Here is a 72,089-nt window from a genome sequence, read left to right on the forward strand (position 1 = left end):
ATGAGTAATACAGTAGTAATACCTAGTTCCCTAACATATCTGAGAGTACCTTACACCACCTCAACGAAATGGAAAACCATTTCACAGAGTTGCTGATGTGATTATTTCAAGAGATGAGAAACATCAAAGCCACACAGAGTCAATCGATGGGGGTTACAAAACCAATGTTGTGAATCACACCCCACCAACATGTACACACACACACACACTTCCAACAACATTTTAACGATGAGATCTAGCGACAGATAATGGTGTGACCAAACATTGGATCAAGTCATGAGAATGTCCACAATGGCCTCAAACGCAAAGTAATGTTTAACATCCAAGGGCTCCACATCTCGGAAAGTGTAGGAAAAGATCAGCTATTCTCATCTGCTGCTTTGCACATTAAGTGCACTGAGAGAGCCCATCTGGAATCAATCCACCATAATAAGGTATCCGTCATGTATTATTCTATTTTTTTAAAACATCAGACAGGATATAAGCACTCATCACACTGTCACATGTGACTGGGGTGAGCAATTTGAGGATTTTCCCTATGTGGTGTCTTAGAGACCCTGTGGAGACCCTGATGATAGCGATCCATCCTCACAGATCAGTGCACCACATGGGTCATTGCAGTTGGATGAACACACCATGTGAGACCGTACTTAATTTTGTGATTAAATGATTACCACCTTTCCTTGAAGTGCTTCTCTTTTATTGTGTTTCACTCCAGCAACAGTCACAAAGTATAGAATGATTCTAGTTGACAGTTGCTTTTTTAGATGATTATCATAATATCATAAATATCATTTATATTTTGTACTGTGTAATACTGGTATCTAGCATGAATATGTCATGTTACTAGTCTTTTGTGTGACTCAGTGTCAATGTTGTAAAGAATCTTGTAAAGTGTGTTGAGCATCAAAAGATGGTCTATCCAAATAAAGCAATAGTGAAATTAGATTTGACCAAAACATGACTGGAACCTATTGATCATTAAGTCATATGAATAGTGACACTAAGCATCATAAACCACATGATTTGTTACAGCAACTTTTAGAAAATGCACATGGGCATCAATATTTTCCCCCTACAAAAGTGACCAACTGGTAGAGTCTCTGTGCTGATTATATGTCAACTTTATAATCAGATTACCTCCCCAAAAGTTTTGGTGAATACATTGACCTCAAAGAGGATGGTTTTCTTAGTGTTGATATTAAATCCTAGCCTATCTTACATTTTACTGATGTGGTGCTTTGAATATTAATGGAGCATTTTTGGCTTCGGACGACATTGGGGATTCATATTCCAACTTATTACACGTGTGCAGGTAACTGCTAGTGACAATTTAATTTATTTGTAGTAAGTAACCTTGGCTCATCTCTCTGTCCATAGCCATGATTCAGAGAGACATGTAACATTGGTCCAATCTCTCAGATGACTCACAGTCGTTCTCTCTGTCCTCCTATACTCAGATGTTATACTGTTGCTCAATGTTGATACTGTATGAATGACATAAATGTGGCAGTCAGCAAAGGTGCATGATTTCTGGATAATAAAAAGCAAGGATTCTTCCGATCTTCTCTGATTAGCCTGTACTGTCATTAATGTAATGTAAAAGAGGTTGGACTCCACTTCTTTACTCAACGAGAAAGGGAGCTGGATCAAATGTGCATTGAATAATTTTAACATTGGGCAGTACTTTGTCATAAATTCTGATAAAAATGTTGCTTGAGGAGTAGTTTTAGCATGAAATGAGAAAACGTAACCTTGGATGAAGAATATGAGAAACAATGCTATGTAGCAACGGTTTCTGTCAGAATACAAATTATAATATTACAAAAGTATCCATGACCAATAAATACCACAGGTAATATTCAAAGTTTTGATTCTGTGGTTCCATAAGTGACGGATATATTCGTTCATCAATGATTTATATGTTTTAATGTGAGTGCTCTGTTCTGGATAGATTAGATTTGATTCCTCTCTGATCCAATATGCATACAGCTACATTATCCATAATTGTGCTTGGACTGTACAAGTGGGGAGTTAGTAAGCTTTGAGATAATATATAGTCGGAGTGAAATAAATTGGTTGGGCAAAAAAAAAAAGATTACAAAAATCTAAGAGAGAAAATATGACCACAAAGGGAAAGTCAAGAGCCATTGATCATATGAAAAGTGGAACCTCCCCTTGCCATGCCTATGTTGCTGATATATTGCTGCTGGCAGAGCACTAGCAGATTTACATAGCCCCGGAGTGGCTATCAATAAATTGAGATTGTGGTTGTGACTTAGCTTTTCCCAGAGTTCCAATGTTGCCATATTAGATTTACAATGTACTGTACCACATCAGCTGAATATTCTGGAGCTGCTATGTAACCACATACCATTGAGACACTATAATATCTTATTAATTTGTAATTTACAGAGGCTAAGATAAAGTGTTCTATAGAACAACTAAGGCAACTGCCTACCCTGTCTATAATCTATATCACAGTATCCAATGATGTCTTTATCAAGGTTACAATCTCTTTGAGACCTGTACCAACTCCATCAGCTTGTATGCAGCTTGATCTTCCCCAGAATGTTGACAAAAGACAAAGACAATCTGGGATTTGTAAAAAAACACTTTTAAATTCATGATACAGTATACGTATAGCCATTGATTATTGAAGAATATAACTTACTGTATAACAACAACTGTATAGCTTCAAAACATTGTTAAAACTATCAGGTCACTTGTAAGGTCACTAGCATGTTGGCGGCTAAATTGAGGTAACTTCCTTGTAATATACGTTTCAGTAACAGCCTGAATATAACCCACTGTCCTGGTAACAATTTATCCCACTTGCAATGAAGATAAGAGCTAGAGATGGATGGTTTAAGATTAAACCCACTTGCAACAAAAAAAATATGTCAGGGTCTTACTCAGGTGTTATGGTGAAGGGATATGTTCCCCTAACTTCTGCAACAAATTAGACCAAGGAATTCAAGGTTTACGATCGCGCCGATATAGTCTACAGGAGTGCTACATATTTTGCCTAGGAAATCAATAGCACACATGCTGTATTTCTAGACTACTGTACATCAATATGCTATTAAATATTTCCACGTCCTTGACAATATTGGGCAACATGCTTTGTTATTTTAGGCTATGTGATATTTTCATTTGTAGTGACTATTATTCAATGTGTAGCTGAATATTGAATGGTATTGTCTTGCACGCAATACATGTAAGTTCATTAGGACTCTGACATCCGTGATCTCTGAAATCTTAATTCTTGCAATGCACTCATACACATTTCTACTGTTGAAATGTAGTGATTATACATATTATATTAGGTTTCTGATAAGCATACAGTAGGCTGAAATTCAAACTCAGGGAAAACACAAAAAAGCTGTTATGAACACAAGTGTGACACGTACAATACTGTAGCAAGCAACCAATGTATTTCCCAAACCTACTCACAAAAGTCTTATTAAGCTGACAAATCTACAGGTGTCCCTTTTGAAATAATTGATTGATAGCCATTCCTGTTAAATGAACTGTGTTATGCCAAGTTAAGACATCTGAAAAGTAACCCAGGTTTATGTTGTAGGCTACACCTTTATAAGGCTATGGGAAGCACTTCATTCAAATTACATTTCCAACTTCAAAAGGAATATTTCTTGATTGAATGTGTGCGCATGGAATGATAATTAAGTATGCAGCTACTGTACACGGCTTGGCATAAAACACTTGTTAGGCTACAAACAGGGCACATTACAAGCTTTGATCCTTCTGCATGTGAAATAGATCTACAACATAGATCAGCAACATACAGTACTTGATTTAACTAATCTCAAACCCATCTTCGTTGCAAGTGGGATAAATTGTTACCAGGGCAGTGGCTTATACTCAGACCATTACCGAAATGTCTATTCCGAGATAGTCACTGCAATTTAGCCGCTAACATATTAGTAACGTCCTTGCATCCATAGCACCATCTAGGAATTTGAGAGTGGTAACATTTTTCCAGCTCCATCCAGGGCCAGCTGGAAGAGGGGGCATCAGGGGGCAATGCCCCTCCAACTCCCCCCCCCCCCCCCAATAAACTGTTTATCCCCTCAAAATACAGTATTGTCACATGCGCTATCGTTGAATTTTGCAGTGAATGTGCTAATAGTACAGTAGTATGAACATTTTGCTGTTGATTGATCAACTTTCCCAGATGATTTTCTTACCTGTTGCCAGCCTATTGCCTCTCATGTCTCTCTGCAATGTACACAGGTGCTAGAATAAAATCATATTAACAACCTACTTACTTATGGTTCATCATGTCAAATTTTCATTAAAGAAATAGGCCTAATCATACTTTTGGGGAATTGGGGTTAATGTCTACTAAGGTAATGTAATATCTACATTTATAGATATTGTATAGAATTTGTCAAAAATGAGTGACCCTGGCCCTATCCCTCAGCTGTTTACCAAACAAGTGGCGTGGTGACTGTTTTGTTTTTGTTTGGGTTTAGAGTTAGGGCTAACCCTAACCCAGATTGCCCCTTTAAGAGTAATCCATACTCTCCCAAAATGCTCTACGCTGTTTAACAACTACATGGAAAGTTAGAAGGTTGCTAACCCTAACCCTTGTTTTACTCTTTTTAAGCATACAGTACATTATGGGAAACATGTTTCTTGTGAAATTAGCTTTATGATCAAAATATACTGTGGCAGGGAATTTTGAGATTACTAAAGATTATACATTATAACCATTATAACCAAGATTATAGTATAACCATCATGTGTAATCATAACCAAATTCAATGTTTGCCATTTGCCGTAATGGCTGCCTGGTCGTTTAGCTCTCATTAATGTCACTGTATTTTGATACTTTTCTGTTGAATTTCATTTTGAACTTTTATTGTTTTGTCTACAATATTCTTCAAAAAGAATGTCAACTTCAAGGATAAACTGGACTACTACAAGTAGTGGATACCCAGCTAGCAGTGTAATTGATGGCCTTTCTCAAGACCCTGGGCCTGCTACGGTGGAAAACATCAGAGGAAAGAGAGCAGGACGGCAGAAATCCATCAAGCCATATTCCTCCAGAGATGCCATCCTTCATGTAACAACTGCTGAAGTGAGAAACCCTGGGTACAGCCAGAGACTGTGTCCTGCCACTTCTGCTTCCCCACAACACCATCCTGCAATAAGCGATCATAGCTGAGTAATCAATCACAGCTGAGGATGGCACTGTTTAATACCAGATCCATTAACAACAAGGGTCCCATACTCAGTGAGTTCATTATGGACAACCATCTTGATTCCCTCTGTTTGACCAAAAACTGTCAGAAACCATCTGAATATTTTTTCCTGAATGAGACAACTCCCAATGCCAGTTATGCTTACATGGATAAACCACGTCCGGAGGTGCATTTTGCCCAGGCAAAATATCCAAGCAAGTCAAAGAAGGCTAAGCCTACAGTGGATATCTAACAACTTAACACTGACTTTCCTATTGCTACCATCCCTGTCGTTCTTCTCTGTGCTGCTGTCATTTCCCATTGTCGGGACATAAAAACAAGCCTTGTCCAGGCTCCCCTATCTTTTGGATGCCTTGCCATCAAGCTACCTGGGCCTAATTCTACGATTGTTGCTTTTGTCTGCCGCCCCCCCCCCCCCAAAAACATTCCTGACTGAACTCTTGTCCCTATCACCATCAATTATACTTCTGGATGATTTCAACATCTTTGTTGATTCTGCTGTAAATTAGCCACTGAATTCCCACTCACAACCGTGGCCATATCCTCGACCTGGTTTACTCCATTTCCATCACCGTTGGAAATCTGACTGCCACTGACCTCACTATCTCTGACCACTAAGCTATTCTCTTTGATGTTGACATCCCCACTCCTGACCCAAAGCATAAACACACCATCAAGTTCCGGAACCTTAAGGCCATCAACACTGACTCTCGCTCTGCCTGCATCTCTGTGCTTCCTCTCGGACAGATTATCCATGGTCTCCAGTTCCATTGCTATGCCAATGACACTAACCCTAACCCTAACCCCACCACCATCACTCCAGCCACTCACTCCACCGTTGCTAACTGTCTTGCTGACATCAAGTCCTGGATGCAATGCAACTTCCTCAAACTGAACTGCAACAAATCAGAAATCATACTTGTTGACCTAAAGTACCTCTTCCACTCTGCCCAAGACTTCACCCTCAACATTGATGGCATCACTATGTCCACATCAAGCCAGGTCCGTAACCTCGGCATCATCCTGGATTCCACCCTCCTATTTGAACCTCACGTCAAACACATGGCTAAAACTGCCTTCTTCCACCTCAGGACCACTCTTCTTGACAGAATTGGTGCAGTTCAACTAAATTCGTTGGCTTTCTAACACGGACTTGTTTCTTCAGCGCACTCCACATGTTCTCAGGACTTTGTGAAGGCCATTCTAAGACCTTAATTCTAGCCTGATTTAGCCATTCCTTTACCACATTCAATGTGTGTTTGGGGTCATTGTCCTGTTGGAACACCCAACCACGTTCAAGACCCAACCTTCTGGCTGATAATTTTAGGTTTTCCTGAAGAATTTGGAGGTAATCCTCCTTCTTCATTATTCTATTTACTTTCTGTTAAAGCACCAGTTCCACTGGCAGCAAAACAGGCCCAGAGCATAATACTACCACCACCATGCTTGACGGTAGGTATGGTGTTCTTGGGGTGAAAGGCCTCACCTTCTCTCCTCCAAACATATTTCTGGTTATTGTGGCCAAATAGGTCAATTTTTGTTTCATCTGACCACAGAACTTTCCTCCAGAAGGCCTTTTCTTTGTCCATGTGATCAGCAGCAAACTTCAGTCGAGCCTTAAGGTGCCGCTTCTGGAGCAACGGCTTCCTTCTTGCATGGCAGCCTCTCAGCCCATGGCGATGTAAAACACGCTTGACTGTGGACACTGACACCTGTGTTCCAGCAGCTTCTAATTCATGGCAGACCTTTTGGTGGTTCTTGGTTGACTCTTGACCATCCTGACCAATTTTCTCTCAGCAGCAGGTGATACCTTGCGTTTTCTTCCTGATCGTGGCAGTGACACAACTGTGCCATGCATTTTATACTTACAAACAATTGTTTGCACAGTTGATCTTGGGACCTGTAGCTGCTCTGAAATGGCTCCAAGTGACTTTCCTGACTTGTTCAAGTCAATGCTTTTTCAGATCCGTGCTGAGCTCCTTAGACTTTCCCATTGTAGCGTTTTTGGCTGAGTGTAATGAGTGTATCAAACGAGCCCTATTTAAATGGGCTGAAATAAGTCACCAGCTGTAGTCAATCATAATCACTCATAAGAAGTTAAGAGGCCATGCCACAAAGCAAATTTGATTGACAGAACTTTCTACATCACCAAAATTGATAATTCAAGGTGCTGTATGTATATTTTTGACCCAGCAGATTTTGTCACATTTTCAGAAGACATATAATAAATTCATAAAAGAACCAAACTTCATGAATGTTTTTTGTGACAAAGAAGTATGTGCTCCAATCAATCCATCACAGAAAAATAAGAGTTGTAGAAATGATTGGAAACTCAAGGCTGCCATGACATACAGTTATTTACAAGTTCTGCCCACAACTGTATATGATCTCTCTGTTGTGTCTGTATGTTCTTTCTATCTGTTAATAGAAATTGAAGTACGGAGTGTGTCATCGCCAGGCAACCATGTAATTCTAGGGTATATAGGCTGTGTGTAATGAACCTATTTATTGATCACACCTGCTGTTGCTTATTCCTGCACCTGAGAATAAACTACAACATAGACTGATACAAAACATGTTGATATCTCGCCATTGGAGCAACCAAATGTCCTCATGGCTCCTTTCACTAATCAACATCGTTTTGGCTAGTGGCAAATCATGTGTGCAGGGTCTTGAGGGTCTCTGCTGACACTTTTTTAGGTTATATTAAAAAATACACTGGTCTTTTTGTCTATGAGTAATAATAAAGAAGAATCAAGTCAGGGGTGGGATAACAAGCTTAGTGTGTTTCTGGATTCCTCTTGAACTCTCTTTTTGTCCGCATCCAACATTTTTGCAGCTTAAAGCGTTTTAGATTCTGCTTCGAAAAACAATAGATCATCATCATCAGATTCCCTTGAGATGGTAAGAAAGGGAAGGAGCTTCAATGATGGTGCTTGATGATAATGTTTAATGAAACAGAAGTTTTTCAAGAACAGATACTATACTGTCTGGGGTGTAAGGGTAATATGTGAAACTGTTACAGGAGGATTCAGATTCTTATCAACGAAGATTCCAGGGAACTAGTTTTGATCCATTTGTCAACTACAGTTAAGAGTCATTGTTTGTTTGTGGGAATTTAAATAATTTTTGGTTTCCACTAACCACAGAGCATCCTGTGCTTCCATGTGTTTACAATGACATTTAGGTATCTTGGAAGAGTCCAAATAAATGCAGGATACATCATCCTATAATGGAAGTTATACTCTAATTCTAATATGCTATGAATGTCCATACATCACAAACTGCAGAATGTAAATGCAACTGGAGACGTTTGTCATTTTTGGAGACAGGCGTCAGTGACTTCTGGCAGAAGGGATTCAGCACGGTAGTAAATTCCAAGCTTTGTAAATGCAAGCTTTGTAAACCTTGGGCCAAATCAGAACATACAGTATTTACCATTTGTTAGCTACCACTCAGATTTACTCTTTCTAGCAATCATAATGGTAACGTTTGTCTCCAAAAATGACGAGTTATGTTATGTCTCCAGTTATGTTTACATTCTTCAGCTTGTAATATACGGACTGTCATAAGTGGTCTTGTGCAGTCATTATGACTGCCACTGCCACCACCACTACTCTGTTAGTCAAAACCTTTGATATAACTAAACACATTTCTTTGATCAGGGGAATTACATTCATAATTTGTGCTATTACAGCTACATTAAGTAAGAATAAAACCAAATACAAATGTTTTGGGGAATTTTTATTAATAAAATAAGTATAAAAATATAAATATAAAACAATATGACTTGGCATTCAAACAGCATGAATTCAGCGTATGACATTTATCCTACAACGTACACGTCCGAATTACATTTTACACCTATATGATGAAATGAATCCACAGTTTGACGAATAAACCTCACCAACCATTCACATGAACATTGCTTGTTAAACAAAGATAGCAAATAGTATATATAATGTCCATCATTAAAAACAGTTCATACATCTATTTCAAATGGAGTTTGCAGGAAAAGCTATTTTTGTTCATTTTATTGTTTTCCCAATAAACATTGATAGTATACAAGACTACTATCGCTCTCTTCAATTACAAAACACATTGTCCACACCATTGTTCACAAAATTCCTAAAATTCAAAGGCATCTTTACTGATTATAACCCAAAACAGTAAAATTGTGAGAAATGTCACAAGTAGTGTCATCAGTAGTGAGATATACAGTAGTTCAAGTCTTGGATTCTATTTTACCATCCGAGTCGATGGGTGGCAGGAGTGAGAGAGACTTATTGATGATAAGGTACTGTGACTGAGCTAGGTTTCTCTCTCTGTGTCCTTCCCTATATACATATCTGCAAGTTTTTTGAATGGCGGTCCCCAGTTGCTAAGGTAATCGTACTCATGGTCACCTTCAGTGGCTCCAGACTCTAGTGAGCTGAGGGACTCGGCTAGCGACCCGCTCCCCTCGTAAGCATATGTTGCCAGGGAGTCATAGGGGGGCGCGGTGGGGTCTGAGTCGTTCTCATGGAGCCTCCCGTTAATGAAGTCTCTGACGTCTGTGTTATCCTTTATAGGAGATGTCCTACGAAAGGGAAACAGCATCTCTGGGATGATGTCCCTGCGCAGCTTGTTAGCGTCCATCACCTCTGGATTGCGCAGCGTGCCGATATCAAATGCCTGGGTGTCCTCCTCTCCGCCCCCTTCATCGTTGTAGCTGACTACGTTGTCTCTCACATCCTCTTTGGAGATGATCAGAGGCTCCTTCTTCCTCTGCCTCCTCAGGGCAGCAAACAGCACTACGATCACTATAAAACGGAGAGAGAGAGAGAGAGAGAGAGAGAGAGAGAGAGAGCTTGACATAAGACGGGGGAGAAGTGTGCTTGAAAACATGTGTCATGCATTAAGGAGCCAGGGGAGTGAAAACACAGAGGAGAGACACATTTGCTATCACTGATAAATCCCCAACACTGCCATAGGCATTCACCTCCTATTATTAAAGATTCAGCAGAAAAGCTCTTCCTTTCTTATTTTGCTTTACCGTCACATTGGCTGTTGAAAAGCTATAATACTTGAAAGAGCAATTTTTTTACTTTGACTACCCTCCCTTGCGCAAATGATGAAATATCTCACCCTCTTCATTATTTTCAGCAGGACTTTTAATCAAAAGTTGCAGTGCGAGCATAATGTGTATCCAGAGAGTGGCACTATCAGAGTGTGCAATTTCCATACGGCTCATTATTCTCCTGAAAAAGGGCAACAATCCCTCTGGTTTGGGCTTGGTTCAGCCAGCGTTACCCCTCCTCTCTCTCCCTCTCTCTCTCTCTCTCTCTCTGCAGGTACTGCGGTGCTCTACCTGCCTCCCAACCAGGTGTTAATTACAAAGCTCTCTCTGCAGGGGAGGCTCTTTAGAGGGCTCAGCAGTGGAGTTTCTGACTGACCGGTGCTGTGTTGTGGGGCAGCGTGGAGCGCTGCAGTGTGGAGGAGAAGAGAGCAGCCGTTCCAGCTCACCGCGCGCCTGTCAGAGGCGAGTGGAGGTGAATGAGACAGTCTGTCAGAGGGGTTCAAGCGAGAAAAGCGTTGGATAATGAGCAGATGTCATGATATTTCGCTCAAGAGCCGAGCGTGGGGTTCAACCTTCAGCACTCTCAATCTGCGTGAGCAGAGATCTCCAGTTGCCAGATAACTGAGAGGGGACTTTGAGGAGGAACAGGCAGGGGGCGGTGGGGAGGAGGTATGTCAATACTTAATTTGCTAGAGCAGGATCAACGACTACGCGCGGATGTGAACAGCACTCAAGTCAGATGGAGATCATGGAACAAATGTTCATGACAGCAGGAGAGCACCCACATGATCAGGTGTACACATACATGACCAAAGGAGCAGACTCACAGTATGAAATGAGAAGGATGAGCAACTCACACACACGTGCACGGACACATGCATGTATGCACACACATGCGCGCGCACACACACACACACACACACACACACACACACACATAATTGAATACATCACTTTGCTAAATACAGCGCCCTGCATAAGTAATGGGACAGTGAACCATTTCTTCTTTTGGAACTATACTCCAAAAAGTTTGGATTTGAAATCAATTAATCAGTAATAGGACAAATTCATATAATGTCCAGATTAAGCACTCATGTTTAGTACTTGGTCGTTAATCCTTTAGTTAGCAATAACTGCCTGAAGTCTGTGACCCATTGACCCCACCAGACACCAGGTATCTTCTCTGGTGATGCTCTGCCTTGCCTGTACTGCAGCCATCTTCAGTTGTTGTTTGTTTTTAGGTGTTTTTGCCTAAAATGTTATCATCAGGAAATTAAACGCATGTTTAGTTGTATTTAAGTCAGAAGATTTATTGGCCCTGAAAAACTCCCTAGTTGCTATGGCAGTATGTTTTGGGACATTGTCTTACTGCCATGCAATTCATTTGGAGGCATGCACTGCTTTGCTTGCACTAAAACAAGTTCGCCGGTTCTAGTGGCATCAAAACATGCCCAAACAACAGGATCTCGTGCTTAATTCATATGAATTCATACAAAAAGCAGAACACCAAATTTGTATGAAATGTAACGACCCAGGTCGTATAAAAAGCCATGAATGTGACCGAGCGGATGTGAAAGGGACCATTTATAGTGTCTGTTCATTATGAAAGGCAGAACCTGGCAGATCAATACTAAAGGCAGAACATCTTATTAGGAGGTTGGTGGGATGGTGGAGGCATTAGCATCCCAATTTGCAATCTCAACGTTGCTGGTTTGATTTGTGGTCAAGACACATTTTTGTTTGTTTGTGCTAATTCTTGTTGTTTTTACTTATGTTTGCTAATACCTTCCCCAGACAACTTGTTTGTTTGTTTGTGCTAATTCTTGTTGCTTCTGCTTATGTTTGCTAATGCCTTCCCCAGACAACTTACTCTAACCTTAACCACTCAATGTCTATACCTTATACTGCCTAACCGCCATGCAAGTCGCATTCATAGCTTTTCATACAAACCGGGTCGTAAGATTTCATACAAATTTGGTGTTCTGCTTTTTGTATGAATTCATACAAATTAAGCATGTGGTCCTGTTGGCCCAAACCATAACACTCCCATCCACCATGTTTCACAGATGAGGTGGTTTCTATACATTTTAGGCAGATCCTTTTTACTCAAAACTTTCCACTTGAAATCAGTATGGTACATGATAACATTAATCTTATCTACCAACAAGATCCTTTTCCAGACCTCTGCAGGCGTTTTAGGTACTTTTTAGCAAACTGTAACCTGACCATAATTTTTTAAGACAACTATTGATTTGCACCTTGAAGTGAAGCTTCTGTAGTTCGGTTGGTGATGTATTCTGCGAATGGTAGTCTCTGACACATTCAGGCCTACCTCCTGGAGAGTGTTCCTGACAGTTGTTTTGAGGTTTTCTTAATAATAATTTTCTTAATGAATTATCATTCTTCGGCTATCCACTGTAAAAGTCTACCATGGCCTACCAGCCCGTTTGTGATTGCTGAACTCACCTGAGCTTTTTTTTTCTTTCAAATGATGTTCCAAGCTTTTGATTTTGTCAAGCCTAAGATTTTGGCAACAGTATGTTTCAGATTTTTCAGCCGACTAATGGCTTCCTTGACTTTCATTGTCCTCATGATGACAGACACCAATAAAAGACTCAAAGCCTAGGCAAATGCAAAACCTTGAATCAATACTAGACATTGACAGCTCTTAGGATACACAAATGATTTGATGGAATACACCTGGGTAACCAAAAATGTCTGTCAAGCCAATTGTCCCATTACTTTTAGTGCCCTGAAATAGGGGGACTATGTATACAAAGTGTTGTCATTTCTAAATGGTGGAACCAATGTACACAAATGCCCTCAAATAAAAGCTGTTTCATTTCAAATCCAAACCTTTGGAGTATAGAACCAAAAGAAGAAAACATGCTTCACTGTCCCATTATGTATGCAGGGCACTGTTTGCTTTTGGTTGATGTTGTTAAGGTGGGGCCCAAAGACAGTTATTATCATTACTTATTGATATACCCTTGAACATAAGCACAACATATTTTCTCTTTTTGCTGGGAAAATGACATGCACATTTGCTGTTTTACACTGTATGCTTTTACATACTGCATTACCTCACAAAGGGGGTTGAAGTGGTGCTTTAGGATGTCAGGAAATAGCATATGACCTACTTTTACCAGCAAAATACACAAAGACCTTTTTGTCAAGTGTATTTATTGTCTAATGAAAAAGCTTTCTTCCACTGCACCATTTTCAGGAGGAAATGCACTGTATGTGAAGAGGATGCGACGAGTAACGTCTTAGCAAGTGGCCCTCCCTTAACCTTAGTTGAAGAACTTGGGAGGACAAAAGAAAGCAAACAAAGGACAGCATAGAACCACTGAAACCATGCACTGTTAGAGGGGCGGCAAGAGGTCACATTTTTAAGGATTTGTGCCCTTTGTGATTAAAGCGCCAAATTTGACACAGACCAAGGACAGGTCTTAAGGACAATTTTTAGCAATAGGACCATCACAGATTTTCTTATACCTGCCTGGTGGCCAAGACCACACTCATTTTGAATACAGTATGTCATATGCCAAATACCCCATGACTGACAGAGGACAACTGGTGACCTTGTAGCTCTGTATAGGGAGATGACTCATTTTAATCTAGTTATATGTTACTACCAACTAGTACAGCACAGAGCAGCATAGTTTTTTGTAATAGAGTTCAAAACAGTACAAAATCATGCGGTTCATCATCGCCCCCTTATTATAGTGTTCGCAGCCAAATTTGGCCGGTCTGTTTTAACTGCTCTTATATAAACACAAAAACCATAAATCATCACCATATTTTGTTTAACACCTTTTTAAGCTATGAAACAATGTCTTCAGCTAGTGGTTAACATTAGTAACTGCAGTGAATATACAAAGAACAGACACTGAAAATGTATCTACATTTCAATGTATTTTTTTCTATTGTATGTTTTTTTTTTTTTTACATTTCATTACCCATTCATTTCTTATGGTGGTCATTTTAGACCCAGAACCCCACATGTGTGACAAAGTTAACTAAACCACTCAAAATTCAATGAAAGTGGTGATCAGCAATTGTATATGTTCAAATGCCTTGTGTGGAGGAAAACATAAAGTCTTGAGGCAATCAGATGAAAAACACAAATATTTACATTTCAGAAAAGTTGTAAATCGGTCAGATTTGACCCGAACACAAGAGGAAGGATACAATATGACTAGTGTGATTGCTACTCACTTAGGAGGATGATGACACATAGCAGAATGGCTACCAGGGCTCCAGTGGTGAGGCCATCTGAGAATGGCAGGGCCTCTGGGTTGCAAGACTGCATGTTGCCCCGGCTGTCACAGGCACATACACGCACAATCAACGTGCTGGTGCTGCTCTGGATTGGGTAGTCATTGTCTGAAATCACCACCGGCAGTAAATACATGCTCATCTCACGACGACTAAACCCTCCCCTCCGCGTCAGGATATTGGCAGTGTTATCTAAGGAAGGTTCAAAGGAGGGGGAAGTATAGGAGCTTAGCAGTGTAATTTCTCATGTTGGAACAAATGGTCAGAAGGGAAGCATTAATCATGTCACCATCAACATATCAAGTTGTCTTTGTTAATACAACATTTGCTTACCCTGATATTACCTAATATGTTTGCAGTATATCTAACATAAATGAGTGCCTTTTCCTTTACAAGAAATGTCATTAGATGCAGTTCTTAAGAGAACATACAGTACATATGTTTTTTTTATTTTGTATTCCTAGTGTTCACTCAGAAAATAACAGATTACTGGGGTGTATGCCATTTGAACACAAACAATGTTACAGCAGGGTGAGTTTACCTTCTCTGTCAACAATTGTGAAGTTTGGATTGGTAGTGCTTATACTGAAGACAAATTTATGTCCAACAAGGGGTTCATCGGTGTCAACAGCACTTATCGTCTGAATCAGCTGTGGATCGCAAACATTTACATTATACATTTTTTTTAAAATCTTTTTCAGAATGATGCCATTCAAAACATGGGTGATACTTTACATTATGTTGCTCTTAAACTGTACCTGGGTACTTACATTTTAATGACTCTAAGTTGCAATTATATGAGGATTTTGTGACATAATAGTCCAGCAATTGCTTAACAACTGTTTAGTGGGTTTTGACAAGTGGAATACAGTATATTACGTACCTGTCCTGCTTTGACATTCTCACAGACAAATGTGTCATAAGACATTGCAAATTCAGGTGCATTGTCATTGACGTCTAGGACCTTGATGAGTACTGGGACTCGTGTAGTTTGGCGAGGGTTACCTAAACAAGAATTTTGAGATTGTGATAAAGTTAATTTTCCTTCTCAAAAGAAAATAAATATGTGTGAAAGTTACTATCTTTTAATAAATGCTCCACACACCTTGTTGACTCTTTATTACCTGACATTAATGTTCTCTCTCACAAACAGGCTTTAAAAAGTAATATGTATTGTTGAGCCAGCAGAGGTAAATGCGATGACTGAAAATGGTTCCATAGACTCACCAGTGTGTTCAAGTTCTCAAGACATCCATCAGCTTGGATCAAAACCTTGAGTTGATTTACAGTACTGTACTGTACATTATGTGTGGATAAACCTATATATTACTATAGCTATCATCTGTTTCCATCAATATTATTAAATAATGTCAATGCATACATGTGAACTAAGCACATGATTTTATTGAAAGGATACTAACGCATAATTGCTACTGTACAAAGGCTGTCAACATAAGCAATGTATACTATTAAGAGATAAAGCAAAAGAAAAGTAAAGATAAGGTATGTAAAATGTATTTAGTCACTCAGTTCCTTTAGCTCATTACTTCTATTACATTTGAGGTTTTAGTTTACCTTTGTGCATTAGTCTCGACAGTCCTCACATGTTTTTACTGTGTTTACTGTTTGAACTTCCATGGCTGCTATATTTTTATCATCTAATGTTTTTTCTTGTCTTTTTAATTTTCTTGTCTTTTTAACATTATTTATTTATTATTTTCTGTGAAGCGTTTTGTGCTGCATCTGTGCATGATGCGCTATATTTTGATTTGCTTTTTGTTGAACTTACTTATTTCAGTTGCAACCACAGAGATGTTATGCCATTTGGACATTTCCCTGTCCAGTGCTTTCAGTGTTGTGATAGTGCCGTTTACAGAATCAATGTTGAAGAGTCTCTCCAGATCTGTATGGCGATCAATAGAGTATCTGCAAAGAGAAATACAAGTACATTGTTTTTGGTTGTGTAAAAATATACGACAGTAGTAGTCTCATTAATCACATCGCACTGTAATTATCCTCTTTTTTATTCCCCAGATATGGTCTTGAATTCAATTGAACATGCCACAGCAATGTACAGCAACTACTATATGACCCAGAGTTTTCATACTGTATGTTGCTTCTAAACCATTTTAGAGACACAGTCTGTTTTTACAACATTGGCACTTTTCTTGAGTTGTCATTATGTCCCTCTTGTATCTTACTGCAATCTGCTTTCTTATCTGACCATTGGCATCATTAAGTTGAATAATACAGAAATCTATGACAAAATACATTTGAAATTGCCCAACATTTGTCCCTACAGCATGTATCATCCCTCTCCCTCGTTTGTCAAGAAATAATGCATCATTTACACAGCTCTCTCATTTATCACTGTCAACTTACATATTCCATTGACATTTAAATATGCAACACAATACTCCATGCTGCACAGGCAAATAATGCCATATCTCCATGTTGAAGACAGACAGGCGCCATATGTGTGGAATGGCAGAACAGAGTTGTGTGAATCGATAGAGCAAATGAGGCTCTTTCGCTTTGGCTTTGTGCTGCACCGCGCTGGGCTTACATAATTCTGGAAAATAAACAGTGTCTGTATTCACTTAACAGTGCCGCCAACTTCCTCTGGGAAATCACCAGGAGGGAACCATGAATAATTTGCTTTTCTTCCCCCTCCACACTGACACACTGATAGATTAGATTTAGCCAAGCGAACATTTCCACCCAAAAAACCTGATAAGAGGAGACGTTGAATTTTATATAGACTCTTTTACCAATAATTGCTTGTTTCTACTGGTTTCTTTATCTTGACAATTGATACTTAACAGGAGGTTAAGTCATGAAACAATCTAATTGCCTCAATCAAAGCCCCATATTCACCTTAACAATGAATCATTTCTAAACAGTGAATAAATCAACCAAACAAATCTTGTCTTATCTTATCTTTTTCTGAGATACACCTGAGTTAGGTTAGAAAGTGCAGAGCTTTACATATATGTGAGGTGTTAATTCCGATCAGTTCGGTCTGCGGTCACTCACTTGACTGGATTGTTAGCACCATCGGGATCCCTTGCGGACACCACCCCAACAAAACTGCCAGCGGCTGTGTCCTCATGCACCTCGATGATGTAAGGATTCCTGGTGAACACGGGGGGCTCGTCCACGTCCTCTACTGTCACCCTGACATTTGCTTCATCTTTGAATGGCAAACCATGCATGAATCGCGAGTCCAGGTAGGTGTTTTTCACCTCCACTTTGAACATGTATGTCCTCTTATATTCGTAATCCAGTCGCTATTGATTGACGAAGGAAACAAGAGACACACAAAATGAGCTGTCTTTTACTCTGAAGTATCATCAACAATCATAACTGTAACAATATGCACAGTTCTGCTTACTTGAACGTTTGTGTAGCATGGTTTACCAACATTCATATTGTTATTTATATTTATACTCAAGAATGTCAAGATTAGAGTTAACACACTGAGGTGAAGAAGGATCTTCATTTCCCAAGACTTACAGTATATGTGAAAGATATAACCTATAGAACTCTTCTATGAATTCCAAGTCTATGTGGAACTGTGAATTCCCAAGGCCTACTGCACCTTTCAGTCTTAACTGGTGGTCCATTCAATGTGTCTCTTACAAATCTTTATACATAAAGGACAGTTATCTTGGTTTCATTTCAAATCTGAGCCTGATACATACGTCCTGTCTTTTTTTTCATCACCGTTCAATGATTTGCATAATTGTCTGAGGCTCTGAATAGCGACCTGGCAAAGAAAGGAGAAGCTAAACCTGTATTTCAAAAGTCTCTTTTACAAAGTCCAAGAAGGGAATAAGGAGCTCTTGACAGTTAACATAATTAAGCAATTGTGTTGAGATATTAATACAAGATGGGTTTAATTTTGAGGATCATTCTCCTCACACATGAAGTGGTATCCTGAGATTGTGGTGGTGGAAGAAAACTGTGTAAAGTATGTGGGTCACAGACAAATTAAACATGAGAGTTTTTGGAGATGTAGTACCTTTTTCACTGTAATAATGCCCTCCTGTGTTTTAGGGTCAGTGACTATCCTGAACATGTCTTGTAGTTGTCCATCTTCACCAACAATGTTATAGTCCATCTCAGCATTCTGGCCCACATCTGCATCATAGGCTTTGATCCGACCTATGACAGCCCCTATGTCAGCAGTCTCCACAGTGTTGAGACGAAAAGTATCTGAAGGAAAATTAAATAAAAGAATAAACATGAATTTGAACTCCACGATTATTTGCTCTTTATGATGATGTGTTTTTGTGAGTGTTTTTGTTTATTCAAGGTATTTGTTTATACACTCCTGGGAAATTCTAAGCTGTTTGTTTGTTATGTAATAGATTTTCAGCTTCAATGAACTAGTGCACTTTTGTTTATCACATTTTTAAAACATAGCATTCAATTGTGTCACATTTTTTAATCCAGTGGAATGGAGTACTCTATCACCTCAGTAATGCTGCCTTAGTGACATTGCTTCTCAGTCAGTCGCTGATGTATGTCTCATTGATAATTAGCACACTCCATTAACTATATGTAATAAAGCACTATGCTTAAAACAACAACAAGGTATAGAGGAGTAGTGTCTTACTGTTAACAAAGCGTGGTGGGCTGTCGTTCACATCTGAGAGGGTGATGCTGACTGTGGTGGTCCCTGACAGCCCACCCATCTGCCCCGCCATGTCCTTAGCCTGGATCACAACCTGGTAGTTCTCCCTGTTCTCTCGGTTCATGCCAGGTAAGGCTGTCCTAATAGTGCCTGAATACAAAATGAAACCATTCTATTTATTTATTTGTTTTGCTTGTCTTGAATCAGGTCAATTATGTTTTTATTTTCTGTTGTTGTCCCACAGAACAGACTTATAGATTGTACATTCAATAGACAAACCCAACAGAGAACTGACTATCAAAATCATCAATCTACAGAGAGAAGTTATAGTTCATAATATCACAAATCAATATTTACCAACAATCAGTACATTCACCCACCTTGCTACTGTTAAAGATTGTTGGTTGATATTCAAATCACTAACACAGATATACAGAGAAAAACCTGATTCACCCCATTCACTTCTCTTCTGTTGAACAAACACTCCATATTGAGCACGGTTAGGACTCTGTTTGCAGATTTGAAGAGGGTAGATAATATGATAATAAGAAAATCATCTTTAGATACATTTGCATGCCTATTTTGGGGGGATAGCTTACCATTATCTGAATCCACAGAGAAATAAGGTTGACCTTGTAGAATACTATACACAAGCTTGGCACTGTTCCCATATGTTTGATCATCAGCATCTGTGGCGGTGACTTGTACCACGTATGTACCTGTGGAAGAGCAGAGGATGCTAACTGTCCAATCAGAGATGAGACACATATTCATACATCTTACTCCACTGCCCCTCAAACAATTATTATGGAATGATTGTACCCACTCACTTTCTGCATTTTCACCACTGCATTTTAATACACCGTACAGTTCACTTTCAGAGAAAGTGTGAGGCTTTGAAATGTTATGTTGCATGTGATGGCACAGTTGTTAGAGTAGCCCTCTCTGAACAATTGCTTCACACAATGTAATATTATGTTGGATTTCTTACTTAGCAAAGCTCAATAGCATAACCTTGATTAGAGATACAATATATGCACAAGCTGCCATACAACAATAGATTGTCTTTCCAAAATATTTCATATAAAATATATAGATGAAGCATGGAATTGAAATAAAAATGATCTTGTTGTTCTTCGCTGAGATTACGATTATCTCTGTTTGTATGTACAGGAATAATAATAATATTGTGAACTTTAGCATATGACCATGAATGATTTTGCTCCATTACAATGTGCAACACATATTAACTTGATTCTCATATTGAATGGAGTTTAGAGGTGACTGGCGACCTTAGCCACGCATCTGACGATGTGCCTCATGTCATCCGTGACACCTCTCAAATATTGTCCTTGGCATTCTAGAGACTTCTGCAACATTCTGTTTTGGTCTGACTGTCTTAGAGAATACTAATGAATGCTGGAACATCTGTCGCGCTTAGACCTGCATTGATAACATGAAAGGGAGCGGCTGACTCTTCATGGATGACTGCTTTGATTAACCAGTTTGCAGGTTCTGAACACATGGGCAGTTTGTTCCTCTGTTGAGAAGTATTGGGGACTGTGACCTATTATTTGGTAATGTTCATGCATGAAATTATAATGATAATGCATCACTCTTGACTTCCTCCCCTTTGTTGATTGCAAAGTATGTATGTACACTCACCGAACACTTTATTAGGAACACTATACTAATACTGGGTAGGGCCTCCCTTTCCTCTCAAAACAGCCTCAATTCTTCGTGGCATTGATTCCACAAGACGTTGGAAACATTCCTTTGAGATTCTGGTCCATGATGACATGATTGCATCACGCAATTCCTGCAGATTTTTCAGGTGCACTTTCAAGCTGTGAATCTCCCGTTCTACCACATCCCAAAGGTGTTCTATTGAATTCAGATCCGGTGACTGGGAAGGCCACTGAAGAACACTGAACTCATTGTCATGTTCATGAAACCAGTTTGAGACGGCTTTTGCTTTGTGACATGGTGCATTATCATGCTGGAAGTAGCCATTAGAAGATGGGTAAATTGTGGCCATGAAGGGATGCACATGGTCAGCAACGATACTCAAATAGGCTGTGATTGATTGGCATTAACAGGCCCAAAGTGTGCCAAGAAAACATTCCCCACATCATTACACCACCTCCGCCATGAGAAGGTGTACAGATGTTCCTAATAAAGTGTTTGGTGAGTGTATGAATGAATGAATGAACTGCAAAGAGTGCACAGCTTAAGACTATCATGTCCACAAAACAGCCCTCACCAACGTCACAAAATAACTGCAACATTTTACAAAAATACTTTGAAAGCTGCAGCTCATGATTGCATCCACTTCATCAAATGCAACACATTTTGCCCTATTTATTTGTATTTGTACGCACAAATAACAGATTCTTTATCATGGACATAATAAAAAAGCAAGTTGGGGAACAACAGCAAATAATAATTCGATATTGAGCTGTTTTGCCTCTTTAAGATCAATTCCCATACAAAGTGAGCAATACAGGCTGTGTTTCCAAACTGTGAGGCCTATTTTGTGGACAGTTAATGGCATCAAAACGGCAATATCCTTCAATTTCAATCATTATTTTTTTTGGACTAAAAGAAGGCCATGTTGCAGCCTCCTTCTACAATAGTTGACTTGACAACTTGTTGAGCCAATAGGTAGTTTGGATATATTGTATCAGCTTATCAGAGAGTTAGCTTGCCGGAAGACATACTGTATACATTCATTCTAAACATATCGGCTGCCTGTTTTAACTTGAAGATTCCTCTCTTGGAGTCACTGAGTTAATCATTATGCCCTGGGGGACAGCATAGAGTGCTATAATTTGTAATAATGGTAAATAGGTTTTAATTCACTTGTGATTGATATTTTTATTAATTTGCAGTTGCATGATGTATCTAAGGGTGTGTTCATGTCAATTGGTTTACCCATGAATTAATACACTTTGAGAGCAATGAGGCTATACCTCCTGAAGATATAATAATGACATATTTCAATATTACATAAGCATACAATAACATTATTTGATATGCAATTAAAAGAATAACCCCACATGAAGCTATGCCAACAGCTAATTGATTGCCATCCACATTTCTTGGTTAGAATTCACATGACAAAAGGTCATGCCATTGGACAGAGAATATGTGTGGAAGGCATGCAATCAGTTAACAATGAGTCATACCATAGATATTACTCTACATTGCAACTCAGAAGTTTACTGTACATCTGCAAAAAAAAGTGTCAGTCATTTTGACCCAACTGAAAACAAAAAAAGCAAGCTTCACTCACCCACATCGGACATCTCAGGGACACTGGCAAAGTAGATTTCCTTTGCAAACTTTGGCTCATTGTCATTGATGTCATGGATTTTGATGTTAAATTCCGTATCAGCCTCCAGTGTGATGTTATTCACGTCTACAACCTGGGCGTGGAGTGTGTACATAGCCTTCTCCTCCCTGTCCAGCCTCTTGGTGGCATGGATGTCACCTGATTTTGCATCGATGGTGAACAAAGAGCCTGCCCCATCTCCAGTGAGAATGTACCTCACATTACCATCGCCTCTGTCCATGTTGGAGTGGAGCTGTGGAGGGGAAACACTTTATTAGATATGGACAGTATTCAGTGTCAGCCAGGATATGTACGAAGTAAACAAATAAGATAGACGAATGTAAAGAAGTTAAACTTTGGTCATGATCACTGCACAGTATTTACAAATGTAACATTGCTACAAAATCACAGGTTGGATTGTATGATGATGTCCATCTTCCTGTCTTGCATATGGTCAAGCCACAGATTATCGTGGGGTTGATCCTAATTTTAATCACCTTTACTTACAGAATTGTTTTTGTTTGTTTGTGTATATCTATCCATGTGGTTAAAATTATAGCAGAAGGAGAGAGACAATGCAAGACATGGGATATCCAAGCCATTGCATGACATACAGTACCAGTCAAAAGTTTGGACACAAACTTGCCAAAGTGTGCAAAGCTGTCATCAAAGCAAAAGGTGGCTACTTTGAAGAATCTAAAATATAAAACATATTCTGGTTTGTTTAACACTTTTTTGTTTACTACATAATTCCATATGTGTTCCTTCATAGTTTTTATGTCTTCAATATTAATCTACAATGTAGTAAATAATAAAAATAAAGAAAAAACATTGAATGAGAAGGTGTGTCCAAACTTTTGACTGGTACTGTATACAATGTCAAATGATGTTCTGTTGCGAACATGTCTGTTGTGGAAGAAATCATTCTAGTTTTACTTTGAACTGATAACGTATTTATGTCACCTGCTTCTTAGCAACATGAGTGTGTACTTCAACAAGCTAGTCCTTCTATCCAATTGATTGCAAAGCTTTTTGTCCTGATTGTGACTGCCCCCTGAAGTGTCTATTTTCTGAAACAAGATGAGTCCTGTGTGATCAAAATAACATTGTGAGAACAATTGAAATAAGTAATTTACAGTGTGCTTCATTGCAATACACACAATAATATACAGCAGCGATCAGTGTACAGTATATAAATGTGAAAAGGTTGAGGTTAATACATCATTGTTGTCAAAATACTATTAAGTGCATCATAATAAATAATGTATATCACTCATAATGGTGGGATTAGAAATCACTTTACTCACTGAACCTTTTATAACCAACAGTAATAGGTTAACAGTCTGCAACAACAATTGCGTGATGATACATACCTTGGCATGTAACAACAACATACTATTACAATTATATTGCAAGCAGCTCTACAGCATGAGGACCAAAGATAGGCACACATGTCAACACCATAAAAGAACAGCATTTTGATTCTGAACAGCATTCAGTTGCTGATTATTGCAATTCCTAATTCAAAGTAAACTCTGTCCCTTCACCCTGCTTTCTTGAAATTCTACAGTAGTTATTATATGTCAACTGTACATTTATTCAAAAAATACCTCCATGGTAGTTGCAATCACTTTCATAGTCAGAGGCCCCAATTCGATCAACAGCAGCTCAAGATTTTCCAGGAGAACAAAACACTTGTGCAGCAAGACAGAAGTGGTCATTTATGAACTTGCCTTGAAACTTAAGTTGCAACTGCTTTAATTCTGATGGGGGGACAGAACAGTAATGTATGCACATTGTTACAAAGACTTGCTTGAAGCTCATTACTATATTGCTGATGTGGTGTCAGTGGATATATTTAGAGCTGTATCTCAGCATTTTAAATGACAAGGAGAGAGGGACACAGAATGAACGCCAGTTACTTATGAATATTAATATCAACATACTGAGAGAAAAACTAATTATTTTCTGCAATCTGAGATCAACAATGCAACTCAGGAAGAAATGAGAAATATGCACACTGTGACCTAACTATGAGTATAGTCACAGACTGTGATGGTATACAGTGCCTTCGGAAAGTATTCAGACCCCTTCACTTTTTCCACATTTTGTTGTGTTATAGACTCAATTTAAAGTGGATTAAATTAAAATAATTAGCCATCAATCCACACACAATACCCCAGAATGGCAAAGCAAAAACAGGTTTTTAGAAATTTCAGTAAATGTATTAAAATTGAAATACAGTACATAAGTATGTACATAAGTATTCAGACCCTTTGCTATGACACTCTTAAAATTAGCTAAATTGCAAAAATGTCATCAACAAATCACTCAGTAAGTTGAATTGAGTCCATCTTAATGCAAGGATAATAGTTCATGTCATTTTGGAATTAATATCTTTGTTTTTATAGGGTCTCTGATTTGCAGAGGAATCAATTACGCACTGAGAGGATCAGGTTGTCATTACAAACTGAGCAAATGAAGAGGAACAAAACTGCTCAGGAATGTGACCCTGAGGCCTGTGGAGACGTACACAAATCTACAAAGTTGAATGGTAGAGAGGAAAAAGCAGAGTCGATAATCTATCTCATATCCATAATTGTGTTTGCAACAATGAATTCAAGTGACACAACAAAGAAAGTGGCTGGAAATTTGTTTATTTGGTTTTACTACAAAGCATTAAGTTTGGTGAAAATCCAGCACATGCAATGCAGTTTCCGCACCATCTCTCGTGTGAAGAATAGTGGTCGCTGCATCAACTATTATCCTTCCATTAAGATGGAATCAATTCAACTTATTGAGTGATTTGTTGATGACATTTTTGCATTTTAGCTAATTTTAAGAGTGTCATAGCAAAGGGTCTGAATACATTAGGTATTTCTGTATTTCAATTTTAATAAATTGACTGACATTTCTAAAAACCTTTTCACTTTGTCATTCTGGGTTATTGTGTGTGGATTGATGACAAATTAGTTTAATTTAATCGATTTGAGTCTATAACACAAGAAAATGTGGAAAAGGTGAAGGGGTCTGAATACTTTCCAAAGGCACTGTAACTCATAATGTCCATTGCTAAACACTGTCGATGATGATAAAGCTATCCTAATTCATAAAATGTATACTACCAACAATACAGTATACTGTATATACAATAAAATAAAAGTCCTATTATTCTAAATCCTGTGTCCTTTTCCACTATAATTTCCTCTGATGTCTCTAACATGTCTCAGACTTGGTTGTTAATCCCATAACGATAAAACAAAAAAGAAACGTCAAAAGAAACTCTACAGTGTAGCTATACTGTCATTCTGTCCCCCAGAAATCCATATATTTCAGACAGGTTGGTACAGAAGTATGGAGTGGATTAATGCAGTACAAACTCAGAGAGTAGGCATCATTGTGATCACTGGGGCCTACGTACAGACATCAACAGATCCATAATTGAAATCTACACAATGCAATGGCTTTTCCCATTTTGTTGCCCTTCCTTTGGCCTTTACATTAGCCAAAGACAGCATTCTGGGCAATTAGTTGTTGTATGTGTGCATGCAAGACATAAACAAGTAGCAAGGTTGAGTAAAGGTTAGTGGTTTTAGTTTTTTTAAAGGCCTTGGTCCACAAAAGCAGTCTTTGACAGAGGAGAGACTTGATGAGTCAAATCCCCTTGCACAAACACAGTGGAACAGTCAATAAAGCAGCAACATCATTGGTAATTCTTGTCAGGTCTATAGTGAGCATTGCTTATAGTGCTGCAAAGAAGAGATAGGAAAATAGAACTTAAAACGGATACTGAATAATTATAGTGTTTCTTCTCTTTCTTTGTCTGTCTGTCTCTCTCTCTACCTCTGTATCACTCTCTGATATAATAGTAGGGCTTGTGACAATGGCAGGGATTCTCATCGACTTAATCCCTAACTTAAAATATGTATAAATGTACACATGAGTCTTCATGGTACCTTTTGATAGCAAAACTGTGCACACTTTATGCAGGTTACTTGGATCTGTCAGTGGAAGCAATGTTCTAATGAAACAGTTCTGGTTTGTTTAATTTGTTGCACATCTCAAAAGTAGTTCAACAAGGACTTGCTGCTGTCCAAAGTTTGTCATATATGATATGTTAGCTTAATTGGCTAATGTTAACTTTGCCATCAATGGGCTTAAACAAAGTGACACTAGTCATCAATTATACATTACATAACATCTCTGAAGGGATATTGCCATGTGAGAAGTCAGATTGAAGTATTGTACTTGGATTACAATGTTTGTGGGTTTTACTGTGGGTATGCCTGCCAGTGGTTCCAATGCTGATGTTGGTTAAATACTCCAGTGCTCCAAATACTGTAATGTTATAAATAATCACATTTCAGGAACTACTTTAATTAAGATTTTTTGCCCAAAGTAAGCACAATGTCAGTGATGTGATGAGCAGTAATTGTACACAGAGCTGTGCCCATGGGATGCACTCTTCAATTGGTGACAGTGATGGTCAGGCTATCGGAATTGTAGGGTGGCAAGTTTTGTTTACAGACACAATGCATCACAAGCTATCAGGAGGTTAATAGGATTTTGTTCACATCAATAGCAAGGGTGGAATAGTGTGTAAGCCACTGCCCCTGAAGAAACCTCAGGCACAAAAGCCGCCTGATTGCATTGCATTGCAAGTGTTCACACTTCAGAGCCATGCTTCAAAAGTAGGCCTCCACAAGGGCTTGACTCGTTAAATACTCACACCCACTAATGACACTCTGGCTCACTGAAAATCAGTAGATAATGAATCAGCAACTGCAAGAGGCATGCAAGAGGATGGTGTTTACTGCCAGAAATACACATATAAATAATTGAACCAGGGAACACTTTTCAAATTCCTCATTGAAACTTAAAGTTGGACTGAAATAAAAAATAAAAAAAAGATTTTGTTATGTCAGAGTGACAACAAACTCATGTTAGGAAGTTCACTTTCAGTGAGTAAAGTAAAGTTTATTAAATCAGCTTAATTCATTTATAGATTTTCTTCTGCAGACTGCTTCAGGACTGGCTCGTCGTGTATCTTCAGTGTTTGACTGACAGCCCATCTAGCCAATTAATGTTACAGCTGGTTGTTAGCTAGTACTAGCTACCCACTCAACAATATCCCATTTCACAGATAATTTACTCACTAAACTCATAGCATACCTGATATTGACTGGTAGAGTATTCATATTCAGAGAAAATCTCCTGGGTTAAAATCTGCCGACATCTAGCAGCAGGGAAAAGTCCACATATGTCCACATAGCTGGGCACACAACTTTGTTTCCAGTTGAGGTGGGCACACTTCACCAGTGCCCTATCATGATTGGAGAACATGCAACTGTTGTAATTCGTGATGTCAGAAGTCACAGCTATTCACAATGCTATAAAATATAAAAGGAGGTGGCGCACTTCCAAGAATTACTGTGAGCGTCATTTAGTGATTTCTATTTCAATCCGACTTTAAAGAAACATTTTCAAATAGGACACTATGGGCCAGATTTACTATGGGCCCGCAAAAGGCAGTTTTTACATTACTGCTTGCAATGTATACAAAGTTTTGAATGAACAAGTTATTTGCACTTACTAAACCGGTTGTTTCACCAAAACCGGTTGTTTCACCAAAATCTTACGCACCAGTTCATGAGTGGAGCCCAAACAATCAAAATCCATTACAGATGCCCTCAATAGATGGTAAAAAAGTCTTACTTTACAACATTGTCAACATCGTACTGTAAATAGTTGTTGTGAACAAACTAATTTGTTCACATTTGTAACAATAAAATATACTGGCATTTCAATACTGACATTTAGAGATTGAGCACTGTGACAGAGAAATATTGCTTAAGGGATGGAGGGAAGATTGCAGGTGAGTTGTGGGGGGATTTGATTGGATGTGAAATAAATAAGCCCTCCCACAGTGCACTGCAAAGGCCATTTAATGATTTTTATAAGGAAAGACCATCAATGTCCTTGATGGCTTTGCACTGGGCCTGTAAGTGCCTATCTGTTGGCTTTTCAGCACTCCTCACACACAAGACTTCACAGTGAAACTGATGGAATTAGCGATACTGTTCGCCACAGCTTCCTCTCTAAAGCCGCATGTGGGCGTTACTTTTTTTCTTCCCTGTTATTTATTGCAGCCTCATGTCTCTTTGGCAGTATAATTTCGAATGATATTGGACACTGGGTGAGTGGAGAGTCGGCGCATGTGATTGCTGTCATGCCAGAAGATGTGTGCCAGAGACCATCAAACAGTCAGGAAGAAAGCCAGGATGCAGCAGTCACTAACACATCAATAGATGGGCTTTTTATAGCCAGTCCTGTTTTGTTGCCTCATCAGGTAACACTATGAATAGTTGCAGTGAATATCATTCGCTTGCTTGATTGATTTATTGTTTTATTTCCCCTTTCCTTTTAATCTTCCATTCTCTTCAACACGTCAGGGTGATGCTATCTGCGAAGCATGCAGTCATATCCCCCCTACTCAACCCTGCACATGACACTTGTTTACTCCAGAGAATGACGCGTACTGTGAAAGCCAGCTTCCTCTGAGAAAATTGGCTGTTGACAGTCACCTCATTTCCCTCCCTCAGGATGATAACTGTAACATTCTTCACCGCAGCTGTTGCTGCGTTAGCACTAGCATTGGTGACTTGACAGGAGCCTCTCTGATCTAAAGGGTGTTATAGCTCTGAAAAAAAGTCCTCTATTGTGATTCTTATCAGGGCTCTCTGGCTTACACAAGCCTCTGAGAAGAGCTGTGTCATGAAAGAGCAGACTCTTAAGCCCTGGGTGTGAGTCAATGATTATGTTGCATGCTTGATGGTTCGTATGGCTTGATTTGTTGTGGATTTTGTCTCTGATTAATGGCTCATATTTACATTTCCCTGTGTTTTGAGTTTTGCCTTAGTGAGTAGATGAGGACATGCAAATCACCTGCCTGGGAGCCATGCTTTTCACCTGTCGGCATTGGCCTAACAAGCTGCTGCCTGTGTTTACTGTAGGCTCTTAGGTCAGAGGTGCAAAACTCTGGTCCTTGAGGGATGCAGTGTATGTTAGTTTTCTACCTTTCTGCCTTTTAATCAGAGACTATACAATATATTTTAAAGAGTGTGAAATATATGGGAAATCAATGGTCAAGTAAACTGGTCAAGTAAGTAGTAAGTAAAAACTTTGGGGACAGGGTAGACTACATGACTTAAACACACAGAGTAGGGAAGGTAAGGTATCTCCAAGCTGTTCCACTGCTCTATTACCAATGGAAGATGGGAGCCGTCGCAAGAGAGAGTGACTCAGTAACTCACTAACCTCTGTTAAAAGAAAGGGTTTTGAGCTTGGGGTCTCTGTGTTTAAGTGCATAACAGTGCTTGTTGTATGTTTATGATAGAAAAACAAGACAACGTTCATAGAAGGGTCTGTCTAAGACAACAATGATGACGGCCACTGTTTTGTACGGTGTACATTCAATAACAGCATCTTAAGTCCATGGAGGTTGTGTCAAACTCATACAAACATCTTCTATTGAGTCTGCCAAACTTTGAGTCTGTTAGTCTCCAATCTCCATGGGTGTATTAAAGTCAGCAAAGTGACATGCCAGGATTAGTGGAGATTACCTGAGATACAAACAAGCAGGACGTTTCACTCATATGCAATTCCACAGGCAGCTGCACGTGTGCAATGCAACATAATAGCTGTAAGATAGGTGCATGAACAAAAAGTCTGGCTGTTGTAGCAAAGAACGTATTAACATCATCTCTCACCCTCAGATGATACCAAAGGAGGGATTTCATTTAAATTTGGTGCTGCAATTGTCAAGCAACTTGAAACATTAGGACAAAACAGCATACATTGCATATGGACAGGCGAGTGCACACTCTGTCCTACATGCTTGAGCAGTGGTTTGATGTTGGCTGGCTCCAAACAAATGGTGTCCATTATAGGTCTCTATCTCAGTGAACAAAGGGTGATGGCATTGCTCTTTGCAAGTGGACATCTAAGATCATCTTTAGTCCTAGATGTTCACTTTACAATAACATTCACTGATATACAGTCACTCTGGCACTATACTGTAGCCTGGACATGTTATATGTGTATTATCATGGAGAGCCCTACATTCGTATTTCTGAGACTTCTCACCATAAACATTATCTTAATTTCAAGATTTCAGAAAAATAATCTGCCACAAACTACCAATACAAGAGCACACTGTTGACAAAGTGACCTTTAGTAGTACAGTAGTGCAATTATTTTGCCACTTCTATACTTCTATACTATGCTTCTATACTTCATGGCAGCATATGAATCATAACAAACTGCACAACAGCATGTTGAACCCTTACCTTGCCAACATACTGATTGTCATTTCCTGTGTACTCCTCCAGAAGAAAGAATTGATTCCACATCCATCCTCGCTTTGAGCGCTGGAGTATCCTTCCATCATTCTCCGACGTTCCAAACAGATTCCCAGTATTCCCAGGTGTCAAAGGTAGGGCAGTACTTGGCCAGAGGAAGGAGAGCATCAGGAGAAGCAGGAAGTGATTGGTTATCATGTTATCCAATCACTCTAGGAATGCTCTGAATGATTAATAACTTATGGTAATGAGCTTCTGGTAGGATGTACGCTGGGATGCAATGTCACCAAATCAGGCATTGTAGTCCTCCCTTCGATCTCCTATTGATCCCTGTGAAAAATACCAACAGGGATAAATCAGAGAGATAACGTAAAAAAGGACATTGACTTGGAGAAGATATAAAGTTTTCAGAGGACTTGCTCATGAATATTGGCAATGGTGAGATGTGAGAGCCCTGATTTTAAATACATGTAAATGGCTTGAATGAGACTATAAACGTTGAATGTTGGCACTGTTAATATTCGTATTTTGTCAGTCAAAATGATGGAGTTGTCATATCTGCAAGATGGTGAGTCCCTCAAATGTAATTCTGGTACATGTAGTCATTCTGCTTGATGTATATCTGATATATGTATATCTGACATTTGTATCCATATAGAGTGGAAGCACGCTACTCACCCGTACACAGCAGCTCATTTAGATTTGAGTCCTGACAGCCCTGAAACATGAAACCTGAAACATGCTCAAAACAGACTTGGAAGGTGCTGTGTACTCCTGTATATATTTAATAGTACTAGATGACAAATACAATTATCAGAAATATTATGATTTGAATAAAACTAATGTTTACTTCTCTAGACTATGTAGCTAATCCTTAAAATGCAACGTTACTTTGTAGCTACCATCAGTTTAAATATCTTCAAAATATTATTTATTTTCTGACTTGGATAGGGAGATATTCAGTAGTACACTGAAATATTCAAAGTCTGGATTCTGCAACGTTTTCGGGACGTCGGCACACTTTAGACTCGGAAGTCTAGACTGGGAGTTTTGTACAGGTGAGTAGTGCGCTTCAACTCGACAGGAATGCAAATGTCAGATATCCAAAACCTGTAGAGGCGACTTCGGCTACCACCCCATGTGTTCCAAAAAGTTATGTTTCCAATGATTATAGCCTACCATTCCAACTACTATCCATTGAAGACAAAGGATTGAAAAAAAGAACAATGTACACAGTCCATACAGTAGATAATACTGTGTGTGTTTACATACATATTGTCTCCCAAATTACCTGCAAGTGCCTGGCAGCCAAGCTTTGTTTCTAAGGATAGCCATTTTGTATTATTGGCAGTCCAATACTTGATATGCTTCAATGAGGCATTGTCCCCACTATGGCTGGTCTTGATAGGTAATTTGGGGCTGCATGCATAATTCATGGGCTTTTGGAAGTTAATCCTAATAAATCTTGCCTCCCTTTTCTAAAAGAGCCTATTTAGTGGGAGGCTTGTGTAAAGGCCATAGTGCCAGAGCCATCCTGGCAAGCATTCATGGACTATCTCATGGGGGATCGTGTACAAGCACAGACTGGATTCATAATTTCTCAGCTTTTGTTCAGCAATCTGTAAAAAGAAATGTGATGTCAATGGAGCCATTTGAATTAACAAAGAACCTGTTTTTGTCCGTGAACAAATGAGTATTATGGTTCCATTGATGAAACTGAAGTACCACATGGAAATTAATGTTATCCAATGAATGCTAATCAAATAATTCTGCTAATGAGATAAAAAAAAATAAAAAAAACATTATGCATTCCATCCAGAATGTCAAGGATCAAGCTATAAAGCATGGGCAATTCTCATTGACTCGTGAACAGGTTGGCTGCTTGGTTTCAAATATAAAATGTTGTGCCAGTGGGAGATGGTTGAGATTTTGGATTCTGTCACGGTCATCTAAGGTCAGAGTCTGAGACCTAAAAACAGACAATTTAGTGTACAAGGGGGACATGTACATGATTGTCACAAAGCACAGACTCTATGGGCAGTTTCCCATACATAGACTAAGCCTTCCAATGGTGATTATCCATCAAAATATGTTTTTTAGTCTAGGACTAGGCTTAATCTAGGTCCGGGAAACCAGCCATATATGTTTGTACCAACATGTCATATGGAATGTGAATTCAAAACATGATGCATAATGAGGGTTTCTCTCACAGCAGATAAAAGATACAGATTGTGCTGAGAAAACTGGGGGGAAACTCACAGGGTGCCAATAAGCCATAAGCTGATGATGTGCTGATCATATCACTATGATACTGTACGTGCCCAGAGTTTGCCATGAGTGTGACAGCACACTCTGGAAATCGGGAAATGTTGGCTGCAATTAATCTGGGCTGATTCTTGTGATTGCATTTTCTAATTATCATTCAAGGCTGTCCTTGAGTTTTAATAGCATTCTGGATATTAATCTTTGATGCAGCATGCCTATTAAGCATTAGGCCAGTGTGTCTTTTTAGAATTCCTCCAAACGCTCCATTAAAGGATGAGCGAGCATACTGAATTCTTGCCAGATGCGTTAGACTGGCGCTGAATTATCTCAACTTCATTAGTCCATTAAATGTCTGAAGTGTATTAAAAAGTTGTTTATGATTAGATTAGGTTGTAGGAAGCTTGAGAGGCTTGCCATGAAAAAAGACAGAGATAGAAGTGTGAAAAGACAATCATTAAATATGCTCTTACAAGATTTGTTTTTGAGTAGGGTATTAGTAATCTAGCCAAAAACATGGTTGACCATTCTGACAGGAGCTTGTGGAACTGTGTATCTATATTTGTGATTATCAAAATACATTCTTATTTGACTGACCTTTGATCATGGAAATAATGGACAGATTATCAGAAAATATTTGGAGACAGATTAAGTAGAATCACTTGTACAAAAACTGGCAGGAACATATCCACCCACACACACACACACACACACACACACACACACACACACACACACACACACACACACACACACACACACACACACACACATGCAGTACAGTAAGTTAGTAGCAATACAGCTGGGTCTTTGGAAGTCAGACATTGTCTGCTCAAACTGCTCCCTCCCTGTCTGGGCAACCTAGATGTACATATTCTCCTGAGATCCAAGAATGAGTCTGTACCAACAAGCCGGAACAGGGCAAACATATCCCAGAACCATGCTCAGACCATTCCATACAGTGCCACCTACAGTATACTTCTTACATCAAAGTGGTTCTCTATATCAGCCACCGGTTCTACACTCATCTTGATCTACCTCTGAGGTGACCACAGTTTTGAAACCTCTAGTTTATCCAAGTATGTCATGCAAAATAATTATCAAATATCACATAATGTAAACACATATGGTTCATACACATGCAATGATAGAGAGAGGGGGGTCTTGGACAAGACTGTATACCTATTACATCTGATCAGATTGAACATGTAATTGACAATGAACAAAACAACAAACATTGATATCTGTTGCAAAACCTCAAACAAACCGTTTTCAAACTGTTGGATGAGGACATGTAACTGGCTGTATTGTGACTGACAGCATGAATAGTTTTAGTGATTGCATGCTGAAATTGACAGACCACCACAGAGTCTAAATGCTACAGAAGGACAGTGATGCAGTTGTGAAAGGCAAGACACCTGTGAAAGTGTCCACTTGGTGGAGCCCTAGACCTTTCTAACATCGCTAACATTGGTTGCGGTCATTGGTAAGGCTCTGCAGTCTTCACAGATGTTCAGAAACCAATTTTGTAATGCTTTTTTCACTCTAAACTTAAAACTCGGTCCATAGTACGAAGACCTCTGTAAGGCTATGATGATTAAGAAAGAATCATTTTCAATAGAACCTGCTGTCATGTTGACATTACTGTCTATTACTATGCGATAGATAATGAAATAAAGAACAGAATTTCAATAATTTCCATAATACCTTTTCAGTCCATTTAACAATTAATTCCTTTCCCTTGCAATGTGTAAAGTCCTGGGTTAGCACAGATAGATGTACGCGTATTGCCTGATCTAAGCATTTTCAAACTGTAACATATTTTAGGTTCACATATTTAAATTGTTGCCACTGACTACGTTGTGTTCAGCTATTGAAACTGATGGTTGAGTGTTTGTGAGAAAGCCAGTGTGCGGGAGGGCAGGATTTTGTAGAAGGGCAGGATTTAAACATGAGTGCACGGTTATTCATTCTAACACTGAAAGGCCATAACATATCTGACAATAATTCAGGAACATGTTAGTGGCTAATTTGTGTTAAACTATAATGGCTTTACACAAATGACCCAGTACAAACTGCACCATTATAAATCACAAGGGGTACTATAAAACTGTCTGTACTGAGCACCACAGCAGCAGCTCCATACAGAAAGAGGGAGAGAGAGAATCAGGGAAAGACAAAGAAAGAGAGAGCGAGTGAAAGATGTGTTTTGGGCTGTGAGTGGATATGCACATCCCAACATGCTTGCTCCCTCTCATTGCGATGTTCAAAACCCCATGATAAACTCCTCCATGCATTTGTTAGAGAAATGAGCAGTGCAGAGTCTCTCCATCAATTCTGCTTACACTTAATGACAGGTAAGATTTTCCATCACTACCTCTCTCACACACACATACTGTACTCACAAATCCCTCTGCCAGCTGACATAAAAGTCAGAATATCACTTAGCTTATTGGGAGCGTGTGAGTCCATTCATGAAATCTAATCAGAATGATACACTGGGTGAAGTGGACTGCTGCTAGCATTCTCATCTGTAAAGCTGTTTTACTAGGACTGTGCCAGTTCTGTTTTGTAGAAAGTATCCACTGCTCTTTTTCTACCTCCTCTCATGTTAGACTTATTCTGCAGTCAATACACAGCTTAAGAGAGGAAGGAAGGTAGTCCCAAAGAGTTTGTGGACATCATAGAATGCCTTATGAATCTAAAATACCAATTAATTTATCAGAGATTATTTGGAACATGCCAAAATAAAGACTAGTGCACATTGCAAATGCTTAATGAATGTATTGGATTTATAACCTGTTCATTAGGTGTACCAACAATTAAAGACTTTTGGTGAGAGGAGTATATGAAATGTTTCACCCCATCAGGAAATGTGACAAAAACCCACATCATTTAACGATGTTCACATCTTTATCCAAAAGAGGTCAGTTTGTTGCAAGGAAAATCTAATAGTTTGTTTCCCCTTCAAATGTCTCATACACTCCCATATTGTTATCAGTTATTAACTGTGAATACAAATGCATTTGAATCTAAATGGACAAATGCTGTCTTGATTATTTCTATCAACCATTGTAAAGTTTAATCAAACACTTTCAGGAGACAGTGGATTATTCGGGCTTGCCTAGTGCACAACAGCCTTCATGGTCTATAAGCCATAACCAAAATCTGTTATGTAAAATCCTCATACCGAGAGCAGAAAACATAAACCTTACCTTTGGTATTCACAGCTCAGTGTCCATCTGTATTATTGAGTGCATGGTTCTGTGTTTGCTCACTCCTTAACAGCGCTTAGCAGTAGTGATTCTGTCTCCTCTCGGCTGTGCTTACATTCCAAGACTGACAACAGTACAGTGCACTAGTGTGTGTGTGTGCGTGTGTGTGTGTGTGTGTGTGTGTGTGTGTGTGTGTGAGAGAGAGCGTGCTGCCTGCTTCTCTCCCTCTCTCTATGTTTCTCTCTCCCTCTCTTTCTCCATCCCCCTGACTCTCTTTTGCTCTGCTCCCCCTCCCCTCCCTCTTTCTTTCTAATCTCTCTCTCTCTCTCTCTCTCTCTCTCTCTCTCTCTCTCTCTCTCTTTCTCTCTCTCTCTCTTGCAGTGCATCACTTCTTACTGTGGATGTCAGGGAGGCTGAGGGGACTCTGCCTCTGATTGGCTGCCATTCACAAGTTCACGATAAAGAAAGGGAGAGAGAAAAAAAGAAAAAGGGGCAGAGGGGGGAATGGAAAGGATAAGGAAGAAAAGAGAGTACCCTTACTTCCCAGCAAGCAGCATTTTACTATGCTGTGGAATGGAGGACGGGGGAGGTTAGAGGCTGCAGGAGGGTGGACTCCTGGAAGACACAGAGAGATTTCCCTGTGAATGCAATGACAAAGCTTTCTTCATAGGAGGCTCGCTATGTTATACAAGAGTATGCTCTGATGGATTGACTCTGCGATGTTTGATGTCGAAAGCAATCGGCCCCATCTAATCTCCTTTCAATGACAGTGGAATGAAGGAGAAAAAGGCCATAACTTGTAAATCACCCTCGGAGGGAACATTTCTCCATCTCACACAGTGACTTGGCCGGCAGTGAACGCGCCGTGCAGTCCGTGCTCTCCGTCATATCTTTTCATTACATGCTCCGTCTTGGATGCATATCAATTTATCTTTGTACCATCCATGCCTTTTTGTGATATAGCATTTTAATTCAGTTGAGGCAAATGGAGAGAGATAATATATCACAAGGCTGTTTGATGCTGAGGAGAGGGAGAGTGATAAGGCATCACATGCCAATCCACATACGTGTACTCTGAGCTGATAAACTATGGGATGGACTTTGAAATGCATGGGATGCCACTCAGGGCTGCAGTCTCAATGAATAATTTAAAGAAAGCAGTGGTTCCACTTGCCAACCTCATCTCGGCACAACTTTTATCTCCCAATATCAGTGTGAATAGATTATTAACTAAAATTCTGCAGCTATAAAATAAATAAATAAAAATGCAAACAGACCCAACTAATTAACAACTAAACAAGTGCTGAGGTAGCCTCGCTCTGATATGAAGCCAAGTCCACATCCTTCATAATTTACATAGTTATGTTTACTGTGTCATGAGGTACAACATTGAGATTGTGAGCGCGTGTGTGTGTGTGTATGTGTGCGTGCATGAGTGTGTGCGTGTGTGTGTGTGCAAGTTTATTTGTGTATGGTGTCCTACTCTAACAAGCCACTGGAATAAACAGGCTATTTTATACATCTGTGCATATAATTAGTATTAATTTACTTGCTATTTACACCCTTGGGACTTTAATTACGTTGTTGTTACAGAGCCCAAACAACTCTGAGCAAACATCTGAGGAAAACAACAAGCATTGTGCCTCAATACTTTAGGAGCATGTTGTCAGAGTCAAGACACACTGATACCTTAAACAAATCTTCCCTGCGCCACAAGGTCCAAGACTTAAAAATAACCATTTGTTTTAATTTTCCAGTTCACGTTGAGATTATATGAGCTGTTGCCTTTTTTCTTCTGTGGTCGGAGGATTTCAACCTGGTGCCATCAGTTAGTAGTTCATATTGTTCCATTGAATTAAAGTTTTCCAGGGCAAAACAACAGCTCTCTCTAGTAAGAGTGTCTCTATGATCCTATCCGAATTCTCTGTGTCTCCTCTCATCAGCATCACTGGGTTGCTACACTTCTATTCACCTCCACAGTGGTCAGTACTCCTTACAGCCACTCTGATCTCTCATCAGGTCTTGCAAATAATGCAACTGTTCGGTTTTGCATTTAAAGGTGTGCCCCATACTGTAGCCACAGCAGTATTTCTGGTCAACAGTATGGCATACCACAATAATATGTGAATACATGTCAATTGGTGATTGGTATGGTGATAATCAGCTGATTGATACACAATTGACATGAAACTGTTACGTTGGCCCAGAGGGGCAAATACTGTTTTTTGTAAACATTATCTTCTTTTTACACTTGCAGTTTTTTTAAGTGATATTCTTTACTTCATTAAAATTAGCTGACTTGTTTTCAAAAAGAGAGGATTTTTTTTAAATGCTCCCTTTTTTAAAGAAAAATCTATTATTTCTATTAAAATGTTCTTGTTCTATTGTTAAATGTTACAAACAAATTTACATCTCTTTGAATACAAATTCAAAATAAATATACATTATCATGCTTTAATTTACGAAAAGTGATGAAGCGAAGTGATTTTTTACACAACCTTTTTTTTAATTTTTTTTCAGAAACCGTCCTTAATTGGGTCTGCTTCCTTTTTCATTTCTGACTCTCAAAATAATTGTGTGTTTGAAATCTTTTTAAGGAAACTGAAAATATATTTTTTTGCAAGCTAAAGGCTAAAGCTAAACATGTGCAATGGATGTTTTCACTGCAACAACCATAGTAGCACACTGTGATCACTGCTCAAGACAGATTGTAGCCTACACAAAATGATTTCATCGCTTCTACGAAAGGTGTTACTTAGCCTTCATACTGGGACACATGTACGAATAGGCCAGCACTCACAACATTAAGTTAAAAGATATTTAATCAACTATTTCGTCAACATGTCCACAAATACACTGCACCACATACACAGCCATAGCGTGTGTCGGAAGGCTGGGGCCGAAACATCCTTCTGGCTGTGCATGATTAGTCAATTAAACATTATGGAAACTTTATCGAGTGCTGGTGTATATGTTGAATATAGTACAAGACGCAGCCACAGGTTACCACTGTCCCAGCCACGCTATGGCATCTCAGTCATCCCAAAAACACCCACATACAGTATGAAAGTGTTCAACTGGTGACGTCCACTTTATTGGGTAAATTGTCATTCAATTTCACAGTCCTCTCACCTTTTGTCGCTACTCTGCCAAAATTCCACAGTTAAACCGTAGAAACAAATCATTGTCTTGGTTGGATTTTAAAGCACAGTATACATTCTATCACTGGCAAACCCAAGTGGATTCAAGAGGTTTAATCTTTGGTGTTGATTGAATTTGTTTGACATTTTGTACAACACTATGAGCAGATCAATACACAAAGAGAGATGTCTCAAAACCAACCCTCATGAGCAATATTCTTTCTGCCAGGTGTGTCTATTCCTCTCATATTCAGTTATCATGAAAACTGAAGTGTGAGCTTGTGTGATCTGAGTCAGAGAGAGGCTAGGCTATCTATATCCCCATCCCCACGGATGGCCTGGAGATACCCTGCAGGGCCTAATCACCAATCAGTTGGGGGAGGTTGAGGTGACTAACATTTCAATGTGTTATCTGAGTGTCTGTGTGTCGCCTTTGAGTCACAGTTCCCAGCCAACACCTCTAACTTCCCCAGAGGTTTTCTGAGGCTCTCTCTCCCGCACATGGAGCAAGAATGAAAAGCAGCACAGGCTCTCAGTGTATACTGTAGTTCCTGTGCAGTGAGGTGAATTCTCACCATAGCCTGACATTGTGAGGATTCAGCATTCTCAGTGTGATTATTTGCACATTGCATATGTTATTATAACTTAAATACAGGTATAAACCATTTTATTTTAAGCAGCACTGATTAAGCAGTAAAGTCAACATCCTTATCCTCACCCTGCATCTTCCCTCTGAATCTAAATGAGGTTGGACCTGGTTGGCACCTGAGTGAAAGTGCCTTGGAAAATAAAGTTGTGGTGGACAAGAAGGGGGCACTCCTGCTGGTGTAAGGAGATCTAAATGTCCCAGAACATTGATGGGGACACTTCCCTAGAACAGATGGTTTTCTTCAGAAAAGATGGTCACAAAAGATTCCCCATGAGAAGGGGTGAAAGCCTTGATCGTTGGCACCATTCCTAACCTGCAATCTGATCATCCTCAGATTAATATGTGCACAATTACTCCTTATCTATTGTGATAATTGGCTTATTCCCCTTGTGATTTAATTTATGAATTACATTATACACAGGTCTACTATACTGTAAATCCTCAGCAAAACAATCCTTAACAATGACAACTGCATATATATATATATATATATATACATACATATATTTTTAATTTCCATTGCTCACTTTGATGATGTAATAACGATAAAAGAGTAGATCAGTATATACTGCGACCAGTGGGGGGCACTATAATGAGACACTGACACAATCGAAAAATCTCCAATAGTGCTAAACACTTCATTTATCATGAAATCTGACTGTACAATATCAAAAAATACCAGCAAAAATGTATGGACTGTCATTGTAATTACATTATTTACAATACCTATACATTAACAAGTAAAACATCTGTCACTGTTTGATGCCTGGATCTTCAATGAATTCCCCACACATACCAGTTTATATCCACATAATAATGCTTTTAATAGTGTGGCCTTCATTTGAAGATCCAGGCTTCAAACAGTGTCAGATGTTTTCCGTGTTAATAGTGTGGCTTTCATCAACAACAATGTAACATCATGAACTACAGATACGACTGTAAGAGTAAATATGAGTAAATGATGAGGGTTATGTAAAAATGTCAATATCTGTAGGATAGTATTTATTGTCAATAGCCATATTTTCATTAAACAATTGTTAATAGTTATTTATTTCTTCAGCACACATTGCATAATACCAAATATGTGATATAGTGAAACATGAAGCTGTATTGTCTTTCCTTTCCACGGCTTACTCACAAATCCATGAAAAAATAACAAAGACTTGGACTCTGACATGGACATGCGCCAAGCATTTTTTCCTGTTAATTAATTTTCGAATTAATTTGTAATTCTCTAACCGAGGAGCTGATTAACCAGCAATCATGACAGAGACCTGGGGATATGCGCATACTGTGTCATAGCCCGTATCGATAATGGCATTTAACTACAAGCACCAATACTGTGAATTTAATCTAATTTACCCCTATACATTGGCATAATGACCGACCATGGAGCAACATATTTGTGTGCATGGGGTTAAGACATACCTTCAGCCACATGGTATGCATGTCTAATGGCGTCCATAGCGGAGCCATTATCACAAGACACATCAATCTTTTATTCATATTACTAGTTTCCATTTTGATATCCTTACCATGCATAAAATGTATTGTTTATGATACAATTACAATTATTTCAAGCTAGATTACCTTTAGCATTAACTTAACAATATAACCTTTTCAACCCAAAGCATGAATTGGCAAAGTGGAAATGACATAAGGGTAATGTGTAATATGCATCAAAAAGTGTGACCTGCATGCTCTTCTGTCCCCTAGGCCTAAACCAAAGTTAATCAGTCTTTGTTAGCTAATTACATTAGATAAATGACTCCCTCTGGTTCTGTCTCAGATATAGTGATCCACAGTCCAGATAAAACAAGTGTGACAGGGGCTATCTGAGGGAATGTCAGCCTTGACCAATGGCCTTGCATCAAGGATGTTTTCCACTCAGCCCCTCTCTACCAGAGCCAGTGCTGCTGCATCCATGTGACCTGTATTTCGCATGAGGTTTTTTGATGCATGAAAGTGTATAAAAATTTGAAAACCATTGTTATGATGGGAAACAGTGTAGCCACGAAGCAAATTCAAAGCAGATTGGACAATATAATGTTAATGATTCTGAGGCCTTATACGCTATGAAAGTCCACATGTCACTGCAGGATGTGAACAAAACTGGAGACAGGCATCTGTTTTATGATTGCTAGCAAAATAGATCATGGGGTAGCTAATTAACAATAAATACCACTAAAATAAACCTTCAGCAAAATCAGAACTTTACCATTTGTTAGCAACCGCTCAGATTCATTTTTGGTAGCAATCATAAAGGTGACGTCTGTCTCCAAAAATGACGGGTGTCTCCAGTTATGTTTACCTTCTGCAGATGGTGATGTACTGTCTTTCATAGCATATTTTCATGGCAATGAGCTTTATTTAAGAAAACAAAGGAGATGTTTGCAAAGTGGTTGACATCAACTGCAATGATTTGATAACGTGTTTTATTCTGATGACAGGCTTTCGAAAGAGAACATAAAATAAATCCAATCACAGACTGTGAAAAATTCAGCCACAAACCTGGATAGACATACATTTTAAATCGTTACCCAAATGATGTTAATATCACATTAGGGTAAGCAGAATACATTGAATGGTCACAATAAGTCATATGAGCGCACTGACTTCACACATTAGTGTCCACATGAGCAATCTATTGTTTCTGTAGTGGTAGTAGTAATGTGTCCCTATGTTCACTATTCTTTCAGCATAATGAAAGAAAGTCAATCTTAAAAACAATATCCTTAATTTAACAATGGGAGCTAGTTAACAATGAGACCAGTCCAGGGGAAGCAACTTTGCTGAAGGGCACAGGACTAATGGCTCATGCAAAATCATCCCTGATGACCCTGTGTCCAACAATCCAGAACCCAAATCCCTCTTCCCCTACGACCCGACTCTCTGCTAGGACAAGCAAGATAAGAGAGCAGATACAAATCCAGTCGTGTCTTCTTATCGTAGCCACAATTACTGATTAATGGCTGTAATATTACCCCAACTAAGGCGCCAAATGGCTTCCATTCTCTGCCTCTATTAAGCTATTTTTCTTTTGCCATGGTCATGCCTCCTTCAATCCTTACTCTCTCTTGGTATTCAGCCGACAGCTAGCAGAGAGTAGCATGTAAAACTACTTTCAGAACAACTCATCCTCCACAGTGTACCTCTACTTTCCTCTCTGACGAGCAGTGACACAGTAGACTGTCGATCCTGACTCCCCCATTAAGGGGAGGGTTGCACATTTCCCGCTCGAGGCTGCCAGCATTCTCTTCTGTCTTAGTATTTTCTTTGAAACTTGTCATACACAGATAAATCAAATCATGAAGTATCGAACTACAGTTCTCTCACACCAGCTTTTCTGACAATGCAGGAGACAAGCTTGAAGGATGTGGAGTGACTAAAGAACATTTTAGATTGCTGGTTTCATATTTGTAATGGACAAGACCCATCAGTTATGAGGTATAATTACTATTTTTTAACATCAAAACATGCAATTAATGTTGTTTCTCACTATCACGCTGGGTGAAATGTCATCCTCCTCATCTAAAAATGTTGTTCTATCGAGGTCTTGCATGTTAATTCTGGCAGGCCCCACATACTGTATATCAATGGTATACATAATACAGTTGTTCAGTAGCACAAATCCTGCCTGTTATTTCATAGTTTTCTGTTGAATATGCTTCACTAGTGATGGGTGAATCTGTCGTTAACCGGAGGAAGTACCCAGGTGCTGTTGAATCCTGGATGTCTGTCATTGGCTTAGAGATCTAGACCCCACAGGGACCTCCCTGACTGCGCCTGCTGGGGAGTTTAACTTCTACACCAGATGCTTTCTAGACTGAGGAATATTCCTGGAGTATTGGGGGGAAATAAGTCTGTCCCACATTACTCAGTTTTAGATTTTGATATATTGTGCACTCTCTGTCTGTGAGAAAATGCCAACAGAATGAAGGCAGTGGCAATTGTGTTTTTCATTTTGTTTCTGTATTGTAAAAGATGCAGGTAACTACCAATGGGTGGTATTAGTGATATTGTGGCAGACACATATTGGCAGTGTGACAGATGAAAGTGTATTGCAGTTCATTGCAGTAGGCCAGCAGAAAAATAGTAGATGCTATCTGCACCTCTTTCTCAGTCCTTAGTAGTATTGTACATATCAGCTACAGGTGCGTTGGTATCCAGGGCAAAGTCAAACGTGTAGAAACAGACCTGCACATTGTTGAATAGGAAAGAAATTGTAGGTCTGCATGCAAATGCACTTAAAAATGTATTTTTCCATTAGTAGGATGAGCACCTGATCAGCATCATATTTGTTCGCCATGTTTTCAAATGATAATTGAGACAACTACTCTATTGGAATAAACTAGGTAACAGAGTTTCCACAAATAGCCAAAAATGATGTCCTTCCCAGTGATAAAATATGTATGAATTGTTGATAGCAGCCCTTTCTTTCACAGAGTAATCACTGTTTTGTTAAGAATACAAATTCAACCTTGACACACATGAAAGTGACACACTTGACACACATGTTCAACTTATGCTGGAATTGTTTGAATAAGCATCATAAAATGTATCTCTAGAAATATTGAAATGCATGTGAAAGCGTATTTCAACTCCAGGCATGTGTTCTATAATCATTATTCCACCCATTATCTATGTGTAATAATAATAATAATAATAATAATAATAATAATAATAATAATAATAATAATAATAATTGTAGAGATACGTGACAGCCTTGGAGCGCCTTGGACATTGCATTGAAAATGATCATAACAAATCATAATTTCTCCCCCGTTACCGAATATTTCTCAAAGCTGTATGGCAAGTATACTCGAGTGGTAACAGACTAAATATAGGCCAAATTTCATAAAGATCCATTCAGCTGTTTTCATTAAAACAGATTCAGTCAGGACACTTACGTCGTTTTAATAGGTTTAATGCAAATGATAATACTGTAACGACCCTGCGTAAGGCCCGTTAGCAGCTCCGCCAAGAGAGTTAACTCTCTTGGTGTTGTGGCTAGCGCGGCCGGTTTGTAAGCGGAAGGTTGCGAGTTCGATACCCGCTTAAGGCAAGCTGCTCTGCCCCGCCGTTCGCTACATTGGTGTCAGAAGTGGGATGGCGCCCGTGAGGCCATCGGAGAGGCGTGTCCACGTGAGAGACTTGTATAGTGAAGCGTGAGGGCACGCTCTCCCGAACGGAGGGGATAGTGTAACGACCCTGTGTAAGGCCCGTTAGCAGCTACGCCAAGAGAGTTAACTCTCTTGGTGTTGTGGCTAGCGCGGCCGGTTTGTAAGCGGAAGGTTGCGAGTTCGATACCCGCTTAAGGCAAGCTGCTCTGCCCCGCCGTTCGCTACAATACAGTAGGTTTGGCGTAATTGGACAACCAAAATGTAACACACATAGCCAGTGGCGAACAACTGCTCAACTATGGTGGAGTGGAACAAACTCGGCTCTTAAAGCTTGGTCCTGTGAACAAGTGATGCTTTTGCTTCTTCATAGGCACGTTCAGTCACCTGACGGCCAGCTGCCCTCTCCTTAAAGTGCCCTGCCTAAACCTACGCAGACTTCAATTGTGTGAAAATGCATATTTTTACGATAAATTAAAATAAAATAAAAAATACAACTCTATTTACAATGAGAGCCCACAAGAAAATGTGGTACTTACATGAAGAAGTGCAGCTGTATGTTTAGGTGATTGAATGTGGGGCAGTTTTCATTCAAATCCATCTTTTGCGATTTCACCTTTAAATGTTATGTCAATGGGAACATTTTCAATGCTAATCCATGGGACCGAATGGACTGTCAAATCGACAGTACCAGTTGCAGGCTAACTAATACTAATACTGCCCTGCGTAAGTAATAGGACAGTGATGCATTTTTTCTTCTTTTGCCTCTACACTCCAAAAGTTTGGATTTTAAATCAAACAATTACTATTAGGTTAAAGTAGAGATGCTCAGCTTTTATTTGATAGTATGTGTGGACTATGCATAAAAGGTGTTCTAATTTCTGAATGATGAAACCAATATGTATACAAATACTATCAAATAAAAGCTGAGAATCTCTACTTTAACCTTGTAGTAATTGTGTTTGCTTTCAAATCCAAACTTTTTGGAGTGTAGAGCCAAAACAATAAAACATGCTTCACTGTCCCATTACGTATTCTCTCAGGTTACAATACTTAGACTCTTAGAGCTACAAATGTAAGCAAAATTACAGAACTGTTATTAGTTTCAAAGTTTTTAATTTTCACTCATGGTTCAGTGCTTCTCATAAAAATAGAGTAACATCACTGTCACTTATCACTGTCACTATCACTTGACTCTGTCTTAGTCTTCTTAGCCTCCCGCTCTTGTCTTACACATGCGTTGCTTGGGAAACGCCGCAATCCTAGCAACGTGAAGCTAGCAACAACAACGGTCAGTGACGCTAATCTATAACTGTGTGGTCATTGATCAGAAAAGTATCCCCATGTGGGACTGGTGCCATCTTCCCCGTCTCTCGCAAAACCAATTGTAAATCAAGTGAGTGGCATATCTCCAGTATATACAATCTTTGGTTAAATACAAAATGTGAATACAGGAACATTGATGTATGGCGTACATGTAATGTTCTAGCACAAGGGTCTGCCAAAAGGATTAATCAATAGAGCTGTGGTCAGAAATCTTCCCTTTTTAGGCTAACTCATCAGCTGGGCTTATTATCTGGTGACTGGGATCAGTTATGTTAGCAGTACTGTGCAGGAATAACAATATTGTAGCGAACAGGGATTGTAACACAACTCTATACGTTTGTTGTTTTTCAATGGTTTGCTGATAAAGGGTTGAAACACAGTTAGATACAATATGATGAAAACGCAGGCGTGCCCAATATAAATTAAATTCATGCAAGAAAGCTACTCTCAGAGTAGTATAGACTATAGCAGGCACTGTGTAACCTACATGTGAACATCTGTACTTTGCAAAAACATGCATTGTTACCATTAGAGTGCATCATCTATATCAACCAAATCTAAACATAGTTAGGCTATTCTTCTAAAAGCAGTCCTCTATAAGGTCTAATAGCTCTACCTCTCTTTAAGAGTATTAAGCTGTTTGAGAGAAAGTGTAAATCCTAAACAACATGCCATCGCTGAGTGCAACCTATGTTGTTTGAAGTACAGTACAGTAGCTCAACATAGCTACTGAAGCAGCAGCCGACACTGAGTGTGCTGAAAAACCCTGTCAGTGCATAAGTCAGATTTTGAGTTACGGTGCTCAATTGAATTTCCTGTAATTTTTTGCTTTTTGACAACTCAACATATCTAACTTAAAACATATATTTTTTTATTTAATAATAATAATAATAATAATAATAATAATAATAATAATGCTTTGACAGACATTTTAAGAGAACAGTCGGACATGGCACAGTAAACAAGAGGTAGGGGCATCAGTAAACAAGAGGTAGGGGCAGTTTGCCTCTCCCGTCAGAGAATAACCACCTTTTATTGATATATCTTGGAGATAAATAACATTATTATTTAAATAATATTTTAAGACAGGTCTAGACCAGCGTTATTCAGGAACAGGAACTTGCCCTACAGACAGACTATGACCTCTGGTTTCTGGATGAGCCGTTGCAACTCTTTGTACTTTTGAGTCTTTGTACAGTCACCACACTTCTCATCCCCACGAGAACAGTCATTACCGAAGATATAAGTGAGAAAAACAGCTACTGCCTCTCCAATTACATCAGGAAGGAAACATCCCAGTATTTATCACCAGAGAGCAGTCTTGTTTATTAGCACATACAGTATACATGATTTTTGTATGTTAGTCATAGACACATCTCTGGAGGTGGTGATGCCACCCTAAACCACCTATAATTTGTGTTCCTTTCTGTTCACTGGCTGCGATAGATGGCTATTTATATTTATATATTACAATGTATGATAATCAAATCAATAAGATCAATGACTGGAACAGAGAAATGTCAAGATATTCACATGTATTTCAGATATTCTTTACCTTTAATTGTCTCATAATGAGCTCTAAAGTCACCATACTGTAACTGATATTTTTCTATCAACACAATGACAGGTAATGAAATGAAGTAACTGCACCTAAGTAGATAAGCAGCTCATTAAGTCCAAAAGCATTTGGATGCAAAGTCTTCCAACAAGTTGCTTTTTGATATATTGTTCCAGCTGCAAATGTAGTTGTACTGTAGTTGGAATAGCCTTCTCAGACTGTGTAGTATTTGGGTTATCTGCCAGACAACTATGCTCCATGCATGAGAAAAGTCACTAAAAAAAGCCAGTGGCAATGAGAAAATGTAAACCTGTGGTAATGATGATATTTTGTGATTTGGCAATAATGTGCTCACCTGAGCAGTCTCTCTTTATTGGAGGAAATGTACTCATGTGATAAATCGAAACTCATTTGCTGGCACATTCAAAGAATTGTTCTCTCTACCCTGATTTCATAAAAAAAATAATAGAGAACACTTGTTGGCAGACAAATAACTGTAGTCTACAACTGAGCAGGACTAGTACTCAAACTATGAGAAGTGTACCAGAGATACACTCTCATAGATCACTGCCCAAGCCAGAGTTCCTCCCAGAACAACAATAGGCTATTTCTATCTTCCTCTCCTCGTGTCAAGTTTGTTTTATTTTTGTATAGCCATCTTTATTGGCCCAGCCGGATGGCTGGATTGTAGAGATCACACAGGGTAATTCATCACAATGCGAGATGGCAACATAAGTGTCCAAGATGGAGGCTCATACATCATTGCCATGTTTGCCTGTGGATGATTCAATTTGAGGTTTGTCATCAGGTTTCCACAGATGGGGCGCAGAGGGGCAGTGAGTTGACTGTAGTCCTGTGTGTGTATGTGTGTGTGTGTGTGTGTGTGTGTGTATGTGTGTGTGCGTGTGCGTGTGCGTGTGCGTGTGCATGTGCCTGTTTGTGTGAGTGATATCTGAGGCATATGACACAAGAATATTTCCAGCAGATGACACCCTGGAGAACAACTTTGGGTATAGAAAGCTGTTGTACCCAACACATTGTTGAAGTTTTCTCCATATATAGTATGGAGTAAGTAACACGGGACGAAAGTAACACGGGACGAAAGTAACACTGGATGAAAGTAACAAACCAATTTTCTCAAATTATACAGAAGGATAATATGATCGTATTACACACGCACATGCCTAATGCTGAAGACGGTAAAAACAACAAACCTGAAATGTTTTTCGGTTGTACAGTTTTTTTAAAGTTCCAAACATGTTATTTTCTTAACCCATTTGATGACTAAATAACAGGATAAGTTTGAAATATGTTGCTAGCTAGTCTTGAATGCTAGCCAGGTAGAAGTTACAGTACAGGAGAGAGAGGTGGGAGGAAAGTAACAGAACGTTACGCGCCTGATTGCTCCTTGTGTATGACAAGGACAGCTCATTATTAGTAATAATGATTGAAAACATCTCCTACTACATTCCCAGGAAAGTGAGATGAGGAAATGATGGATAATATAGCTATTATGTAACCAATTGCATAAGTATTGTGGTTGTGCAACATTTTGATGTTGATGCATGGTTCATTTTAATACATTTCGAACCTATAGCATTGATAATCCAAATAACTGATTTGGCTATGGCTGATAGTAAGTAAAGTAAAGAGCATTACAAACTAGAAACATGGAAATAGGACAGATATTGTGCACTTCATGCCAGCCGTTACTTTCGTCCTAAGGCTATGTGAAAGATGAGCATAGGAAATCTACTTTCAGATAAGTAGGCAGTATGAACGGTAATATATCCACTGCATTCTTTGCCAGTGTAAGGTATTATAAGAATTGGATGAAAAAATTGGATGAATTGGATGAAAAAAGATTGGAAATATTGATTGAGAAAATACCCATCCTAGTATTCTCCAATAAGAAGCAATGCAAATTGATTTTCCTATAGACTGACTTATCAGTCCTTTAGCAATCATAAAGACACCAGTTACTGTATCTTGCATGTTGCATTCTGACTATGAGGACTGCAGGCTGGCTCAACAGTATCAAATAAATTGCATTTCCTTGGATCTCCTCCAGTGGAGAAGGTTATCATTCTCATCTTTCCGCGGGCTATTGTTCACTGATCAGTCTTGCAAACTCATTCAATATTCACAAATAATTGGTTCCCTCTCAAAAAACACACAAATATGACTTTGTTCCCAGAATTCATTATATGTGCCATCCAACTAACCCTTGTGTTCATTTTCAGGCAGCTAGGAAGACCTCATCTCATTTTGAAGGCATACTAAATGTCTAAATCGAGGACTTTATTTTCCTGTTGGTACTATTCTTAGAAGGAGTAAAAAATCTCACATTTGAAGACTAGAAATGATATCTTCACTCCAACGCTGCCTTCAAACATTGGACATAAAGACCCCCTGTCTCTGTGATCATTCAAGGAATGCAAATTCAAAAAAAGGTATCATTTGAATAGATACTTTTCAAAATGATAACTGAAGTTATTGTTTCTGATGTTAAGCTCCCCTTGCCGCCTAATCCTCATTTGCAGTGGCAGTTCTCAACAATGCTCTAACAAGCACTATGGGATATGAAAAGTAACTGTTGGTTGTTTCTGATGAACTGTCATAGAGCTTGGACTGTAATCCCCTCAGCACAGCTCTGTAGCACAGAGATTTTGAATTGGTCTATTGATGACAGGCATTTAGGAGATCTCAATGCGCTAATCCTGCACCCATATCGTACCAGTGCCTTGTGTCAGATATCTCCTATGTAAAGGCATTGTACTGTAACTGTCACTTGAGAGAACCAAATGCCATGTTTAGTAGTGAAGTAGTTGCCTGTATGTATAGTAGTGGCATGGTCACAATCCATGTTCTGTATGTCATATAATTTCTAAAGGTAGACCCAAGAGGATGACATTAACATAAACATTGGGATTGGGGACACTTCCTGCTAACAGACATCAACAAAGAGTGAAATTAAATGTGACTAGTCTGGCATAGGAGCATGAACCCATGGCTGGGTTCAAGTTGGGAACAATAGATGATGGCAGTTTCCCATTGGAATTATTTTTTGGGGATATACTTTAGATGTATTGTTGTGGTATGCCGTCATGTTGTTGAAATTGCTGCTCTCACATGCACAAAGTAAATGCCCCTTGGGGATTAATAACATATTTTAATTGAATTGAATAAAAGTTGCATTACAAAATTACTAAATCGTGTTGATCCTTTACCATTCGCTTCATGGCATTCTGAGTGTCCTGAGGCAGACTGTACAGAGGCGTAGGTTAACCTCCGGGGACATTGAGCTCACCGCTGGACTGATGATGATAAAATGACACTCATCAATCATTATTTTGGACAGAGGAGCATATCTATCCTCATTGAGCCTGTCCATACCCATAAGCAACAAAGACTGCCAGCAGGTGGGTGGGTGGGTTGGGGGAGAGGCTGAGTAGGGGTTGTAGTACTAGTTTATTTTTCACTCACAAACCGTCTTTGAATTCCCAAAGTGATGGCTCAAGTAATATTGAATAACTATCTACCGGAACAAATTAAATAATAACAATATGTGTATGTCACATTTTCAGCAAAGGTTGGCAAGCATAGGCTATTTTAACAATATATATATTGTTCTTCGTGTGTGTGTGTGTGTGTGTGTGTGTGTGTGCTATGAATTGTTGGAATTAGCTTTTGCCATAGAGCTGAACATAACATTTTTTGAATGTTTATTGATTTTGTAAAATACTGGAATAGAATGGTTTTCCGTGAACGTACTGGCCAAGTTGAATGCATTTAAAAAAGAATCATGTTACAGGTTATACGGTACTGTATGAACAAGTTGAACAAGTGTTGCAAACTCTGCTTTAATTCACACATACAGTATCATGCATTATACTGTATTTCCTTGTGGGCTAGAACATAGATGATGCTTATCTAATGTATTTTGCCTTCATTAGCTTTTCTAAATGATGCATGCCACAAAGGTTGCAATACAGTACATCACTTTAGACTTAATTATGATACCTTTGCCTCTCTCTCTCTCTTTCTCTCTCTCTCTCTACAACCCCTCCCCCATACACAACTACAGTAAACACATTCACATTCACACACTCATCAAGATATTTTGCTGATTTAATTGCCTTAATTTCTGGGTCATTGTGATCTGATGGTGCCATGAGGCACTCATTATCATGACCACAGCTTTGCCACACGGGCTGAGAAGATGAAACAGAGAGGGCCTTGAGCACGATGACAGACAATCTCTGTGCTGATGGAATAGTTTGAACTATATCATTCAATAATATACCGAACCGTTGATGATCTATTTTCTTTCTTTCCTTTTCAGTTGGATTTTGGAGGGCATGGAGGGGTTACTGTTTGCTTGCTGCCATAAAATGGTCAGGTCAAAGATTTGAGAAGGATCTTAAAAAGAAATATCTTATCTAGGTGTATGCATAATTAACGATAGGTCATTTTACATTAGAAGGGAGAGTTATCTCTCTCATTGCCCTTGCCAATCACTGTAATGTCACTTCAATAGATTTACGCTTGGCCAATCATCTGGGCCTGACGGGGCAACATGTGTCTGATGACATTAAATCCTGGTACCCTGGGAATCACCATGATATGATGAGAGTAGTAATTTATTTCCAGCTCTATGTGAGCCATCCTTTTACAACCTCCTCATCATAATGACTAGGTGCATTTCCATTTTCATACCTCCCTCCTTTTCACTTGGGTGCCAAATCACATTTTAACAACCACAACTGAAATAAATAGGCAATGAAAGGGAGGTTATGGACATATAAACACATACTTATGCACATATGCGCGCGCACACACACACACACACACACACACACACACACACACACACACACACACACACACACATACACACACACACAACACACAACACAACACAAGCTGGGCCATACTGTATATTGTGAAAGAGAATGGAGTGCCTAATACAACATGCTTCTGGACCTATAGATGAAATGATGCATGACCTAAATTGCATACCTGAAAACACACAGTTTGGTGATCTTTTTGTTTACACAGTATGATCACTTTGATATACAGTGTGCACAACGTTACCATTATTGATGTATACTGAGGTACATGAGAGCTTTCACTGCATAATAACTTCATATGTTTTTCAATTAAACTGGTAGTTGTGAGTCATGAGTTAATCTTTGGCTGTTTATAAGCATCAGTGAGTTGTGTTTAAATGTGATTTGATTCATGAGAAAAAGAGGAATCCAGCATAGGCTGACCTGGGATTTTTTTTTTATATTCCAGTGTTATTGGTATGCCAAATAATTCAAGGAGATACAAAGCGGAGTAAAAAGCTTGCTGTTGCCAAACAAGACCACTCTCATAAAGGGATGATTCAGCCTATTTTCATGTTTACGTGATATATTATCTTGCCCTGCCCTGTGCTGTCCTCATAGGCCAGTAGTGAAAGCTTCTCAGGTTCTCTGTTGTCCACTTTGCTCCCGTAGCACAGGCTAGCAGGCTAGCAGGTTAGCAGCCCCTCTCCAATAAATAGGATTTTGACGGCACTTAGTTTAGCATCGTTGAAATTACATGCCAAAATATCCTTTGAGTTATGCTTGAAAGGATTTTTTCAGGTAATTTCAACAATGCTAAACTAAATACTGTCGGAATCCTGTCTATTGGAGAGGGCGCTGCTAACTGTTAGCCTGTGCTGTGGTAAAGTGGAGAATGGAGAACCGGAGAAGCTTTCACTACTTGTTGTTTTTTGGGTCATTTCATTACTAGTGGATTACACTTCCATGCAATGTATATGTTCATTAAAGGGTAGAATACATCTGCAGGGTCCCTCATGAATCAGTGTTTGCTATGAGAAGTATGATAAACAACAATGATATGCAATACATACTCAGCTTTCCATTGCTGAGCATCCATCTCTTTCTGCATTTATTTATTGTCATGTTTTGATGGTTCTGTTAGCAGAGACGGGAATTACTCCAGAATGAGGTAGTGATTGCTGACTATCCCAATAAGATTGTGTCATGGAAAGTTTCAGAGATTTAAAGAACAGTTGTCAAAGGTAATCTTGTGAGTGGGAGCTGTCCATTTCCATTTGTGTGCAACACATTTTTTATATCAGAGAGGCACTGAGAAGGATCCGGTAGGAAGCTAGCAGCATGAGTCCGGGTTTCTGACTAAATCTTGAATTCATGAATTTGAAACTGACACACTGGTTGACATCAACTGCACCCTTTATGAAATGCCTGGTGGGGCAGAAACCGTCAGTGTTTCCCCACATACTGTGCCTGTACAACGTGGATCAACAACAATAAATCTAAGCAGTTATTTAGCACCTTGTGTAATCAACACATCAAATGTTCCTTTTCAGACGTTCTAATTAAACACATTTATTGGTTCAACAAAAAACTCACAATTGAAAATAATTTGTATCAACTATGTAATAAGACCCTGAAGTATCAAATAAGTGATGGCAATATTTTGTGCATTTAAAAATTAAACTGAGATATTTCAAATTTGTACATGTGCAGAATTATTCATAGTCTTATTACAGTACCCCTACCTTGTGTGTAATTACCAATACCATTGTGGCACCATTATTTGATTTGATGAAGCAGCACCATTGGCAAAGATTACTCTAAAAGCCCTTACATTTCATTAGAGAGAGAAAGCCTGAGGAGACAAGACTAGGTTGTGCTTACCCTACCAGCAGTTGCTGCTCCTGCAGGCCCTATTACAAGCTGTTGATCTTATCAAACAACAGCTCCACCAGGATTCCTTCCTGTCACTATACTTTGTTGTCCACCAAAACATATGGTGGGCATTGTCTTGCCCAGTCCGCCTGGATCTAGCCTTCGCATCTGAACTGATGTATTTCAACAACATTTGAGCTATTCCTTACAGTGGTGCTAGACTTCATGTGGGCATACATTCCACCAAAGTTTCCCCTATCTTTGTAGAGGAGCATCCAGAAGATAGAACAGTGCATTATACTCCATATCTGGGGCATTTATTCGTCATGGACTAATTAAACTTGCCAACCCTTTTGCAAACCATATCTAATTGGACTCATTACAAAATAAATTAGATAAATGTTCTGGAGAGAATAAGGAGACAAAGGTTTTTGCTGTTCGTTATGTTCCATTCTAAGGAAAGGGATTTGTCTTATCAAAACTACTGGTTTGGTTACATTATAGTAATCAACTTTAAGGGCAGGAGGAATAATATGCAAACTGTTCATATTAAAAAGACACTTCTTGACAAAACATTGTAAAACAGTACAAATGGACATATGACTGATGTTGCAAAAAGGGTAATATTGGGCAAGATACAGTAGCAGCTGATTGTGCTGTAGCCTAGGCTAATGGAATTCAATACAGTTATTGACAACATGCTTGCCTCATCTACTACATCATCATCATCATCACATCATTTTGCTGGAGATGTTAAAAATACTGATGTCTTCTTCAATGATAAATGATGCACAAATGTGATATGGCCAAATAACAGAAAATCAAACTCTATCCATCTTTCAACCAACTGATTTATTTAGCTAGTTGTAGAGAGACATGGACATACTGAATGCACGATATATACCGAACATTAATTGTTAATCACTTTCAGAAATGGGCTAATCAGAACTGTCAATCATAAATAAGATGTATTTGCTTCTATATTCAATATAATCACATAAATGTATCAAGAAACAGCACACAGGCCATACAGTAAGATTACCTAATAATGATTATGTTGAGTGGTAACCTAGAATGTGAAAATCTCTACCAAAAATATAAAAATGTTTGTAAGTGAAACATTGGTTCAATTCAAACATTAGTTATTCCATAGAAAATAATTACATTTCCCCTATTGCTTTTTGTGTTCCAGTAGGGCAATAGACTGATTTGATATAGTGTGTGTATGTGTATGTATGTATGTGTGTGTGTGTGTGTGTGTGTGTGTGTGTGTGTGTGTGTGTGTGTGTGTGTGTGGTGAACTACATACTAGTGGTAGGTGATAGAGCCTGGCTCATCAACAATGGATGTATGTTTAAAATGCACCCTAACAGGGTGAGGAGAACAAACATAAAAGGAGGATACAGAGGCTATCTGTGGTCAGGCTTTTCACATCAATGCCTGTGTTTCAAAGTAAATGAAGGAGATATACAGTAATACAACAACAACAACAGGTGTTGAGCGGACACAGAAATGAACAGATTTGGTCCAAGGTACTGAGGCTCACCAAGTGGGTTTCTATTGATTTCAGATTGCTCTTTCTGTTGCTTGCAGGTAGGCTACTTCAAATGATGAGAAATGTCATAAAAGCACTGGGAAATTTTACCACATTTTATTGTGTCATGCTTTATTACAGTATGTACAGTTGTATCTATTATGTGACATACTGTATGCCCATACTGTAAACACCCTCCCCTCTCTTGATTTACATAGATGATCATTCAATAAAAAAAAATATCCAAAACATATGCTGTACAAGTAAAAGAGCAATTCACTAATCATTCAGTTGATTACTCCTGTCTTCTGATTAACATACAATCTGAGGGGTTGGGCAGTCATTCTTCAGACATTTACATCTGTCTCAAAGCTCAATAAACCAGTTTGTTCTTATTACTAAAATACATTTATTATCAGCTTCACACGATTACTCATTGTGCTCATTCTGATCCTTTCTCAAATTACAAAATCGACTTTGAAGGACAGACCCATCATATGAGTGTGAGTCGTCGCAAAGGCAGCCCACAAAACATCATGGGAGCAGACAGTCAATTCATTAGCCAGTAATTATGCTGCTTTATCACAAATGGGAAAGGTAGAGAGAAAGCCTTGGAATAAATGATAATTCATTACACACTTGTTTGTGGCATTGGATTAAACTAATTTCACAGTAGTTTTATTGGCAAATAATGATACACCAACCTCATATTAAATGTGGTAATATGTACTGGATTGTTGTGTACAATCTGTATTATTCAACCATGCTGAATACAAAACACAATTAAAATTAAAATATGTTCAACTGAAACATCTAGTTCTGCGCTTTGCTGTCCTCGAATAGCAGCAATTGTGTGCACATCTTGTAAACAAGCAAAACCTAAAATAAGTACATAAAGGCCAGTGCTTGAGCAGAGGCCAGACTTTAGAAAGAGCTTTGAGACTAAAACAATGCTCTCCACTGAATGCTCTCCACTTTCTTTATCATGTGACCTCATTCCTTGATCACTACCGATTTATCATGGCAATTTAGCACTATTTTAAAGCTCAAATCTGCATACTGGACCTCGAAGATGTTCTCCCTAAAATGATGTATCCCACATGCCTGGATCTCCCCTCTATCTTTCTTCCTCCTCGCCTTCTCCTCCCTTGCCTTCCCATGGCTGGTAAATCTGATTGAAAGTCATAGATCACCAGGGACTTCACAATAATTTATATGCAAATCGGATGCCATCTATTAGCCTTTCATAAGATAAGTTTAGATTATGGGGGAAACTGAGTAATGCCTGCACCTGACCTTCAGTCTGTGCTTCCCCAAAGTGGAAGTGTATTGCCATAAAAGCCTATTTCAGACGCCACCTGGAGATGTTTTAAGAGATTACCCATGGTCCTGATGCAACATTACATCATAATCCCACATCTCCAAGGCAATTTTGATTGATGCACCATGAACATATTATAAATAAAATCCCAGAATGCCATAGCAATATTGTCATGTGAGGAGCGATCTGTGTATTTGCATAGATCTTCTTTGGGTGAAGCACATTGGTTATAAACTATTTTCTTCAATAATCCATGTAGAAAATGTGGGGTACATTTTTCTCCAGGTTGCAGCATTCTAGAGAGGGTGATTAGGGTGTAAAGAAAAAACTAATTCCATCTTTTACCATCTTCATTGATCACCACAGAGGTCTTTCATCTACTTGGGGACAATTACTGTAGCCTACATCCATTACTGTACAGCCTGGTTCTATGCGTTTCTATTCTATATGGGTATAGGAGAAATCAGTCTGATGTCACCACAACATGTAAAGCTTGTTCTGGGTAGAAACATTATTGCTGTGGGTATATTGTTGTTTACACAACCTCGCCAGGTAGGGTGATCCCGCTAATTGAGCAGAGTCAGTGTCTTAGAACATGTGTTAAACATTATAAAATATTTTTATGAACAATATGTATAGTATGAATTCATCAATATCTGAAATTTAACATTTGATTTTCATTGATTTTCCATATGATTTCAGCTGGTATACTGCCCTGTTAGCTAGTTAAAGGACAGATCTACTTCTACCCCTGGAACCTCTATCAATAGAGAACCTTTTCCTACTCCTACTGTTTCCTACTGTTATAATCACACACAAATGCATATACTGTATATATGCATAGATAAATAAACATATTAGCACAAAACATGCTGTGAAAAAAAAAAAGAAAAAAAAAAGACAGGTTTCTTTTTTTCTTTCGTTTTTTTTTACCTGCAAAACTTTTTGGAAACTCACGTCTGATGTCTTATTCTGGATACAGTTGAGGTGAAGTTATCAAAAATAGAGGAGGAGCTAGCTACCTGTTCCGATGCATTAATTGCCAGGGTATCTGCAGAGATATTTGGCTCATCTGTAGTGCAAAGTAATGATTTTTTGTTATAAATGATGGCCATTTTGGATAGAGGCATGAGAGAGTAATGGATATGTGTGTAGGCTCTCCCATAATTAAATGATGGGTACCAGGCAGATTAGAGAAATGGTTTAATTTTTCAAAGATGACACGTAACCTGGCTCATTATGTGTCGGATATCAACGCATGTAACAGGTACAGAAAAATGTATCATTCCTTCGCTGACAGGTTCTTGCCTCTATCTGTTGTCGTCTAATCCACCGAAATATGATGAACATATCAGATCATTTTTCCCTGTTGTTTTTCCCAATTAATAGCTACACTCACCGAACACTTTATTAGGAACACCTGTACACCTTCTCATGGTGGTGTAATGGTATGGGGGTTTTCTTGGCACACTTTGGGCCCGTTAATACCAATCAATCATTGCTCGAATGCCACAGCCTCTTTGAGTATTGTTGCTGACCATCCCTTCATGGCCACAATTTACACATCTTCTAATGGCTAATTCTATCATAATAATGCATCATGTCACAAAGCAAAAGTCATCTCAAACTGGTTTCATGAACATGACAATGAGTTCAATGTTCTTCAGTGGCCTTCCCAGTCATCGGATCTGAATCCAATTGAACACCTTTGGGATGTGGTAGAATGGGAGATTCACAGCTTGAAAGTGTACCTGAAAAATCTGACATCTGATCTGAAAATTGTGTGATGCAATCATGTCATCATGGACCACAATCTCAAAGGAATGTTTCCAGCATCTTGTGGAATCAATGCCATGAAGAATTGAAGTTGTTTTGAGAGCAAAGAGAGGCCCTACCCAGTATTAGTATAGTGTTCCTAATAAAGTGTTCGGTGAGTGTATATGTTCACACATCTCCCTCTACAGCTTAGCATAGTTTAGCAGCTTAGCATATTTTAGCATCAAGTCTATGATTGAGGAAACATATCATCTGACTGAATACATACATACAGTGCTGCTTGAAAGCTTGTGAACCTTACAGGGATGGTCATTATGTTTGTATAAAATATTAAAATGTACTTATAAAATCTTTATCTAAACCCCAATTTATAATAAAGACATTTCAAATAATGGACACAAACACAAAAATATGATATTTTCATTGTTTATTTTACGAAAGTGGTTTATTTAACAAAAACAAAAAGATTTAATGTCTGCAAAAATATGTGAACCTCTTCAGTCAATAGCTTGTGGCACCTCCATTACCAGCGATAACTTTACAATGAGGAGTAAACGTCTTGTATAGGCACTAATCAGCCTCTGACATCTGTTGAGGGATTTTTGCCCACTCATCCTTACAAAACTCAGCCAATTGAGTTGGTGTCTGGCATGAACTGCCTGCTTCAGGTCCTGCCACAGCATCTCGATTGGTCAGATGACTTGGCCAATCCAAAACACAAATCTTCTTTCACCTGAGCCATTCTTTGGTAGATTTGCTTGAATGCTCTGGGTCGTTGTCTTGTTGGAAGACCCATTTTCAGCCCAGCTTTAGCTCATTGACTAATGGCTTGACATTCTGTTCAAGAATCTCCTAGTATACCTCAGAATTCATGGTTCCCTTAATGATATGGAGTCATCCAGGTTCAGAGTAGGAAAAGCTGCCCCAGATCTTGACATTCCCACCACCATGCTTGACTGTTGGAATAAGGTTCTTTTGGTGGTAGGTAGTGTTGGGTTTTCGCCAAACATAGTGGTTTTGATTGTGACCAAAAAGGTACATTTTGGACTTATCTGTCCAGAGATTGGACTTCCAGAAACCTTCAGGCTTGTCCAGGTGGTCTCTGGCAAAGTTAAGACGGGCAGTAGTGTTCTTTTTTGACAGCAGAGACTTCTTCCACACCCGTTATGTCAGAAAAGACTGGTTCTGATTAAATACATGTCATGGTAAAAACTAAAACAATCTATAATTGCACAAGGGGTTCACATACTTTCAAGCAGCAATGTAGATGCCTCACAAAACATTCATAGGCAAATATAATGCCATAAAAGTTCCTTAGATTTGATATCTATAGTATGCTTTTATGCCCACCTTTATAGTTTGGCATTTGCTTATGAATGATATCTAAAGATATAGTCTTTCACTCATTCTTCCAAGACGCCTTTTAATCAGTGCAGCTTAACACAATACACTTGACCTCAACCACTGACATTGATGCATTCGTCTGAGTTGGTTCTGGAGCAGAGCTCTTTTCTGCAGTGCATACCTGTACCCTTGCCATCAGTCGATCTGCACGCTCAGCTGCCGTAGCTATCAATCACAGATGACATAATGATGGCTCCTGAAAGGAGAGAGAGAAGGGGAAGAATAGACAAAACACAGTTAGCAACATTCTATGATGTAGCCAACATGTAGCTTTAGAATAAGTATAACATGGAGTCCTTGTAGTCATTATCGTTTATATCAGTAAACTGATATACATAGCCTAATATTAGGTAACAATTAACATTGTTCCTATACCTGTGTAGGGATGCAATATTTACTATAGCAAAAACACTTTATTAACATGTGATTTCACAGTCATTTAGCATAGGAGTAGAACAAGGAACATTCCCTATTCTACGAGTGTAATAACAAAACTGAGCGGTTCCATATAAGGCAAATATATTTTAAAGGAAAATAATTCTAGTTGAATAAGCTCAATGGTCAAGTTCACATTGGATTCACAAACTTCTCTCTGCAAAAGCTAATGCAACCTTCTCTAACAAGTCATTGGCCTGGAATATAAAAGAGATGTATTATTCTTCAACCTGAATTATCTGTGCTGCTGATGCATGGTGCAATGATTCATTTAAATGCAATTTTGCAGCCTAAACAGTATCCTTGTGTAATGGGACAGAGGTATTAGGCATTGCCAAATTAAAACTATCCATAACCGTAATTAAAAGCAGTGCAGCACCAATCATCACACACAAAGGTAAGCAGTTCTGTTGTGAGGTGTCAGAGACTGATTGCTTTATTCATCAGTAGACAATCCAGTATTCATCAGAATACTGCCTTCTTATTCAGGCTAAAACAACTAAAACAAATGAAAAACAGAAGAATGCTTAAAAGAAGATTTGGTGGGAATTAGTTTTTTACTTTTTTTCAGGCAGCTTAATCTTCTTTAATATCAGCCATGTAGCAATTTAGTCAATTATGTCAAGACATAACAATATGGTTGATGGGCTACAATAGTTGATGTGTCTTGGAAGTAACTTCAAGTTCAGATGATTCGGTACGTAATAGATGGGACATAGAAGAGTGTTTGCCTTTGTATTACATACTGTAGCCTACCATTCTGACACATTTGCAAGTCATTGCATCTTCTCTTCCACTGTGTCCAAATGCATTCTGAGTCATGATGAGCCGGTGGCTTAAACATACTTTGAGTGAAAACATGTAGGTTGAAACACACATTTCAGTCAAAGACAGAGACTAGGAAAGCATGTTCTGTGATATCAGCGCTGCTATCGGACCGAAAGTTACAGGTACTTTGCAAGGCCCTGAAACAGCTTGAATGTCGACTCAGCATGATGTTCAAGTCTATTGAAAATAGGAGATACATTGTGCAATAGTAACTGGAGAGTGTGACTACATTAACTATTTAAATGAGCCCCAAAAGTAACTATTACCTTACATTGAAATGCAAGGGAGATGTGTCTGCTGCACAGATATGGTACTATACTCCACATGCTCATATCACTGTTGTCTTTAGTAATAATGTGTTGATTTAACAGTTTGACCAACTCAGTGAACCAATTATAAACTATAGTTTGACAAATGAGGAAATAAATCACTTCTGAGCATGCCTCATTGAACGATTCCTAGCAGATTTGAAAGTGTCTCTGTCTTCCTCAGTTTGCTGACTTTGATACATTTCTGCTGCATCAAGCAGTTCAAATATAGGTTCATGCATTATTGATACATTTAGTGGCCTGACATGTTTGAAACAGATGTATGTACCACACACAGATTGCATTGGAGTCAATGAAGCCTACACTAGACAATAAAAGTCATTTTTCAAATGTATTTGTTACACTGTATTCTATATAATGAACAACTCTAAGCAGTAGGCACATTTTTTTATGAGTATCATATCTAATGACCCACTTTGCATATTATATTTGTATATTGCATTGTCTAATACTGTACATTACTATTCACAGTTTTAAATAACATATTGTACAGACAGTGAGGTCATGTACATACTATGAAGAGAAATATCAATCGTGTTACTGGTTAATACACAATTTCCAGCTCATATAATATAACCAAGGTAAAATGGACAATATTCTCTATTATTGTTCATAACCACACACATTCATGAAGAAGTAATAATGCACCTTCCAGAAATACTTTGTGTTTAATCATGTTTAAGCCCAATATTTCAATAATGTAGCACATAAGCAATAAGGCATAAAGATGTCTGGCATACATGTAGTGCCTTATAGGAACTCATTCACTTCTATCTGTCATATTTACCCCACCAATATACTGTATATATAATATATAATACCCCACCAATATACTGTATATATAATATATAATACCCCACCAATATATTGTATATATAATATATAATATTCTAAAGAGTGCCCTCTTACTCTGATCATTGATTTGGTCCGGAAATACAGTAATTGGTTCATAGCTTTGGTAGGGAAAAAGTTATTCCGTTAGGAGAGGAAACCTGGGCCTGTTTTTCAATTTCAATACAATACCAGCAGGTGTATTCCAGTCCTGGCAACTAACCATAATATCATCATTTGATTGAATACCCTTGGAGCCTTCAGAGCACACAGTTGCCTCTGTATGATGTACATGTGTGAGGAGGAGGTGAGCGCTCATTATGGTGAAGTCTTTCTAATGGGTGAACATTTGATAAAGAAACAGGCTTTAGCAGAATGGCTAATGAGACTGCAGGATCTGAGGCCTGCCTTCACTGGACGTCTTTTAAGGTTGGTGTGGGTGTGGGCGGTATGTACATTATTTAATGTAATATTTTTTCTCTCTTTGCCTTCTCCCACAGAGAGCTAATTCAAAATGAGTAGTGAGAGATCTGACTTTGCAGTATCCGTCACACTGTTTTAAGGTTAATGGTTCAGAGGACGAATGCCGATCAGGCTGCGTTTGATCAGACGTCCCATGCTGCTTTGCGTGGCTGACCACGTCCCTTGTTGGCTCATAACCTCGCTAGGGAAGGTTTTTCATCTGCATCCACACAGTAACTTAAAGCGAGTTGCGGCTCACTTTATGCACTGAAGAGGGCTGTAGTCCTAATTAAGGGAGATTGAGGATCAAGATAGGGAAAATAAGACGGTGATGTACTTCAGCAATGACTTTGAAATTGAACATTTTCAATGTTAGCATTGGCACAGCCCTGTTCCAGCAGCTTGGAATGTACTTTTTTTGGGAAACTTTGCTCTCTCCAGAAAATAGTTAATCAATATCAGTTTACCAATAAAGTTTTATTTAAACCTAAGCTTCACAGACTATCCAATTCTGAGGAGTCAAGAGGGTCTTGGTTAATTTCTGATAACTGCACGCTTGCAGTATCATCTTGCCTTGAAAGAGACAAACAAGTGTCTTCTTGCCTTTCCACTGTCTCCTGTATAAATTCTTACCATTCTGATAGGGTGCAAACACATTGGAAATATATACAACATCTAGAGGATGAGAACCCTCATACAGCACACTGAATATTATGTAACATATTGTTTTTACAGAGCAGATGACCTTATTTATACAGGTATATGAATAAATAACGACAGCCTGTGGCCATTTAAAGCCCACCAGATTGGATGTGAGTGACATTCATTTGATACGCCAGTCAATAATCGCACAATATTGATTTAGCATTACCATCCCCTTTTGCTTTAACTCTTTTATCCATTACACCAAAGCATCTGTTGACAGCAAAGATCTGAAGACAAGGCATTCATGTCATAATAATTATTATAATTTATGAGAATTGTCATCATAAATCATTATCACTATTACAAGAATGGTTGACCACAAAGATACAATCATTGGTGATATATGTTTTGTACATGGGTTTCTAAAGTTTTGTCATGGAATGCATCATCTATGAATTTTTTTAAAGCCTGGGACAGAGGGTAGAGGTTTGTACTGTGGACCTGTGGATATGTACAGTATTAGATTCACTGGCCCATTGAGGTTCATTTGAGATGATATTTGAAGATAGCATAACAGTAGAGACGCTATGACTAATCTTTATTTGGTTATTATGTGATTATAGGCACACATAATTATTTGATTACATGTTCTCTCAGCAGCTAAAATTACTTACTTTCCAATTTGTTGAAATTTTTATATAAATTCCCTAGCTCTGTATTTACCTGGAACACATTATTCAAGCTGGAGGAATACATTCTCATAATGTCTCTTCAGGCCATTTTCAGAAGGTTCCTCATATGGTACTGTGCTTATCCTATGGGAAAACTATGTTGTGCACAAATATATTGTTCAAACGTGCAAACACCTGTGCACAATGTACTCTCAGACACACACTGACATACTAGGACACACACACACACACACACACACACACACACACACACACACACACACACACACACACACAAGCGCATGCACGTCTGTGTTTTTCCAGCTGCTCAAAATCAGTGAAGTCTTGCATTTTCAAGCACAATCACTGTGGTGAGTTTTAGTGGTGCTCCATCACAGCCTTTGAAAAAGAAAAGAAAAGAAAAGAACATCTTTAAATGGTCCATATCCATCATTGTGTTGGTAATGGCCCCTTATATTGCAATATGAGAGCTGAATTACTCAGTATGGGACCTCCCTGTGCCTCTATTCAGTCAGTTTTACAGCAAGGTTTTAAAAAGGATTGCACTACACACATAAAAAGCCTTCTCTGCATCCAGCAGGTTAAGACTCTTGAGGTTCTATTTCAGTCGATTCAGTTGTGAATCTCACTATGGGATATGCACTCCTGCATTAGTTGAAACTCTTTTCAATCACGCCTGGAACAGGCCGGGAGCACTTTGCATGGCGGACCCTGTCCCAGCTTATTAAGGCTACTGCAATGCGGGCCCATTTCATTAGTTTCACTCTTCAATCACTTATTCTCAAGTTGGCTCGCTAGCAGTCACCACTACGTGAAGTTATGCTAGCTGGCTATCAACACACGGTGGTTTGCTAATAATAAACCCACACTAGGTAATTACTATAAACCACTACCTACTACTTTCTCTAGTAGTTCCTTTCAGGTTCAACTTGAGTTTGTGTGTCAGGTGCATCGACACGTTACATGTGCTGCTACTGGCTAATTGTTATGCATTTGGAGCTAGCTGGCATACAAGTCACACTGTTTATACAGCCATTGAGGGGATTTCCAATCACCTGGTGATAAGCTTCAGTCTTCGCTACTACCCCATGCGTGGTCTGATTCGCCAGCTACGATGGTGAGGTGGGTGGTTGTCGACAGGGCTATCTCCATACCAGTTTGTTTCTCTTTATTCTTGTCCTCCAGGTCAATATAAATTGCTGCCCGGTAATCTGATCAGAGGCAGGGAAATAGATTGAAGAATGCATAGTGCTCTCATAATTGCGGAGGCTCTGTAGGATATTCAGCTTGCATGCCCCACTTGCCTCGATGTTTAACACACACAAGGACAGCTTCATTATCCTTCATTTGGTGAGCTTGCTCCCAATTGTTAGGTCAGGAGTCTATGACGAGAGCCAGCTTTGGAGAGTATTGAACTGGTAGATAACCTGTGATCCTCACCGGCCTTCTCCCATCTTGCCTCTCAGAGGAAAAGACAGGGAAGGTTACGTTTAAAGTCAATTGCTGAATAGTTTTCTTGAAAAGCGATCAAACAGGGCGCAGTGCCTCTCGCTCCGCTGGGACCTCCCCCATTCCGTCGTGGGGTGTCGGTGGAAGGAGCGACACATCTAGTGCCAGGGTCTGTGGGGGCCTACCACAGTAGACCTCAAATATGCATATTCCCACATCAGAGTTTATCCTGCAAACAGGCAATTTCTGAGGTTCGCCTTCCAGGGCGCGACTACAAATGCCTAACTTTACCATTCGGTGGTATGGGTTAGCCTGTGAGAGGTCCATCTTACACTCAGAGAGCTTGGCCCTGAATGTGATTCAGCCACGATTCAGGGTGCTAGAGCCCCCTCTACAGCACGTCTATACGACCTGAAATGGAGGGCGTTTGAGGGTTGGTGTGAGAGGCAGGGTGTGGTGCATTTTCAGTGCTCCACTCCCACAGCCCTCTCCTTCTTACAGGACCTGCCATTAAAGGCTACCTAGCCGCTATTCTGCATGCCATGTTGGTCCTGGTGAAACGTTGTCCATCATTTTGTGAAGGGAGCGCACCGCATCCATTCAGTCTTCAGGCCACCTGTCCAGTTTTAGGTCTTGTTGCTGGTTTCTGATGCACTTACGAGCGCTCAATAGAGCCTTTGGTGACCGTCGACATTGAGACTTTGTCTTATAAGACAACTTTGTTGCTAGCCTTGACCACAGTCAAGCATGGTTGTGCCCTTCATGCACTCTGTTCATCCTTCATGCACTCGGTCGCATCTTCTCCGGAGGATAAGTGTTTGAACACTCTCTGCCGGGTGAACGCAACTATGTATTTCAACTATGTAATCTCCATTGTTGCAAACATTTGGACCTGTCTTTGAAACAGGTTGCCTGAATGTTGTCTTCAAAATAGACCTGCGTTTGAGCTGGGTCTTAAGATCTTCCCCATTGCTGAGAACATGCGCCAAACTGGAGGATACTAATTGAAGGGACAACATTCAAGGACAGCATAGGGTGATCTACTCAAGAGTCAGTCTGAGTGTGTGAGGGAGCAGTTGGTGTGCCTGTGTGAGAGGGAGTGATGAGTGCTGTTGGTGGGGGTCACTTTTTTATGATGCCCACCTTGGCACACGACTGGCTTGTCTTCAGATCAGAGCTTTGCCATGAACTCGAGGTTGGCACTGAATCCATGTGGCCGGGGGAGATAAGGCCACCACTGGGACATTACAGATTCAGGCATTAGCTGAGTGGAGAGTTGATGGAGAGTAGGGAAAGCTGAGGGTTTGATAATGCCTCCGATGTTTCTCTGGCCACTCAAGGATGGGGCAGATGCTTGGTGGTCAGGAGAGACCCTTTAGACTGATGTACTGACACAACTGCTTCATCCACCTTGATAATGTTATGGCACATTAAACGGTACGATTTGGACGAGTATGATTTTGTGCTGAACCATCCATATACATAAAATTGCATGACATTTCTTTGTGTGTGTATATATATTTTTAATGCATTTTTTCAATAAATATAAACAACGACACAAGAAATACACATCACCCCCCAGGTCAATTAATTAAGATGGATGGAAAATGTGACGTATACCGATGTTACAACACAGTTTAGTTGAATGTGTTTATAGGTGGGTGTGACTGTACAAGTGCAAATGGTGAAACCAATCAGATATTTGATCCTTTTAAAGGTGGATGAGAAAACACCAGTGTCTTACTGCCTTAGTTCCTAGTCACCTCAGATTGTCCATTAATCCGTAGTCTCTTTTTTTTTCTCTCCCTTTCACCAGATCTTTTTTTCACCTTTCTGACATGTAGGCGATTCCAAGGGGATTGCTAGCATGCAACAGTTTCAGCTCTACCGTTATCTGACAGGAGCAGTGCCTGTCCTTCCCTGAATCTAGCATTTAACATCACCCTGTCTTTTCACTGGCCCCGAGTAGCTCTGCCATTTCATATTTGTGCCAATTCTCCACAGCATAAAAAGGCCAAAACAGAAATACAGTGCCTTTACACTTGAATGAAAAAATAAATGTCAGTGTATAATGTAAATATGTTGTTCACAACATACAGTAGGATAGAAAAGTGTAAACAACAGAAAATTATAGCTGGTGCCACAACATATTCATATGTTTTTATAACATATTCATATGTAACACTTACATGTATGTATGCTTTAAAAAGCCAACATTGTGCCACATAAAATACAGTGTTACTGATATGAGTATTGTTATAGCTAAAAATAAAATGTTATGGAATATGTGTGTAAGTGCGCATAACTTATGATTGATTATGGTGAAACACTGATCAGTTGATTGTATTTCATATAATAGATGAGAGTGATTTATCAGCCAAAGTAACACAATTACACGCTTAATGCTGTCCAGAAGTCGTAATTCATTTCCTGGACAGCCAAAATTAAATACTGCTATATATTTTGCTCTATTTCATAATCTCCAATTTCATTTCATATGGTTCAGCCCAAAATAAATCAAATTTCAGAAAATGAACATACATCTTATATGAAAATGACTAAGTTGTTTTGGTTTGTGATGAAAGGTTGTTTTATTCATTCCATGAACCCAGTCACGCGGTACAATCAAGCAGTCAGAATGACAATAAGAAGACCTGATGTCAATACTTTCCAAGCTAACTTGAGAGGTTGAACATAATAATTATAGCCCAAAACACTTTTTCACAGATAACCTCTTTTAACGCCAAGAGACCATGACCACCTTTTCAAAAGTGATTACAATCAGTTGCTTTATTTCAAATAATCATGTTAAATTCAATCATGAAGGCTATATAGGCTAATACAAAACATTCAGTTCAATATACATATTCATGGCCCACGCTGTCCTGGAAATAAAAAGCTCACAAATGAATTTGACCTTTAAACAAACGTTAACTTGTTGAGGGGCAAACACAGTAAGAAAATGAATATAACCAGAGAGTTTTTGACATTCGCCTCTATTCCCCGGGCTCACCAAATGTGAATGATCTTGTTTCAATGAACCGGTGAAACAATGCTCGCCAGCCCCTGAAGACATTTCTTACTCTTTGCTGACATGAGAGCAGTTTAAACACTTCTTACAATAATATTGATCCATCAATTGGGTGGTGAAACAAAGCTGTGTTTTGTTGACTGAAGGGAATTGATCCAGAGATCCTCTAACATTGTGTAGTGCCAACACAACTAGTGTAGTGGTGAAACTCGGATATTCACTGGTGCCAGTGAGAATGTTGTACAAGTAGGGTTGCAATTCGTACAGTAAACGGATCCTGTAAATAGGATTTCTATACAGGGTGTAGCATTGTCCATCCACCACTGAAAAATATCATCCTGCTGCCTTTTTGCAGGTTGATGCTCATACTTTGCCTGCATTCCAAATGGTAGTCTTAACGCACTGAGGTGATGTCTCCCACAACACAGTGTAATTGCAGGGCACTCCATCTTACTGCTGCACCAGTTCCTCATCACACACACCCTATCAATCGCAAGGAGGATAGGGGGAGACTGGCGAAAAATGTGAAAAGTTTAATCTGCCTAGCGGCAAGAGAGGCATTCATTGTGAGAGACTCTACCAGGAGGCCAAGAGGATTTTATAGTAATATTATTATTCCCCCTCACAAAGGTCTTGCCAGTAGCTCTACATGCCAGCAGCTATTTTGCCCTCTGGGAAATGTTTTCTCTGGCGACTCCTGGCAATCTTGTCGCCACTCCCTAACCCATTCCCTGCTTGCAGTCTAACTTCCTCTACCCAGGCTTTTTCACAACCAGCTCTCCTAATTATCCCAGTGCTATGAGGCATGTCAGAACATATGCATCATGTCTCAACCTACAGTAACAGGTCTCCAGCCTCACCACTCTAATTGGTATTCATGTTAAAGGTTTATGAACATAAAGTGAGCCACAGATACATGATATTTCTCTTGTTTATTTGTTTTGTGTGTGTGTAAATGGTTTAAAGTAGGTTTATAATAATAGTGATTTTTTTTTTTCATGGAGTAAATAATCTGTGGAATGGCTGTGTTTATTTTTTCCATTTTATTCCATAAGGATAAGGTTACTCATGAATCGGGAAAGTCATCATGGAAGTGCTAATCATGATAGAAAACTGCAAATGTATATTTTAAACATTGAGTGTCAACAACAACCTGTGGTCAAATGTTAAGTCCACAGACAAATCCCTCGGTTCTATGCTCCTCCATGCAAACCACATTCAAAACAAATATTGATGTTGTCTCCTGGCTAATTACAAGCAATCGAGTTACTCACAAAAGTGTTCCAAATGTCTGTAATCAGGGTGAATTTTTCCATCTCCCTGCATGTGGATATTGTGCTGTTATCAATCAGACACACATATCTATAGGCTACTATCGCCTACATACACACACAGGTGGAGAAAATACACTACACAGGTGGTTCTAATAGACTGAGAGCAGAATTATGGCTTGAATAAAACATATTTAATAAGCCTAGGTTTGGAAATACTGATGTCATAAAGGGTACGTCTGCTCTTCACGGGCTGGATACACACACAAGAGGAGATATCATACGATGCTCACTGAAAACAAGGTCTAAAAAGACTAGTGCTAATAGAAGTCTCCCTGTTGTAGTAGACTTTCTTAGACCATATCTTAAACTATGTCTCTTGAGAGCAGCTGAGCCCAGAGAGACTAGTACCACATTCTCACAGTCTGTGCCCATGCAGTGCTTAATCAGAGCTGAATAAAAACTGTTTCTTTACCAAGGGCCACAAGACTGGAAGTGTACTTAGTAGGGGTGTGCAGATCTTGTTATACTGGTATCTGTACTTGTATTCATTAATTACTGTAGGATTTGATACTCATAATTGGATGATACTCTTGATCTGACTACCGGGAGTGATATTTATATGTTTAAAACACAAGTCGGTCAAACTGCTTAGCTAAAGATATAGCAGTATTCCCTCACTCTAGCTTTTACCCTCTACATGGCGAATGTTCATAACTGGAACTGACAGACTGACATATTGTACATTTCTGTTGGTCTCCTGGACTAACATGAATTCAGTTGATCTGATGCAGGCAGGTTTTGATTGTGTTTGTACGTTATTAAGATTCTCCCATCATTATAAATAGGTTAATGCATTTGGCACAGTTGGTTTCCTGGTGGGAAAAAGGAACGGAACACTTTAGTGGAAAGGAACACTTTAAGGAACTTTAATAAAGAGGGCAATTGGATATTTCATGTTTAATTTTCTAATTTCAACATTTTAATCATCAAATGTAGTTAAATGTATTCTAATTATTAAGAAGGTATGTGCTGTAATTACATTTGGCTCAGACAAGCCGAGACACGAAACATTTCATAAAATACTCCTACCAACACTGGAAAGATGGAATATGCACAGTGACTGACATCTGAAATGGTACCATTGAGAAATCTGTGATTAGGCTGACCTTTCGGTAAGACGGCAAAAGACAGTAGGAC

General features: G+C 39.0%; 1 protein-coding gene across 1 annotated transcript; it reads right to left on the reverse strand.

Moving 5' to 3' along the window:
* Window positions 1-9,542: 9,542 nt before the first annotated feature.
* Window positions 9,543-31,102, reverse strand: LOC310810835 (cadherin-10-like; the record flags this gene model as incomplete). The annotated part of the gene is made up of 11 exons (XM_083678691.1): window positions 9,543-10,033; window positions 14,512-14,763; window positions 15,113-15,221; window positions 15,455-15,576; window positions 16,361-16,497; window positions 17,608-17,861; window positions 18,596-18,789; window positions 19,193-19,360; window positions 19,810-19,929; window positions 22,506-22,797; window positions 30,893-31,102. The coding sequence occupies 11 exons, from the start codon at window positions 31,100-31,102 to the stop codon at window positions 9,543-9,545; spliced, it is 2,349 nt and encodes a 782-aa protein (XP_083534817.1).
* Between the last annotated feature and the right edge of the window lie 40,987 nt (window positions 31,103-72,089).

This window comes from Argentina silus (assembly GCF_951799395.1).
Source record: "Argentina silus genome assembly, chromosome: 1".
NCBI classification, from domain to species: domain Eukaryota; kingdom Metazoa; phylum Chordata; class Actinopteri; order Argentiniformes; family Argentinidae; genus Argentina; species Argentina silus.